This window comes from Pseudochaenichthys georgianus, chromosome 6, assembly GCF_902827115.2.
Source record: "Pseudochaenichthys georgianus chromosome 6, fPseGeo1.2, whole genome shotgun sequence".
NCBI classification, from domain to species: Eukaryota; Metazoa; Chordata; class Actinopteri; order Perciformes; family Channichthyidae; genus Pseudochaenichthys; species Pseudochaenichthys georgianus.
The window spans coordinates 15,585,120-15,636,936 of NC_047508.1; the positions used below are offsets into that span (position 1 = coordinate 15,585,120).

Sequence of the window (51,817 nt, forward strand, 5' to 3'; positions counted from 1 at the left end):
AGCAAAGTGTGGGACATGAGAGCAGAATCCGCCCTCCATAAAGCAGCAGAGAGACTGTAAAGGAGGAGATGAAATGCAAAGCAGTACAAAAACCGCGGCATGATGGGGGCTGCAGATGTAGCTGGGCAGATGGCTGCCTCAAAGACTTACAGCGAATGGATTCAACAGCTGATGGATAAAGGGGGAGGAGTCAGAATCAGAGGAGATGGTCGGGCAGAATGTGAGGAGGCCGGGTCACGGCTTGAGATAAACCAGAGGAGAGGAGAAGGGAATCAACAGGAATGAGTGAGTTTACACATAAACACGCTTATTATAAGCGCACATTTAAAGAACTTGAATTTACCTGATAAATAAGTGAAGATAAAAAGTTGTATTAACCATGAATTAATTAATTGGTAAATTAAAAATAGCAGTAATGAGGAGACTATTAAAGTAAAATGAGAATCATCCTAAAACACACTGAGGGATGAAGAGGGAGACATGACAGAGTAGAACCATATGCTTCAATCTTTTCATCATGTTAACAAATCATTCTTCAAGAGATTTGTATTCACCTGTGAATTAGGTACTGATCTCATTTTTTACAATATTGATCACCATTAAAAGGATAATTTTAGGAACCACTCTATAGGACACATCTTTATTTGTATGGATAAGGTTAAAGGGAGAGCTGGTGCCAAGCCAAATATAGTATTCCAATCTATAAAGTATTGATTTCACCATTGTGCCATAGTTATTACCATAGGATAAAGTAGGGAGTAATTGTTGCATGTTCGGACACCCGGGGTTCCACACACTGCTAAAGAGTTTAATATTGTTTTTTAGGTAGACCAGAATTGAAGATACATGCGTATAATGACCTATGAAAAGCTACACAGGTCCTAGTACTGGTTTGACTCAAGATAATAATTATATGCACACGTTTCTGAATTAGATCTATTAGACAGGTTAATATAGATTAGGTGTTAATGAACTGCAGTAGTAGTACAATAAGCAAGTGACATTTTTTTTGGCTAACACTTTTCAGGGAATGTGGGAAACAGCTGTTCCAATGAAAAGTTAGATATCTTGAACATTATAGTTGTAATTGTGAATTAATAAATGATGGCGCTCCATATATGACAGAGTTTTGTAGACAAAGGATACTGGCCTATGCTGAAATATCAAAGTCTCTGCAGAGCACGACACATGGCCAAAAAGACTGAGACCAACTGACCTTTGACCCTGACCGACAGTGTAACTTGAGAAGGCACTGTCAATGACTGACTCTGGGGTGAACCTGACCAAACGTGACTTTACAACCTGACAGTGTGAGTGTGAATGTGAGTGTATGTCTGCATGTGATCAGTGCAACTGCATGATTTAAAACAATGACTAATCAAGCATTCTTTTGGACTAACACATTATTTTGGAGCTCCAAGGGAAACGAGAGGTTTCCTAAAAATTCCACAAAAGGGGAAACCGCACATGTGACCCGTTTCTAATCTACTTGATATTTCACTCCCACAGGAGGTGGCAGTTTGCAGAATGTGAAACTCAAACTAACACATGAAGATTCTGTTTCTTTTAGGACTGAATGATGGAGAGAAACACTTCATTTCACTGAAGTGTTTACTGTGGAAATGATGGATGTACATTTGGGAAAAATGTTTGGTATTTTCTAGGGCTGTCAAGTTAATGCGTTAATAACGCGTTAACGCAAAAAAAAATTAACGCCACTAATTATTTTAGCGCGATTAACGCATGTGTATTTTTTTTCCTCGGCCGCCCCGTAGTTTCAGAGCGCATCGAGTTTAAAATACCATCTACAAACTGATGCTGCTGACAGCCCCGCTCCTGCCGCTCGCTTGTGGCAGACCACACTTCCACGCTCACCGGCAGGCACCGACTGGCCATTGGGAGGACCGGGAGGGTGTGTGCATGTGTGGCCCGAGCGAGCGAGAGAGAGACCTTACGTGCATTGTTGTTGTTAGCATCTGGTGCTAGCTAGCTGCGCTAACGGATATAAGGAGCTGTTTAAATGAAAACAGAGGAGCGCTCTATCCACACAACTGCGCCGAGCACTTGACTTGATGCAGGCAGCCAGACAGTGGGACATTGTACGAAAAGTCAGCACACTCATGATTGCAGCAACATGATTGCAGCGTCCAGGCAGCTCCCGTTCGAGCATATGCCTTGAGTTGCACATAGCTCCAACAATCCCACACACACACACACACACACACACACACACACACACACACACACACACACACACACACACACACACACACACACACACACACACACACACACACACACACACACACACACACACACACACACACACAATCTGTATTGTATTATTGTATGAGAGGTTCCAGGTTGAATTGAGGCGAATATTTGTAATGTTCAGAGGTTGTTGTGTTTAATATTCATGAGAATATTTGTCATTGTTCAAATGATAATAAACATTAGCATAAAGCATATTTGTCCACTCATATGTTGATAAGAGTATTAAAAACTTGAAAAATATTCCTCCAAGGTACATTTAGAACAGATCAAAAATGTGCGATTAATTTGCGATTAATCGCGATTAACTATGGACAATCATGCGATTAATCGATTAAATATTTTAATTGACTGACAGCCCTAGTATTTTCTTATAATCCATTATTACCTGAAGGTTTTATTCCCATACAGGATTTTAGTTACACATGAGTTCATGTGTAAAAAGGGGGATTGTAAACTTCAGAATGTACATTTTTCATTTAGGGACTGAAAGGAACCTGCTGCTCCAACTCGATTGTTCAATCTGATCATTGATTGACAGTTTTAGAATTGACCTGCTCCATATCTGGGGATAAGATACTGTTTGATGGATGTTGACATGTTTCTAATATTGATTGAGTTATAACAGGTAACAAAGATGCAGAATCAGTGGCCAAGGGGCTACTGTGAGAGATGTAGTTGCCATCCTGAAGTCCCTGAAGAGAAAAGTACTTATCCACCAGATGCAAGTGAAGCGTGACAAGATGGAAGGTCTGCCGAGCCACAACGACCTAATGACATGCTTGACTTCGACCACCACTCGCATCCCTCAGCTCCTGGATGTGATGGCCAGCAATCCGACTACCGCGACCCGGACACTGCTCTATGGGTATATGACTCTTCATTGGAGCTGCATTTATGGCCACCGTCCGGGGGTCTACTCCAACATGACCAACGCCGAGGTCCGAAAGGCGGATACAACTGGCACTGCCTTCGGCTACCTGGTTCATGTGAGTGCTATTAATCAATGTATTTATTCTGGCAGTTATATGCATGATTGACATTGTATTGACACTCTCTATCTCTGTCATAACAGGTAAGTAACCACAAGACGGCCAACGCGTTCGGGGAGGCGCAGCTGTACCTCACCGTAGAAGAATTTGGATGGATGAAGAGGTGGCTGGAAATTAAGGGTACGCTGACCTGCACCCAGAGCCGTTACTTTCTGTACACAGAGGGGAAGAACCCGTTCAGGAAGCTTGCCTACTCCCTGAGGTTGGCATGGGCTGATGTGGGGCTCCGCAGTCCCATTAACTTCACCGACCTCCGCACAGTCCACGCCGATAATGCGAAGAGGTTTCAAGACAAAGGCAACCGCCAAAGAGTGAGTGATTTCATGTGTCACAACACTGCAACTGCGGACAAATTTTACGCGAATAATCCTTCTTTGAAGGAGGCTGCGGACATTCGGTTGCTCTTCACACAGTCACTTCAAGCAGCGGCGGCGGCATCGACAGCAGCAGCAGCAGCGGGAAATGAAGACACTTTTGCGGGTATTGACATCGACAGTGACAACTCTGGAGAGGAGCACAGCCCGGCTCCCTACCAAGACTCCCTACCAAGACATGTCCCGAAGAGGGACCAGTCACTGGCCGAACACAACCCCTCAGACATGGGTGAAGAGAGGGTGCCATACTCTGCCCCAACTTCACCCACTGTTGCCAGTGATCAACTTGTAAATATGCAGTGTGTTGTTGTAATCAGTCCCCTTGTAAATACGTTATATCCTGTTTGAATTTATTTATTACTGTCAATATTACTGTAAATAAAGTTTGTTAAAATTACTAAGTGTTCTGTTTTTAATCCCACTATGGGTTTTCTTCTTTTAAGATCCCCAGGGGCACGATATTCTGGTTCTGGTGGTAGCATGTAGGTGTTTAGTCCGAGTGAGGAGTGCTCAAGTGTGGGATGATTTGTAAGGTAGAAGAGGGTAAAAAAAGTTAAAGTGTGAACCTCCAGCAGGGCAGGTGGTGCTGTGAAGAAGGCCGACTATGGGTGCCGATGGGCGGACGGCAAAGCACCGCAAAGTAGACCCCCTTTAAGTGTAGCCAGGGGCACGAGCAAAATCCTCCATGGAGGTTGGGTGCTGCTGCTGTGAAGAAGGCCGACTATGGGTGCCGATGGGCGGACGGCAAAGCACCGCAAAGTAGACCCCCTTTAAGTGTAGCCAGGGGCACGAGCAAAATCCTCCATGGAGGTTGGGTGCTGCTGCTGTGAAGAAGGCCGACTATGGGTGCCAATGGGCGGACGGCAAAGCACCGCAAAGTAGACCCCCTTTAAGTGTAGCCAGGGGCACGAGCAAAATCCTCCATGGAGGTTGGGTGCTGCTGCTGTGAAGAAGGCCGACTATGGGTGCCGATGGGCGGACGGCAAAGCACCGCAAAGTAGACCCCCTTTAAGTGTAGCCAGGGGCACGAGCAAAATCCTCCATGGAGGTTGGGTGCTGCTGCTGTGAAGAAGGCCGACTATGGGTGCTGATGGGCGGACGGTAAAGCACCGCAAAGTAGACCCCCTTTAAGTGTAGCCAGGGGCACGAGAAACATCCTCCATGGAGGTTGGGTGCTGCTGCTGTGAAGAAGGCCGACTATGGGTGCTGATGGGCGGACGGTAAAGCACCGCAAAGTAGACCCCCTTTAAGTGTAGCCAGGGGCACGAGAAACATCCTCCATGGAGGTTGGGTGCTGCTGCTGTGAGGAAGGCCGACTATGGGTGCTGATGGGCGGACGGTAAAGCACCGCAAAGTAGACCCCCTTTAAGTGTAGCCAGGGGCACGAGAAACATCCTCCATGGAGGTTGGGTGCTGCTGCTGTGAAGAAGGCCGACTATGGGTGCCGATGGGCGGACGGTAAAGCACCGCAAAGTAGACCCCCCTTTAAGATTCCCAGGGGCACGAGATTCTTGAGGGTGTGATCATCTTGGTTTAGTCCGTGGGGGAGTGCTTAAGTTCGGGGGCCCGGGGACCCAAGGTGCTCGAGGTTCTGGAGGTACATGGGAGGGATCCTGGAGCTCCTCAGTCCGTGTTTTGGGGGTCTTGGAGCGGCCACAGAGAGGTGCTTTTCCCCGGGGTATGTCATGGAAGTCTGAAATAACCTGTTTGCTCATGTCAGGGAGAGATGCTGGGGCTGCTGCGTCCGTGTTTTGGGGGTCTTGGAGCGGCCCCGAAGAGGTGGCTTTGTCGGTGTACGTAATGTAAGTGTGAACTAGCCTGTTTTCTCAAGGCAGGGAGGGATCCTGGAGCTCCTTAGTCCGTGTTTTGGGGGTCTTGGAGCGGCCACAGAGAGGTGCTTTTCCCCGGGGTATGTCATGGAAGTTTGAAATAACCTGTTTGCTCATGTCAGGGAGAGATGCTGGGGCTGCTGCGTCCTTGTTTTGGGGGTCTTGGAGCGGCCCCGAAGAGGTGGCTTTGTCGGTGTACCTAATGGGTAAGAAAGCCAGTCTACACAGGTCGTGAAATGTGATTGAAATGTACAGAGTGCTGTACATTTCAATCACTTTTAATGGGAGTCGTGAGGTGTGGATGAAATGGCCATATCTCCCTTAAATTCACATCAAACTCACCCATCTTTCACACACTAATTCATGGGTAACAGAGCCATGTGCACCATGTATTTAAAGTAATGTTAGCCAGCTTTCAGACACTAATTCGTGGGTAATAAAGGCCTGTACATCTCCCTGTTTGAAAGGGCCATATCTCCCTTAAATTCACAGCAAATTTACCCATCTTTCACACACTATTTCATGGGTAATAAAGCCATGTGCACACTGTATTTAAAGGGCTGCAGGAACACTTTACCCGCCTTTTAAACACCTTTTCCTGGGTAAACAATCCATGTATTTCCGCCTGCTTTCCATCAGCACCCGCCAGTCATTTCAAACGGTTTCAAATCGTTTTTTCACTTTTAAAAACAGCTTTCTGCCCTGTAAATGATTTCTAATCATTATTACCGTCATGGAGGAGCTGCAGGGACACTTTACCCGCCTTTTAAACACCTTTTCCTGGGTAAACAATCCATTTATTTCCGCCTGCTTTCCATCAGCACCCGCCAGTCATTTCAAACGGTTTCAAATCGTTTTTTCACTTTTAAAAAGAGCTTTCTGCCCTGGCAATTATATCTAATCATTATTACCGTCATGGAGGAGCTGCAGGGACACTTTACCCGCCTTTTAAACACCTTTTCCTGGGTAAACAATCCATTTATTTCCGCCTGCTTTCCATCAGCACCCGCCAGTCATTTCAAACGGTTTCAAATCGTTTTTTCACTTTTAAAAAGAGCTTTCTGCCCTGTAAATGATTTCTAATCATTATTACCGTCATGGAGGAGCTGCAGGGACACTTTACCCGCCTTTTAAACACCTTTTCCTGGGTAAACAATCCATTTATTTCCGCCTGCTTTCCATCAGCACCCGCCAGTCATTTCAAACGGTTTCAAATCGTTTTTTCACTTTTAAAAAGAGCTTTCTGCCCTGGCAATTATATCTAATCATTATTACCGTCATGGAGGAGCTGCAGGAACACTTTACCCGCCTTCTAAACACCTTTTCCTGGCTAAAACAATCAATGTATTTCCGCCAGGGTCACAGCCTGCTGCTGCTGCTGCTGCTGCTGCGGCGGCTGCTGCTGCTGCTCTCCCTCCCTAAATTCACATCAAAGTCACCCAGCTTTCACACACTATTTCATGGGTAATAAATCCATGTGCACACTGTATTTAAAGTAATGTTAGCCAGCTTTCAGACACTAATTCCTGGGGAAGAAAGTCACCCTGGACGGGTCATCAAATGTGATTGAAATGGACAGATTCCTGTACATTTCAATCACTTTTAATGGGAGTCGTGAGGTGTGGATGAAATGGCCATATCTTCCTTAAATTCACATCAAAGTCACCCAGCTTTCACACACTATTTCATGGGTAATAAAGCCATGTGCACACTGTATTTAAAGTAATGTTAGCCAGCTTTCAGACACTAATTCCTGGGGAAGAAAGTCACCCTGGACGGGTCATCAAATGTGATTGAAATGGACAGATTCCTGTACATTTCAATCACTTTTAATGGGAGTCGTGAGGTGTGGATGAAATGGCCATATCTTCCTTAAATTCACATCAAAGTCACCCAGCTTTCACACACTATTTCATGGGTAATAAAGCCATGTGCACACTGTATTTAAAGTAATGTTAGCCAGCTTTCAGACACTAATTCCTGGGGAAGAAAGTCACCCTGGACGGGTCATCAAATGTGATTGAAATGGACAGATTCCTGTACATTTCAATCACTTTTAATGGGAGTCGGTGTGGATGGCCTGTTGAATCCGATTTTGAGCACTCTTTTCCCCGCATAAACTAGTTTAAATCACCGTTAAACACTTATTCTGTTGATGTCTATATAACCGACTTCCCGCTATGCATTAAGTCGGTTATATGGACCCTGTACACTAGGCATACCGCGGCCGGTAGTAAATGTCCAACCATTGTACCCTCTGGTCCCTAGGGTATGTTGGGGTTCTTATTTAATTGGCACAGTCCAAGTATTAAGATTCTGAAGCTGCACTGGCAGATAAGAGGTCTACAATTAATTTAGAAAACCTGTTCACAGACGTCTGTTGTTTTAAGACACCCCACCAACAGGCTCCAAGCGGCCTACGCAGTGGTGGGCCAAAAAGCTGAGGGCCCAGGAGCCCTGAGCGTAGGCTTGAGGGATTTGTATCAGATTTCTCCACACAGGTTGCTGGCGCTAAAAGGGGGACCCAGGAGGCAGACACAGCGGAGTTCGTCTGGCTGAAGATCATCAGGACAAAGTGGCTCAACCCCAGGCTCTCCGGCCCCGACCGAGTGACCCAGCGGATCTCTCATGCCGTCCGCCTAGGAGAAAAGGGGGACAGCTCATACCACGGGAGCCAGTGTGCGGCGGGGAAACCACCTGCTAGGACCGGGGACGACATCAGGGTGGACGTGGCCCTCGCAGAAGAGGACTACTCGGAAGCTGTCATCAGCGGACTGGAGGAGAAGGACCTCGAGGACATCCATGCAGCAGACGACTTGGAAGCGGCTGTCAGCGGGATGGGGGACTTGTCGAGGCAGCAGAGGAGTCTACTTCTCTCTGATCAGTTCCACCCGTGAAGGGAAAGCCACATCTCCCCCCCTCAGGTTACACCTCTCATGGTTCCTTCACTGCCATGGAAAGTGGTGTTCTGTCTTCATGAAGGTTTCAAGTACTCTAAATCCCAGCTTCGGATGGATTTATACAATGTTTGGGGGACGGACACAGTGGAAAAGAATGACAGTGGGGATGTTTCAAAATGCCTTGTTTAAGTTTATCTCTGGAGAAAGAGATAAAAAGGGGGATTGAAGATTATTATCATCTGATATTTAAGAAGTGTGTTACATTTGAAATGGCAGAAAGTCTTGTTGCAATTTCCAGATATGGAAGGAAGCCCCTTGAGTTTCTCTGTTAATTATCAATAGTCTGGGCAAGTGACAGGGGAAGCCAGGGGGGGATTTTCCTCAGATTTAATGCAGTTACATTCTTGTAGTTAATGATGCATGACAGGCAGACCCATAAAAAGCCTTGAGAATTGAGTCACACAGTTAAGAGAGACAATAGTCCTTCTGAATTATCAATACATGTATTCAGTCCAGTAAAGCGGACTTCGAGGTGAAAGGAAGTTCACAGAAGCCCTTAAGCTAAAAAGAACAATCAACTTCTGTTAATGATAAAGATGTGTGTGCGTTAAAGATGTTTGGGGAAGAAGTGTGTCTAGCAGCAGCTAGATGGGATTACTGCTCAAAACAATACCTGTGTTTGTGTTTTATATTGATTTCTCTGTTTTGTCCTTACATAAATGTGAGGACTAAAATGGCTATAAACATTCTGGGCTGGTTGGAGTAAACAGGGTTTTATTGCTCTGTGGGGGAGGTGTAGGTATGCAGGACAGGGGGCTAGGTGGATGAGAGTATATTCTGCTTAAGATCTCTAGCATGTCATGTTTCAGGGAAGTCTACATATCTTGAATAGTATATGTGTGGGTTTAATTACTTTGTATTAATAATAAGCCACTGTGTAACCAGGAGCTGGAAATATGAGAAAATTAAACCTTTGTATATATCTTTGTGAACAAGGGAATATTCTTTAGACACAACCACAGTTTCTGAAATGCTGCAGGATGGGCTCTGTGGGAGAAGAATCTCCCCCGGCTCCTTCCCATGGTACCTCTGTATCTCCTGTCTGTGTTTGTGTGTTCACTCTCTTCTTCCTCCGGCTGACAAGACAAGTAAGTTAGATCTCCCGGCGGGAGGAACAAGAGCCGGGGTAATCCGGATTACTTCGTGAAGTTGTGTTATTGTATCTTTTGCCATTAAATCAGCATATTTGTTATAACCTTACCAATGGTTGCTGTGAATTCTTCCTCTGTTAATCTGACCCATTCACAAAAGGACACACGGAGGCAGAGGGGGGCCTTAGAGCCCCCACCAAAGAATGACTCTGCCGCAACAAGTGCAGGAAGAGAGAAAGGCTGAGGTTAATAGCTCAGTGTCCATGGAGTCAGCGGACATAGTATCAGACTGTGTTAATTTAACAAAGGCAGGGGAGAAACTAGCAGCAGTGGAAGGTTTCATCATACGACCGTGACGGACAGGAGCGCATGATTTAAGACTATGACAGGGCAGAATAAAATCAAATAGCACAGGCAGGTGATCCGATAAATCTGCCTCACACACATTGACATTTGAAATGGGCAGACCATGGGATAAGACTAGGTCTAATGTGTGCCCATGCTCTTGCGTGAGACATGTTGTATGAAGTCAAAAGCATATAAAACATCAAGAAAGTCTTCGAGATACAACAGACATGCACATTAAAATCCCGACAATTAAAACGCTGTCATAGCTTGTCACGATACCGGCCAATAGTTCAGAGAACTCCTTTATAAAGAATTTGTTGTACTTGGGCGGTCGGTAGAACACCGCACACAGTACAGGATTAATCCGTCCCAGCTCAAACAGGCTCAGTTCAAAGGAGGAGAATGAGATAGACGGCGTGGGTTTGCAGTATAAACTGCTCCTAAAGACAGTCGCTATACCTCCTCCACGACCCGTGGTCCGTGGAGAATTAATGAAACTGCACTCCGGAGACAATAGCTCTGTAAAAGCAGCAGACTCACCCGCAGACATCCAGGTTTCCGTTATAAATACCACATCCACAGCATGTGACGTGAAGAAGTCCTGGATGATGAAAGTTTTGTTTGCGATCGATCTCGCATTTATCAGCGAGCCTTTAGTTGGAACCGGGGAAACAGTCGCGTGAGTTTCACGACCCAGCGACCGAAGGTTGCGGTGGCTCACTCCATCAGGGGGGGAGAGGTGAGAACACTGGGGGCGCAGGATATGCAGATCTTGAGTCGGGTCAGTGACAGGTACCAGCCAGGTGCCGACCATGGCAAGGGGGCGTCGGGAGGCCAGGCGGCGAAAATAAGGTCCATATTCCGGGGGAAAAAGGTGCTGAGCCAGCTCAGGAGACCACGCTAGCCACTCTTTCTCCCTAACCAGCCGGCCACTGCGTGTGCCTCGGCATCTGCGTCTTCGGGGTAACGAGGGCCCGGCCCGCAGTAGGTGTGCAGGTACATCTGATAGAAGGGGGGGTGTGTCCACCCTTGCCAAACTTCGCAAAAAAGCCCACATTTTCATCGATCTTAAGCAGCTCGTGTCGGTTGTATACTAACAGAGAGTCTCTGGTCCTTGTCACTGAGCAAAACAGACACAGAACAAACACTAGTACTAAAACAGAGATGCTTGGACGGCCTGCCAGACAACCAGGCACCATCTTGCTCTTCTATTTCCATAGGGCGCCCCAGGATAAGGGGGGCAGAAGAGGATGTAAAGTCACCAAGCCTAAGAAATCTAAGATCTAAGAAAGATCTCTGGGACAGATAGGACCTGAACCACTCTAAGGCAGCGCCCCGTCTGACCCGCTCCTGACCCGCACCTCCGTCTGACCCGCTCCGACCGTCCACACTCACAACAACGGCCTATACAGACATAAATAAACCAGCGACTGTATTCGCCATGACACAGACAGTCTTTGGTTTGTACTTGTTTAACTTTTGTCTAGTTTCTGAACAGATATGAGGAGCTGTGCTCTTGAGTGCTAACAGCTCACGGCTGATGTTGTTTTTCTGGGGTGCTCATTGAAGATGACGTCACAGCTCCGCCTACACCAGAGTCCTGCACGGGTCTGATTTTCAAGACCCGCTCCCGCCCCGCACCCGCGACGTGCAATACCGAACCCGCCCGCTACCCGCACATATTGCCAATTAGATCCGCAACCCGACCCGAACCCGCCTATATATGAGCAGTCAAAACGTGCAATTATTAACACACGCAGTTGCATATTTGTCTCAAAAAGCGTGGGATGTTGGTTATTTTCTCCATCTACGATGACACCAAAAGCCTCCCAGACGTTAGATTTCGCTCGAGGAAGTGTTATTGAAAATGCTGTATTCTCCGCTAGAGAGCTTCACCTCAGCCATTTCGAATGTGGCGCGCATGCACAGCAGCAGATTGATGCGCTGCAGAGGTTATGATTATGCGCGGTCCCGCGGGGGAGAGGTCTGAGGATTTTAAACATTAAACTAAATTATTATTATTTTAATATATTTATTATGTAATACCCGTGACCCGACCCGCATCATCTTTGTTTTACCCAGAACCGAACCCGGAAAAAAGCGTTTGAAAAAATACCACCCGTGAATCACCTTTTTTGCGGGTCACCCGTCGGCAGTGTTGGGAAAGTTCACTTTCTACATGAACTCGTTCAGTTCACAGTTCACACATTTTAAAATGAACTAGTTCAGTTCATAGTTCATAATTCAACATTTTGAACTAAAGTTCATGGTTTCAAAAATGAACTAATTTATAGTTCATAGTTATTTTTTCAATACGTTGCTGCGAGCTATTATTTGTCTCCTGTACGATGTTAATGGGCCATTTCAATGTTTACAATATCCTCAGAGGGCCGTACAAGTTATTGACCTCTGCTTAAAAAAACTAAAATCACAGCCCATTCATTTCATGCTGTGCAAAGAAAAAGCAACCTCTTAATCCAGATATCTCACCATGACTCGCGTATGCATGCACGTGCAGGGTGTGGCGTGACCACCAAAACAGAAAGATATGGACACAAGATGTGTGCAAATGTATTTAGTTTCCTATCCATGTGAACATGATTTAAGTGGGGGGGACCTAACCTCCTCTAGGGGGGTCCGGGGGGCATGCTCCCCTGGCAAGATTTTTTGCACTATGAGAGCAACATTAGGAGATCTATGGACACATCTCTCAACACCCAAATACAACTGTAAGCAGATTTTCTTTTAATTTATGGACATTTGACAAATCACTCCCCTTTGAAACTGTATTCTTCTTTATTAATAACTGTCATATAGTATTTTATACCCGTTTACTTTATTCTCTTGTTTTTTTTATAACTATAATGATCATATAAAGATGTGCCTTTACCTCACTGGTTGTAGACAAAGCTTCTTATATTCGTTAGCATAGCTAGCTAACCAGATGCTAATGATAACAACAAAGTTATTGACTGTATGACAGATGAGCAGATCGCCACTGGGCTTTCAACTAAAGACACAGACACGCAGAAACTGCGGCATGTGTATTAGGGCTGTGCGATTATGGCAAAAATCATAATCACGATTATTTGGGTCAATAATTGATATCACGATTATTTTGACGATTATTCATTGACCATTTATTGAACTTTAAAACAAATAATATTTTACCAATAAACAAGATCAACAAATATGTTGGAGCGCACTTCCAAAACCATACTAAACATATATTATTAATATGATAAATAAAAATAAATTAGACCAAAATAAATTAAATCAAATATGATGCAGTGCATTGTCACAACCTACTGAAAACTTCGTAACATATAGCCAACATTTTGGTAAAACATATTCAACATATTCCACTCAGTTAAACGTTGAAGGCTGGCCAACCGTCATGGTCCAGAAGTAACAGGAAATAAATGTTGAACTACAATTTAAGACCAAATGTTTAGGCCACCATGGCAAATGCTGGTAGGGCTGCTCATGCCATCTCAGCCTGTTTACATGGTCTGGTTTCAGAGAGGAGCGCAGGCAGGTGACAAGCCACCTGTACTGAAGACCCTCAGCCACGCCCCGACACATGGGGTGACGCCGGCCAATCACAAAGCTTTGATGCGTTCAAGTGCATTATTCTGGCACAGGAAGATTATGTTACAGGACATTAACGATAAAACAGAATATTGTTGTTCTATTTTTAGACACATCTCGCGATCGACTGGTTGGGCACCCCAGGGCTAGACCATAGGTCTGTTGTGGTAGCAAAGTAGTCAGCTGAAGCCACATCTCTCTCAACTTCCCCACGGCATGTGTCATATAGTGCAGGCAGCGCAGACCTGCTGAAATAATACCGAGACGGCATCGCGTAACGCTTGTCCAACGTGTTGACAAGTTGCTTGAAGCCCTGGTTGCTAACAGTGCTAACTGGGCACATGTCTTTAGCGATGTGAAATGTAATGACTAAGTACTTAGTGGAAATAGTTTTACCCTTCTTTTTAACGAGTTGCTGCTCTTGTTCTGACGTCTTCGCTCGCGCTGAACACTCACAACACATGTCACTCCCACGTGGCCGAGTGGGCTTTTAGGGAGGGGCGAACGCGCACCCAGCAAAATAATCGTATTTTGTCAATTATGCTGTTTTCATAATCGTCGCAAACCATAATCGTAATCGCGATTAAAATACGATTAATTGCACAGCCCTAATGTGTATGGACTTATCGGTACTGCAATTTCTGAAGTGCTGGAGTGGCGTTCTGGTGCTCTCCGTCAGAACTGCACCCCTGTCAGTCGAGACATATACCACGTGATTACACGTTAGGCTCGTGTTGTGTTCAAGGACCCTGACCTTGGCCAGGAAAAACAGGCACTAGCTTGTTTAATTTTTTTGCGGTCTAGATTTCTTTCATTTTTTAATTTTTTGCGTGTGTTTATAAATTACCTCGAGGGCCGTACCAAATTGTCTCGCGGGCCGTATACGGACGGAGGCCGGAGGTTCCCCACCACTGCCGTAGAGTCTCACTCTGAGCGAGTGCTGCTGCAGCTGCTCTCGGCTTCGTCCATACTAATTAATTAATTCATTCATTCAATGCTCGCCGGTTCCGCGGTTCCACATTGTTTGTTGTGAGGAGTCTGATATATTTAGTATATTTATATTTTAGTGCGACAGCCAGGGGTGACAGGCGCGTACGCGTCACAGGAAGCTTGCTGTGCCAGATTGGGTGGTTTTCCGCATTATTTTGAAGCCTGTTTACGGTGTGTTTTAACTGGGTTTTCGGCTGAAAGGCATATGAAATCTGGCACACTTTTGAACGCCGTTATAATACAGTGCTGAGAATGAACGCACTTTTGAACGCCGTTATACAGCGCTGAGAATGAACGCGTTCTCAATTACGTTCATCTAGCGGAAATACAGTACGTTCAGTTCACGTTCGCCCAAAATATGAATGCGTTCATGAACGATCGTTCATTGAACGCGTTCAGGTACATCACTGCCCGTCGGGTACCCGCGGGTACCTGACCCGATGCAGGACTCTGGCCTACACTGCGTTACTATAGTTACTGCCCCAGCTCCTAAATTGTAATGGAAGCGCAGCATTAAAGTGAGCCGGGCCTAACAAGGCCTAACAAGTCCTAACAAACCCGTACTAAGTCGAGCGAGGCCTGCGGCTACATGGGCTCAAGCCCCGGATGTTTTTAGAAAAGCCCCGAATGTTTCACTTAAAGCTATTTTTTTTTTAAAACATCCCGTGAGTAATGTGCAGTACCGGAGTCCAACAGAGAGGTAGCAGCTGGGGGACAGTAGCCTGCGTACTGTGTAGCCTTCCCTGCCCTGAAGAATAAGCAATCCTTCGTTAGCGTGAAGAGTCTGCTTTATGCGCACCGCAGTAGCCCTGCTGCAAGGCTCCGGCGAGTTCACAGTTCATGAGCGTGCTCCACTAGCACCCCCCCAAAACAAAAACAAAAACTCACTCAACAATTCCCCCCAAGTGTTGTATTCAGCATCTGAGGAATGGTGAAAATGGGTTACAAATGTATGTTGTGCACTGCTCCAGTGCACATGTGTTACATAATGTATAACTTGTTATCCAATAACAAGGCAGGCCATACACATTATAATTAACACTCTTGTATGACTCTGCCGCCTTCACATCCTTTTTGCTTTTCTTTGTCATGCTTCATGACATGCTCCACTAGCACCCCCCGCCAAAAACAAAAAATCACTCAACAATGCCCCCCAAGTGTTGTTTTCAGCATCTAGTAACACTGAGGAATGGTGAAAATGGGTTACAAATGTCTGTTGTGCACTGCTCCAGTGCACATGTGTTACTTATAACTTGTTTTCCTATAACAAGGCAGGCTATAAACATTATAATTAACACTCTTTTATGTCTCTGCCACCTTCACATCCTTTTTCTTTTCTTTGTCATGCGTACTACACTGTTGCTCATTTATTGTCCTTGGTTGACCCATCGAAACTTTCACCTGAACATGTTCCATGTTATGCTGTGTCAGTTGAACACATTGCAGCATGTGACGAGGGGAGAGGGAACAGAGCTGGCCAAGATGGCTTCACTGTGACCAAAACAGGTGCTGGGCTTTGTTTGAAATGTGATTTTCCATGTGTTGTTATGTCATGTCTGTGTGGGGTTATTTTGGGTTATTCTTCTTGGCTTATATTGTAAGCTATTAGGGTCATGATCCAGATTTAGGTTCAGACCGCTTTCAGTCCAATCCAACGTGAGGTGGGTAATCTCCTTAATTAAAATGCTTGAAAATCCTTTGTGAACATGTTCTTATGTAGTTTTTGAAATTCCATTATTGTTATTATGTATTTCTAATCAACAGAAGAAAAAAAAAATCCAATCATGCATGGTTCATCTAATCTGCTTGCACTAACTGCCTGTGGTCCAAAGAGATGACAAAGTGTTTACAATGGCAAATTTTACTTTTTATTTCCCTTTTTTTTTTGGGAACTCTTGTTCTTAGGTTGTTAAAGATATCCAAAAGCATTTTTTTTATTAATTATCTTTCCAAATAAAGACGTTTACTCTTTTAAATTTAATATCCAAGTACCTTAAATGACCTGAACATACTAAATGAGTCCAGCTGTTCATACTGTAAATGTTGTTCATAAAAAACAAGAACACTGCAGCAGACAAATATAAATCCAATCTTTTAGAATATATTTGTCAAAGGTTGTGTTCCGATAATCCAAAAATCAGCTCCTAAATTCTAACCCTATCTCCTATCCCTTGACCTCTGAGTGAAACGTCACGGGGTTAAGGGATAGTGGATAGGAGAATTCAAAAGGACTTAGGAGAAGAGACTGCGGTACTAAGACTAGAATTCGAATGCACTTTCACTATCCGACGTGTTTATGATGCGCCAGCGGACGTCATGAATGTGCGTCTGCTGCTGTGGGGAAACTATGGAAACCACAGTTTTCTATACAGCGGACTACAACATGGATGTTTAATAAGAACGAGGGACTACTGTGAACTCATCTAGAGACTCTGCACCGTGCTCTGATGCTGCTGCTTTGCTTTATGAACGTGGACAACAGATAAACATATTCTTCATGACCAAAGTTGGAATTGAAATAAAAAAGGAAAGTGAAACTTATGCTCGTCACCCTCTCCCTCCGGTCCACATTAATACCAATGATCCCAATACGTATGATTCTATGAACTATGAAAATATCTTAAAATCAATACGAATGTATTTATTATAAACGTTAGTCCTCCTTAACATCTATCACTGTGTATATCACCATTCAAACATCTTTTAAAAGTTGAACAAACTCCTCACAGCTCAGTAAAGACTGTGAAATGTTGACTTTATTTGATCATTTCAAATCAAAACTAACGTTCATATTTCTCTTTTTGATTATAATACTGATGAACGTTCAGAATAAAGCACTTTTGGCAACTTACCACATACGTTTTAAAATGCTTAATAAGCACCGTAACTTTCATGATATAATTTCTCTGGTCATAATCGGTTGTTTCCGTGAACGGCCGACTGTTGAGTGACGGCAAATGCTGCGGCTGCAATGCATTGTGGGGCAGCATTTTCTCCTCTCCGTTCGTCAAGGGAGGTCAGGTGGTTCCTAAGCTAAAGGAGGTTATAAAGGAAGTTTGAAACCTCCTTTCCTTTCATTTGGAGAATTGGAACAGCACTTAACATGGCTGCCACTGACGTACTTCCGGGTCATTTCACTTGGTTAGGAAGGTTCCTAAGCTAAATGGACTATTGGAACGCAACCAAAGAACAATAAAGGCAATGTTTAACAATTCATGTATTTCTTAACAATGAAGTTACATCACCATGTCATAAACAGAATTAAGCAGCTGCTCTGCTATATATACAGTTTAATGATTCTTTTTGTATTATTGTAGTTTGGACTATGAACTTGGAAAGGGCTAAGTGTAGACTTACTTGAGCTCATGTCACTCGAGTGGAAACAGCAAGTCACTTAGTAATAGAAAACCTGAAGCTGAATAATGCATTATTCTTATTTGTGTCCACATAGACTACTGTATCTTGCTAAACCTGTTTGGTCATCAGTTGGAGCAACATAACTTACCTCCCCCTGCAGTAAAAGATTCAAATTCAGTGACATACTCAAAGGGTCAGTACAATAACTACATATATCCATCAACACATGCACATTCTGCAAGTCTTGAGCAGCAACATTTCTACCACAATCTTCTCTAGGTTCAACTCCACCTTTTCTTCATGCTCAAAGCAGTCTACTTAATTTCTTTGATTCCGCTGATCTCATCCAATTGAAAAACTAAAATGGTCAGTTGTTAAAAACAGCGGGAAGATCTCACACACACCCCTGATGTTAATAGTTCCTCAGTAAATGTAGACCATTAGCGTTTTAGCATTTAGCCTTTAGTCAGGCCGGCTTGATCTCGGTGACGCATCAAAGTGGTTGTGTTTGGAACACATATATTGTACTTGCTGGCTGATTAGATTTGTGATTAAAGTAGATGCAACCTTTTGTTTGTTAATGCCGAGATACAATTATGCTTAACCTCACACATTATGAAATCATGGTAAATGGACGGTACTTATATTTAGCGCTTTATCAGGTCTTTACGACCCCTCGACCCCGCACTTTATATACTGAGGTCATTCACCCGTTCACACCTCATTCATGCAGAGCGGTACCACTTGTTCTTGGGAACTAACATTCATACACATTCATACACCATTGGCCATGGCATCAGGAGCAACTCAGGGTTAAGTTTCTTGCCTAAAGATAGCCTACATCAACATGTTGACTGCGCGGGCTGGGATCGAACCCACAACCTTCTGGTTGAAAGACGACCGCCATCCCTCGCAGCCACAGCCATCATGCTTAATTTAATTGCATTCTTGTAAAATTGTTGTTTTGTTTTTTTATTCACTGCTATATTCATAGTATGTGTGTGACTTTTTTAATTGTCTAACAGATGCAAGTTAGAATGTCCAATACTACATATGCTATATAAAAACCACTTTGTGTAAGTTATAATTTTAATAAATACTAAAAAATAAGCACCTTGTAATGAAAATGAAGGCAATGTGTGGCAGAAAAAATCATCATGGACGTCCCAGTGAAGAGAGGGAAAGGGTAGACGTGGCCTCAGCAGCATAGTGGCTACGCCTGGTTCATCCTGCTCTCCAGTTTCCTTGCATTCGGCCTGACCTTCTGTGTCATTAAGGCCTTTGGTGTATTTTACGTTGAGATACATACTTTGAAACCACAGCAACAGCAACATCTTGGATTACCTCTGTTGCTAAAATGATATACACTGAAGGTCATCATTAACTTCTTTTAGCGCTCCTTAATTTTCTAAATATTCCATAAACTTGTCCCTCCGAAGCCCCTGTAGCAAATGCACTGAGTGCTCGCTACAGCCGTCGCTCTGTAGTCATAGCAGGAGGACTGATATCCAGCGTAGGAGTCGTGTTTGGGGCTTTTTCGCGCAACCTGATTGAACTCTACCTAACTGTCGGGTTTCTAAATGGTAAGTAGTTGGAATCAAACACACACATACAATTCAAACTCAAAAACATATGCACACATCCTGAGATTCACTGGTCTCCTTTGTCACAGGTTTAGGTTATGCATTGACATGGACCAATCACCTTTCTGGGTTTGTACTTTGAGAAGAGGCGTCCGATGGCTAATGCCTTGCCCTGTGCAAGAGAGTGCATCCTTACCTTTATCCTGACACCCCTATTCCAGCTGTTGATTGACAGCTACTCCTGGAGGGGTGCTTTGCTAATCTTAGGGGGTATTCAGTTTAACCTCTGTGTTTGCGGGATGCTGCTGAGACCCCTAAAAGCCACCAGAGACCTGACCTGTGAGGTCAAAGCCAATGAGGAAGGCTTGTCTTTGGAATTGCTACCAAATAATTACTTGGAGGAAAGAAGACCAAGATGCCTAGAGGCGAAGGATCTGCGAATACCCTGGGGATCTGATCATATTACTGAGAGGGCATGTCTTGAGGACCCTGACGAGATACCACATTTAACCATGACGCCACAAGATTCTAACATTAAGACTGGACTAAGCACCAAAATCCTTCGTTATGTAGATTATACCCTCAAAACCAATGCTCGATTCATGGTCTACTCAGGGTTTGGGTTGTTTGCTGTGCTGGGTTTCTTTGCCCAAGCTCTGTTCCTTGTTCCATATGCTCGTGGTAAGGGGATTGAGGAGTACCAGTAGTGCTGTGTACCGGTACGCCGAACCGATACTGGACTTGTAAAAAGTTTCGGTTCAAGTCCGGTTAAAACCGGAACGTCGGGAACCGGTACTTGGACTCACAAAAAAACTAGCACTTACGTATATTCTCCTTTTTGTTCTAAACCATCTAAAACCTTCCATAGATCAAGAAATTTGCGCTGAGAAAAGACGAAAAATATCGTGTCGGCTTCTGATATGGCGGCCATTACTGAACTCACGAAGTCTCGCAAAATATCGCAACTGCTCGCGAGATCTGTGTGACTTCAAGGGAAGCTAGCGATGTAATTGACTTAGACATAGTGGACAGCGTGGTCGAGTAGTAGTCACTACAGTGTATACTGTATAGTAGGTGTGTAACAGTGTAATGTGTATAGTCTACTCTACACTCTACCTTTCAGCAACGTTTTAGGGATTTAGGCTCAGTCAGCTCAGGGACTGTTTGGTTACTTTAGTTTGGTAAATGAAATAAATGTTTGAACTTTGTAGTAGTTCACTGTAGTTGCTGTCATAAGTCATTTGTAGACTAAGTGGCAAAAAGTGTTTTTTTACATTTGTACTTGTAGAAATGTAGACACAAGTTGGAAGGGAGCACAATAAACCTGACGAGTTTGAATTTTAGTTGATTATGAGTTTATTTTCAATTGATAATTAGCTCACAATAAGTTCACTTTAGTTACTCACACAACTTGACACAAGCCATGGGTTCAGGTCCGGACTTATAAGTCCGGACCTGAACCTGAACCTCTGGACTTGAGTCTAGGGGTCCATCCATCCATCTTCTCCCACTTATCCGTGGTCGGGTCGCGGGGGTAGCAGTTCCAGCAGAGAGCCCCAAACTTTATTTTCCCTGGCGACATCAACCAGCTCTGACTGGGGGATCCCAAGGCGCTCCCAGGCCAGTGAAGAGATATAATCCCTCCGCCTGGTCCTAGGTCTACCCCTTGGTTTCTTCCCAGCTGGACGTGCCTGGAACACCTCCCTACGGAGGCACCCAGGTGGCATCCTAATAACTGGCTCCTTTCGACGCGAAGGAGGAGCGGCTCAACTCCGAGTCCCTCCCGGATGACCGAACTTCTCACCTTATCCCTAACGGAGCGTCCACACTACAGCTTCAAAAAAAGCTTGGAGCTGGGCGTGTCTGAAGCTTGGGGATTTTATTCGAGCAACGCGACCAACATCCAATCACATGAATCTCCCGCCCCCGACAAACAAAGCAAAAGACCCCGGGGATTTTATGTGAGCAATATATATATAAACTCCCCAAACAAGCGAAAACCTACCAGTTTCACCCACTGTCTCTGCCACCTCCCTCCATGACTGGTTCTTCCGGTTTGTATCCCGGTAGGTGAAGAGGGTCTGGTCATACAAAAATGGGTGATTTTCTACGGCGATAATTAGTTTCTCCTCCATCTTTTTTTGAAATATAGAAATGAACGGCGGGATATCTCTCCCAGCTTAGATGCAGTTTGATTGGCTAGGGCTTGAGCTGTCAGATTTTCAGAAACGGGATTTGATTGGCTGGCACTGGCTACTCCACTACTACTAGTTGAACAATGTTCAACTTCTGACGCCAGAGACGCCGGAGACGCCGGAGACGCCGGAGACGGACCGCTATGCTACCCACAATTCAGTTCGGTGAAAAGCGAGGCAACGTGACGTCACCCCATTCAAAGTGAATGGGCAGACGCGTTGGAAACCGTTTTTGAAGCTGTCGAAGCTAGTGTGGACGGCCCGTAAGGGAGACACCAGCCACCCTGCGGAGAAAACCCATCTCGGCCGCTTGTATCCGCGATCTCGTTCTTTCGGTCATGATCCATCCTTCATGACCATACGTGAGTCTAGGGGTGCAACAACTAATCGACTTAATTGATTAAATCGATTACCAAATTAGTTGCCAACTAATTCAGTCGTCGATTCGTTGGTGACGTCATCACGTGTGTTTTACGCGCCGTTAAGCTCCAACGTTATTGGTCTTTTTATCGGTACTGGAGACATTTAAAAAATATATGTCATGTATTATTGCTACAAAAACATTATATCGCAGTCTTAGTGTCGCCAACTCGTTTCCAATATGCAAAAAGACAAACAAATGCGTCTATGATGTATTTTCGATCTTTCCAATCGAGACGAGATCTCTCACCCCCTGTGTGCGAGGGGGCGGGGCAGTTTACACACACGCGGCTGCTACATGCAGCAACACACTGCGGAGATGGTGGAGAGAACGCGCTCAGAGGTGTGGTTGAACTTTACCCGTCTCGATGTGGACAATGCTCGTTGCCAAAAGTGCAATAATAGTTTAGCATGTAAGGGCGGTAACACAAGCAATTTGTCTAAACATTTAGCAAAAGTGCACCACATTCAGACGGAGAAATGCACCGGGTTCGACTGTCTTTCTAGTAGCTCTGTAGCCCCGTCCACGTGTAACGTTTCCACGTCAGGTGTTATGTACGCTAGCAGCAACACACGGAGTTAACTACACTATACAAACATGGGTTAAAACCTGTTAAGCCCGAAGGTCCCCGCCGATGGGGACCCTGGGTTTTTTTTTCACAACACTGTGTCTCAGGCAGGCCCACCTTAACCTGCCATCAGGCCCTGGGGTTTTGTAGGCCCCCTATTTAAACAACAAATGAAAGTCATTTATAGCCTCGGCAGGCTCTGTGATCGCACTTCTCCACTCTGCTCTACGCGCGCCTGGTCCTCTCCTCCAGATGAGTGACGTATCGGGCCTCCCTCATGTATTTGTCCGGTTGCCGTTGGCTCCCCTCCACGTAGCAAGTCATCGTCGTCCTCTCCATCTCCTCCAACAGATAATGTCCCTCCTGTCTGTTTTTCCTCTCCCACTACTCCATCGCTATCAGAACCAGACGGCCTACTTGGCTCCGAGGCCCCGCGGCCGGCCCCGCTACTGCTCGGTACAGAATTCATCTGTCCTTCCTCCTCATCCTGGCCTACAGGTTTAAAATAACCTGTAAGCTTTGGCATTTTTTGTAATAGCTGCTTGTCTCGAAACTCCTTTTCCCTCAACAATGTCCTTTCCCGAGCGCCACTCTCAAACTTTTTCGTCTCAAACTTTTTCTCCTAAACAACCTTCATCTGTCACTCAATCACTCGCAATTTGAATAAGTCACATGTGAAACATATTCTCATTCTGATTGGCTGTTGAGTGGTGCCCACTGACTGTTTCGGAGTCATCATGTTTGAGAAAAATCTCTGGAATCCATCGATCTGATTGATTAGCAGAGCAAATGATCAAAATACTACGGAGGGAAGATATTTTCGTTTGGATTACTGGTCTGGAGGAAGCTCGCGAGTGTGTGTGTTTGTGTATTTTTGGGTTTGTGTGTATTGTGTTTGTTTCCCGGGGAAAACACTCACGAGAAACACAGGCTGTTGTTATGCCTGCTGTGACGTCAAGTTACTCCGTTCTCCGCTTGTAATTATGCCGTTACAAGCTTCAACGTTGTATTTATCATCTGAATTTGCCGAAACAATTTTAATATTCGGAAAGCCAAGACTTTGTTTATTTGAAACCAGATGAAAACAAACTGTAACGGACCCTGCCGTGTTATCTATGATTAATATACGCCTTACATTCATAATGTCAGCCGGAGGGAGGAGGAGTGAGTGGCGAGTGAGAGCTGTCATCTTCCCTTTACAAGCTTCAAAAATATATTTATCGTGTGATTTTGGAAGTAAAAGTTTCATATTCTGAAAGCCAAGACTTTGTTTATTTAAATGTTTTTTAAAAACATCCGAAATAAAAAACTTTTTTTTTAATTACATTTTTTTTTTAAACTTTTGTATTGGCTCATGATAGGCCCCTGATCTCCGTAGGCCCCTGGGCTTCAGCCCAGGTCAGCCCGTGCATTAAGGCGGCCCTGGTCTCAGGGCATCTTAATATTTAAAAACCTATTAATGTGTTATACCAGATTAAGGAGAAGAATCTCAGCTAACTGACAATATGAACCATTTTTACAGAAACAAAACACAAGTCTCACAAGAAGCGTTATCATTAGCCCTTAGCTAAAACGGGCAGATGTTACTTCCGGTGCTAACTAGCAAAAACGTCCTTTAAAACTTAATATTTTCTGCACAAACTACATATCATCTGAAAGCTGATACTCCACAGATTATTTTTGTTATAAGTATCATCACTGTAGGACACAAACTCAGTGAGCTAGCAGCCAGAACAGATAAGAAAAAAAACAACAGTTTTCAAAACCATAACAATAATTATGTCTTACCGTTGCTGTTTTGTGACCAAAGCTCTTGTTCAAGGGAATAAAAACGCTGTTTAAGGTTAATACAATGTCTCTTAGTCACTTTAGAATTGTTCCTGATAATCTATCATTACATTCATGGCAGCAGAGTAGGTATAAAGTTTCGCAGTCCCGAGCTAATGCTGTCTCACGTGCTGTTTACGCAAACCTCTCTCTACTTGACGTAAGTGTTTAGCGGGACTTACTAACTGTCCCTCGATTCTATTGGCTCTAACGGTTCAGAAAAGGTGTCAATCACCCAAATCGACCAATGGGTTCCAAAGATATGATCCTGCGTCGTATAAACTACGCCCGCTCCGGTTCCATTACGCATTACGCAGCCAGAAGGGAGAGCTTCACCACAGAGCAGGTGCTAGAGATGCTAGCTGACGATAGCTATGATCATACCAGATGACTCTTCGTCGGATGATGAAGATCTCCTCCAGCCAGACCTGGATCCGGACAGTAGTGACTCGGATGTTGAACTTCCACCACGGGAAAGGTATGTAATCTCTCTGTTTTTATATATTACTTATGTGTTTGGTGAAACTGCGTCACAGTGCTAGCTTAGCCAAGAAGCTACAGGAATGATTAGGCAAAATGCTAAATAGTGTTACTTGTCTTTTTGGAGTTACATTTTCTAAATGAATGGCCAGTGAATGAATATATATATGTGTTTACTTATTTATTTGGTGTAATATTATTCATTTATTGTCCAATATTATCCTTTTTATATATTACTTTTGTGTTTGGTGGAACTGCATCACAGTGTTAGCTTAGCCAACAGAAATGATTAGCCAAAATGCTAAATAGTGTTACTTGTCTTTTTGGAGTTACATTTTCTAAATGAATGGTCAGTGAATGAATATATATATATATATATATATGTGTTTACTTATTTATTTGGTGTAATATTTTTCATTTATAGTCCAATATTATCCTTTTTATATATTACTTATGTGTTTGGTGGAACTGCATCACAGTTTTAGCTTAGCCAAGAAGCTACAGGAATGATTAGGCAAAATGCTAAATGGTGTTACTTGTCTTTTTGGAGTTACATTTTCTAAATGAATGGCCAGTGAATGAATATACATGTGTTTACTTATTTATTTGGTGTAATATTATTCATTTATATTCCAATATTATCCTATAAGTATAAGCCAGTGAATTAATCTAATCTCTTTGTTTTTCCACATTTGTTAGATGAGGTGTGACCCCAGCAGGACAAAGCCACACACCAAGAAGACATTCAGGGAGCAGCTTGCTGCAGAATTGTTGGAGTTTGCTGAAGGCCCTGCTGAAGGCCCTGCACCTCCACCACCCCCTCCTCCACCACTCACATGCATGCCTGAGTATTATGGGGAATATGCCACCAAGGTCAGGAAAAACTGCAGGAGGTGCCTAGATGCTGGACTCAAAAGGGTGAAGACACCTGTGTACTGCAGGAAGTGCCAGGTCCCTCTGTGCTTCACTGTCAAAAAGAACTGTTTCAGGGAGTGGCACGACCTAAATACTGGAACATTCAGGTAGGTATAAAGTTCAGGTAGGTATAACATTTTGCGAGTGTTTATTTAAAAAAAAAAATACTTGTTGTTTTTATATAACTAGTGTGATTTTATTGTATAGTGTGTTGGTAAAATATTTGTTTTTACATGCCTATAGTGTGTTGGTAAAATGTTTGAAATAAATCTGCCCCAGTTGGAGTCAAATGTTACCTATGTTCCCGGTTTTTTTTATTGTGCAAGTACACCTACACACAATGACCTACAGTGTAGTTTTATTGTATAGTGCGTTGGTACAGTTATACACACACAGCTACACTTACACATACACACCTACACATACCCACACAGCTACACTTACATACCCACACAGCTACACTTACACATACACACCTACACACCCCTACACTTACACACACCTACACACACTCACACACACAAATATTTGTAAAAGAATTTTTTTGAAATAATTTTTTTTTGGGTGGAATGAATACCTATAGTGATGATTTAATGTAATACAATGATTTTTATAGTCTGGTACCTGAAAAAGGTCAAATGGCACTGATGGAACCAAATGTGCCCAAATGTGCCCAAAGCTTATTCCGCCTGGACTTTATTTTCATAAACCTATCTAAAAAGGTCAAATTTCACTTGTTTTGCCTCAATCTTGATACAGGGTACTTATTATATATTATACTTTGGATTCCTAAAGCTTTTAGGCTACTAACCCATCATTCAAGGTTGGTCTTCACTATAAGTAATGGGTTTTCTTTAGGCGGAGACAGGAATTTACATTGTTTTGCGATGTTCCATCTGAATTTACTCTGACACAGACAAATCTATATTGATTCTGACACTTCTACATCCAACTCACAGATGTAACCTTGCTTTGACAACAACAATTATTCATATAAACCTTTTAGAAGTGAAGTTATAGTCATTTGTTCTGGGAATGTCATTTTCGAGCCTGAAACCTGAAAAACAGGCTCGGGGTTTAACAGGTTAATGATTAGAGGTAACTGAGTTATTTATTTTGTTAAATTTTCAGCTATTCTGTTTACAGTTCTGTCATCACATTATTTAATACGAATTGTTAAAACACTGTTGTTTCTTTTGATGTGAAATATTAAATTAATTAAATAAAGCAATATTAATTTTGTTCAAAATGTGTTTAGTTAATTGAATAATATATGTATTTTTGAATCAAGTATTCATCTTTATTGTCTTCATTGTTAGTTTCCACATGCCTAAAACAACCTCAAGCTAAATCTAAATTTGATGGCTAAATAAGAGCGTTTGAGAAAGTGTGCAAGGCATAATAGTCCGAATAGTCGATTAATCGTTTCATTAATCGATTATCAAATTAGTCGTTTGTTGCAGCCCTAGGTCCGGACCTGAACCTGAATGTGAGTCCAGGTACGCAGCACTAAGCAGACGAGTTGGGATCACGGCGAAATGCTCTCCGCAGATCCATTCTCACAGCGTTTATCAACCTTTTTCTTACTCAATATCAAGCCACACTTATTGTTTTTACTTCTTTATTTTAATTGAATAATGTAGGACTTTTGCAGTTACATGCATTGCGGCTAAAATATCCAATCAGCGAGCTTAAACCATAGCTGAGGATCTTGGGTAATCAGTTCAGTGGCTGTGTATCGCAATGATACTCGAAATGTCCCTTATAGGCCTACGTCTGTTTCCGGTTATTTTTATTTTGAAATTCAGTTCCTGACGGACGCCAAAAAAGCCTGAGATTATGGAATTAAACAAGTAAATAAAAAGAAGGATAATTGTGTGTTATTGGTGAGTAAATAACAGTGTGTTGTTTAGAAAAAAATAACAAATTAGAAGGAAATAAAGATTTAAAAAAATACAGATTTCAGTATTCTGTGGCTCAGCCCCATTTCTTTTCCTCACAGACGACAAAAAAAGTCCAACGTTATACGATTTAAAATAAAAACAATAATCGTGGCTTGATATTGAATAAGAACATGTTTTTATGAACCCCACAGCTTCCGGTCTTCCCAGACCCGAACGTACAAAAAGACGTGCTGCAGGCACGAAACATACTACCAATAGAAATACATTGCTTTTAAAATCGTTCTGTGTGACACGAAAAAAAGGGGGAAATCGTGTAGATTAAATGTCGAATCAATAGATTAAATGTCGTGACTATAACACAAAATGCCGTGAGACTGGGTTGGTATCGCTAGGTGAGAGGGTGTTACCGTTTGGTGTGAATGCTGCTTCACAGTTATGACAACACTCCTGAACTATTCCTGGGAAAAGTACTCCGGTGTGTAAGCACCTATATACTTAATTTAAGATTTCTTGGCATATCTGTCATGTCCAAGAAACGTATAGTGAAAGTTTATTCTTTAAGTTAGTTTTGTCATGTCCCTTTGTCCTGTGCTTTATGTTTATTCCCTTAATTAATTCTCCCTCTCATTTCAGGCCTCCACGCTCCCCGCCCCCTTCTGTCTCCTGCGTCCTTGATTGTTTTCCCCGCCCTGATTGTTTCCACCTGTGTCCCCTTTACCTGTGTATATATTGTGTTAGCTCCCTCTTGTTCATTGTCAGTTCGTTGTCTCTCTATGACCTACGTTACTGCTTACATCACGGACTTCTCACGGATCTATGTTATTGATCACTGTTCTAGTTTTCCTCAAAAGAGTGTTTTTGTTTTCCTTGTTTTCATTACTGTGCAAATCCCAGTAAAGTCTTTATTTTGAAACACTATCCGAGTCTGAGTTTGAGTCGTGCAATTGAGTTCATGCCTCAGAGTTCACTCCTTGACAATATCTACTCTAAAGCTGAGCATATGACAATAAAGTGCTTTGACCCTTTGAACCAATACATGCATGTCAAAGTACTCCACAACAAGTACAATTCCTACATTCAAATGTGCAGAAATATCAGCAAAATGTATCAAAATGACTTATTCCACAGAAAAATGGCCTCCAAATGTTATTATCAACCCGGTATCACGGCAAGACGTGAACATGTGACGATTTACCATGCTGGGAGACGTGAAGATGTCCCGATTTCAAACGTGACAGTTACACGGTATTGTTAACCCATGTTAACCAGTGGAGAAATAACCGGAAATACCAATCAAATGCTACTCAGACGTAATGATTTATTTTGTAATAGTCACACTCGATTACGCCGATTGTCTTGTTGCCCCAGCTGGTCGACACCTCTTTTAGCAGAAACAAAGGCTACATTAATGTATTAAATTGATGTTAATCCGTGTGTGTGAATGTGGAATTAACGGACGTGACGTTGTGCGATTGAGTTGCCAGGCAACAGCTTCAGTTCATCTTAATTTACAAACTCTTCAACTACAACCGTAGTTATATTTAAAAACATGTTAGAAGGCCTCACAAAATACTTTAATGCAAATTAAAATGTAAATGTGAAGGAATGTGTGTATAACAAAATACATCGATCATAAACGAAACCGGAAACAGACGTAGGCAAGATCCTCAGCTCGATGATTGGATGGTTTAGCCGCAATGCCTGCTGGGATTTGGTGTTTATGTGATGTGAAATCTGAAAACGTTTTTTAAAAATACAATAATACTTTATTCCGAGTGTGCTTGCTTTTCTCTTTGAAAGTCATCACATAACGGCATTGTAATACACGGGTCGGTTGCATTAAATATTACATAGCTGCCGTAATTCTCTATTTATAGAGCCCTGCTGAGAAGACTTCTAGACAAACAGGCGCCAAAACTGAAGATGTGACGTGGATCATAAATATATAAGCAATTAAACAACATCTTACATTTCTTTTCACACAATACGTCTCCTTGCAGTATCAACATTAATTCGGCTGACTTTTATATTTGATCCAATTCGTAGATAGGCTGTATTTACACCATAACGGTGCACAGCTGATAGAAAGGGACACCTGGTGGTTAAAGCACGTTATTAAATTGTCTTATTTTATTATTAGATATTAATAGGAGGATGTGCAAAACAGACAAACTAATAAGGCTTAATTTAAACATTAAAGAGTACTTTAGGTTAAGGTCTTCTTTTGAATAAGAAGAAAGCTTTAAGAAGAATATGGAGGGATGAAACCCTCTTGAAACCGCAGGTCCTTCCTTCCTGCAGCGGTCAGACTTTACAACCAGCACTGCCCCTAGTAGACCCTCCTACACACACCACAACACAGACTATAACACCCCTTGCTGCTAAATACAAACCAACTTTGTGCTATATGTGTAATATATATATGCCATTAATAACTGTCATTTATACCTGGCCACTAAATCAATATATATATATATATGCCGTTTTGTTTTTTATCTGTATTTTTGAAAATTATGTAACTGTTTATCTTTTTTTAGCATATTGTTTATTATATTATAACTTTTTTAATTAAGCCTGACAAAGTACTTAACGTCTAATATATTGCTTTCCTGCAATGTTAACTATGTTTCAGCACTTATTTGTTTATTATTAAACTGATATTATACATATGTATTATACTCTTATAAAATGTTTGTAGAAAGTATAAGAAATGTGCAGAATGACAGTTTAATGGTGGAGTACACACACATATTGATAGATGTCTTGTAATGCACTGTTGAGGAACCTGCGACCCAAGTTCTTCATTCATTGCATACAGTAGTTGTGTATAATATGATATGTCAATAAACCTTAGCTTAGAAAATCTTGAAAGGGATGTGCAAACTAGTCATTATATACAGTCTTTAATGAACTATTAGTAGAGAATAACGAATAATGAATATACTTTATAGGGATCCTATTAATATCTAATAATAAAATAATAACATGCTTTAACCACTAGGTGTCCCTTTATATCAGCTGTGCACCTTTATGGTGTAAATACAGCCTATCTACCAATTGTATCAAATATAAAAGTCAGCCGAATTAGTGTTGATACTGCAAGGAGACGTATTGTGTGAAAACAAATGTAAGATGTTGTTTAATTGCTTATATATTTATGATCCAAGTCACATCTTCAGTTTTGGCGGCAGTTCTCCTGTTTGTCTAGAAGTCTTCTCAGCAGGGCTCTATAAATAGAGAATTAGGGCAGATATGTAATATTTAATGCAGCCGAACCGTGTATTACAATGCCGTTATGTGATGACTTTTAAAGAGAAAAGCAAGCACACTCGGAATAAAGTATTATTGTGTTTTTAAAAAACGTTTTCAGATTTCACATCACATAAACACCAAATCCCAGCATGCATTGCGGCTAAACCATCCAATCATCGAGCTGAGGATCTTGCCTGTCTGTTTCCGGTTTCGTTTATGACCGATGTATTTTGTTATACACACAATCCTTCACATTTAAATTTTAATTTGCATTAAAGTATTTCGTGAGGCCTTCTAACATGTTTTTAAATATAACTACGGTTGTAGTTGAAGAGTTTGTAAATTAACATGAACCGAAGCTGTTGCCTGGCAACTCAATCGCACAACGTCACGTCCGTTAATTCCACATTCACACACACGGATTAACATCGATTTAATACATTAATGTAGCCTTTGTTTCTGCTAAAAGAGGTGTCGACCAGCTGGGGCAACAATCGGCGTAATCGAGTGTGACTATTACAAAATAAATCATTACGTCGGAGGAGCATTTGGTTGGTATTTCTCCACTGGTTAACAATACCGTGTAACTGTCACGTTTGAAATCGTGACATCTTCACGTCTCCCAGCATGGTAAATCGTCACATGTTCACGTCTTGCCGTGATACCGGGTTGGTTATTATAATAAATGACATTTTAATATTGTTAAAGGGGCCTTATAATGCTTTTTTGGGAATTTCCTTTCTCGTAGTGCGTTTTTAAAGGTTTCTATGCATGTTAATGGTCTGCAAAGTCTCTGATTTCAGACAGAGGGTGAAAAGGCATGCTGCCGCACAGGCAGTATGAGAAAAATAAAAACCTTATTGAACCTTGAAGAGTGTAAACATGTCACAGTGTGAGACTGACCGTTGAGCGGCCCGACCAAGCAAGGAGGCAGAGGCAGAACGTCCAAATACAACCCGGTGTGGGCATTTATTCAAATCATGGGTTCACAGTCCACCTGAACACAGTCAGCAGCCACAAGGATCTCACACACACTACCTGTCCACTGACAGGGAAAACAGAGCCTAAATACACACACACGAATCAGGCCAATAAGACACAGGTGGGGGGGAGGAGACAACATAGGGCACCAGGTGAACCCAATAACCAGCCACAGACAAAACGGGAGGGGAAACACTTTCAAACTAAACCACATGTGCAATGTTACAAGGCCCGAAGCCGTCAGTCCACAGTGACGAAGTTACCTTTGTCACATTTCCTCCTTCCTCTCCCGAAAGAGAACAGTACCTCATTTCTGCGACACTTATTGATCTTGGCCATTTTGCTCTCCTCCATGTGTCTCCACTCCGCCCCGGTGTTTCTGCTTCCCCTTGTGCAGCATGGTTTCCTCAGGGGGGGGCGTGAAGTCTGAAGGAAGCTTCCCTTTCGGGATCTTATTCTTCCTCTCCCGGCGCTCCTGCTGGATCTGCTGCATGATGCGCTCTCTCTCCTGACGGATTTTCTCGGCCATTTTCACACGCTCCTCCTCAGCTAGAAAAGCATCTTCCTCGTCTTTCATTTTTTTCTCCTCTGCAAGGTTCTTCTCCTCCTGCAGGCGTATAAGACGAGCCTCCCCCGCTAAGCACATCTCCTCTTCCTTTCTCAGCTTCTCCTCTTCCTCCCTCTGTAACCTGAGCTGCTCCTCTTTCTCTTTCTGCTCTCGCATCAATCTCCGGTTCTCCGCCAGGATCTGTGCTGCCTCAGCATCAGAGTTAGTGCCCGTCGAGCCTTTAGAGTCGTCTTTCTCTTTTATAAGGGAAACCTGTTCCTATATCCGTGAAAACAGCTGCTCCATCTTTTGCTCCAATAAGACACAGGTGGGGGGGAGGAGACAAGATAGGGCACCAGGTGAACACAATCAGCCACAGACAAAACGGGAGGGGAAACATTTTCAAACTAAACCACATGTGCAATATTACAAGGCCCGAAGCCGTCAGTCCACAGTGACGAAGTTACCTTTGTCACACACAGTAAGGGCACAAAATATAAATATGAAGCCTGAAAGTTTTGCATAATAGGGCCCCTTTAATCAAGTTCCATTTTACTACATTCTTTTTTAGCTTTTCGTAATAATCGGGTAGTTTCTTTACATTTTTGTACCTCAAACTGTTCTGTGGTTTAGATATGACAATTGTTTATTATTACATGTTTTTTATGCAAAACCTTGATCTGAAAAACGAGCAAAGCTTCAAAAATTAATTTGGTGGTAGATGTAGTACTCTGTTTCCTTTTTAAAGTTGGTGTAGTTTAAGTAAAAAGTAGCTTTGAATGTAGACCGACCGAAATTATACAGCACAGTACTTTAGTTAATGACCTTAGTTACTTTCCTCAGCACAAAGCCACACCGAGAATAATAGAAAAGGATATTACATCATTTTTTTGAATGTTAACCTTTCTGTTAGCTCAGGAAAAAACTCTATAATTTACTCAAGGTTACATTGCCCGTCATTTCCCCGTGTCTATTCATCCAACACATTAAATGTCACACAATGGATGTGCTTAGACATTGTTCTGCATTGTAACCACAGCCCACTGAGCCTATTCAACAAAAATTTGATTTTTATACCTTCATGACATGCAGCACCACCCTTCAATTAATCAGGAATGTTGTCATCCGGTCAATCCCACAGGACCTGAGGTTTTTATTCAGAGAGCAACTGTGCACAAATTATAATATCATGATACTTTATGGTTGTGTTAATTTCATGGATGATTGATTCTCAAAGATTATTTTTTCCCCTTCTAAATTAAGTTTCTTTCCCGCTGACTTTCCAATATGTTACTGGTGACAGATTCATACACTTGAAAATAACTGTACCGGAAACAAGGTAGTATTTACAAGGAGTAGATAAAACAGACATCGTGTAAATGCCAAATAAGATAGTTTTTCTCAGATTTGCTCCAAACTGTGACCAAAGCAATACATAATGCTTGGGGACAAGTTGAAAACACAACAGTCACATAGTATAGGTTGATACAGTGACAAGAGCAACATTGGCATACATGTAACACTTGAAAAATGCAAGTCCAACATTCACTCTCCTTTTAGCTCTGTTTTATCTTCCACCAACAAACCAAAAAGTGTAATGCTCCCCCACCACAGCTTTTTCTCTCCCACAATAAGAATCTAGTGTATAGGTTCCTGTAATATTTCCTGTCCCACCATCCCTAAAAAATAGCTGTGAAAACATTTGGAAGATGTTACGCTCTCACGAGCTTACAGGACTGAACTCCAAATGCTGAACACCAGGTAGAGGACACAGAGTTTCGTAGGTAAAAGGTTTATTAAACCAACAAATTCTACGGAGAATAACGGAGTGATTAATGTCCATATCCAGAGCTGGCGAGAGCAGACAGGTTCGAGCTGGTGTGCGTGGAAGCACGGAGGAAACTCAGACGAGGAGTCGGAGGCTGGACGTGGCAGGCAGAGGAGTAGGCATATGGATACTGGACAAAGAGATCACAGGTAAGTAGCAGAAACAAACAGTGTAGATGCACTAAACTGTTTAACCAAAGTCGTGTTTACCAGTGTGGTTAACTGACAAACTGGTGAATACTGGATGGAGGAACCGAGTATATATGCAGATGAAGGTGATAGAGTAATCCGGATAATGAGCCACAGCTGAGGAGGTGAGTTGGCGAGAAACAGAAGTGGGTCAGCCACACCCAGCCAGGAAGACAGACACACAGACAATAACAAACATAAAACAAAGAGTAGGAGAAGGAGGGAGAACTGCAAATCCTCACAGTACCCCCCCCCTCAACGGGAGCCTCCTGGCGACCACCAGGTTTGTCAGGATGAGCCCTGTGGAACTCCCTCACCATGACAGGGTCCATGATGCGTGACCAAGGCACCCAGCAACGTTCCTCCAAGTTGTAACCCTCCCAATCAACCAGGTACTGGAAGCCCCTGCCCCGACGCCTGACATCCATCAGCCGACGCACAGTGTAGGCAGGATGATCATCGATGACTCGGGGGGGAGGAGGGGGAATGGCCGGACTGGGCACAGGTCACTGGTGTGGACTGGCTTGATTTGGGAAACATGAAAGGTTGGATGAATTTTCATGGTTCTGGGGAGCCTCAGGCGGACAGCAGAGGGGTTGATGATGCGTTCAATGGGAAAGGGACCAATGAACCGAGGGGACAACTTCTTCGACTCCGTAAGGAGGGGAACCTCCTTAGAAGACAACCAAACCTACTGTCCAGGGGCATAAGGTGGAGCGACATGTCTGTGGCGGTTAGCTGATCTCTGATTTCTGGAGGAAGTCAGAAGAAGGGCAGAGCGAGTATCCCTCCAAACCTTACGGCAACGAAGAATGTGTCTTTGGACGGATGGAACAGACAACTCATTCTCCTCTTCGGGAAACAGGGGTGGCTGGTACCCTAACGAGGCTTTGAATGGAGAGACCCCAGTAGCAGATGATGTTAGAGCATTGTGGGAATACTCAATCCAGGGTAGATGAGAACTCCAGGTAGACTGATTGCAGTTGGCAACGCAACGGAGAGCAGATTCCAAATCCTGATTTTCCCTTTCAGTTTGGCCGTTTGACTGGGGATGGTAACCTGACGTCAGACTGACAGATGTACCGAGAGAATGACAAAACGTCTTCCAGACCTGGGAGGTGAATTGAGGACCACGGTCGGAGACGATGTCTGCCGGGATACCATGCAGGCGGAAAATATGCAGGGTGAGAAGCTGGGAGGTCTCCAGGGCTGAGGGGAGCTTTGGCAGAGCAACAAAATGGGCACACTTTGAAAAACGGTCTACAACTACGAGGGAGGTAGGCCAGTGACAAAGTCCAGAGCTATGTGCGACCAAGGACGACTAGGGATAGGAAGGGGCTGAAGCAATCCTGCAGGTCTTTGATGAGAGGCCTTGCTCCTAGCACATGTAGTACAGGCTGAAACGTACTCCTTAGTGTCCGTGTCCATAGTTGGCCACCAAAAATGTCTCAGAAGAAGGGAGAGTGTGCGGTTGGCACCTGGGTGATTAGAAAAACGGGAGCTGTGGACCCACTGCAGAACCTGAGAACGGACTGAGTCGGGGGCAAACTGACGATTAGGCGGACCGCTACCAGGGTCAGGTTGATCCAAAAGTGGCAACTTTTGTTCCAATGTCCAGCATACTTGGAAATCTACCGAGCCCGGCGTACTTCGTTTGGAGATATTTCGAGGCTGCACATGTGTAGACTCCGCGGTCTTAAAATCCCCACAATGCTTTGCGCACGGACCAATTTCCCCAAATCTGTGGTGGAAAATGTAAGGCGGGGCCTCTCATATGACGCACACCTGCACACTTGCTCGCCTGTTCCACTCTTTGTTTTCCGAATGCCAGGAAGTATTCTTGCCTCGCTTCTGAAGCAAGACGCTCGGAAGACTTGTGCTATCAAGCAAGAGTACTCGCGATTGAGAAACACCCACAGTCACATTGTTGTAGTCCGGATTCATTTGATGGTATTTATGGATTGTTAAGAAGGTTGTAAGTTAGGCAACATCAAAGTCATTTATGATAAACGACTGCCATTATTTTGCTAAAGTAGGTATAAAACTTGATCTTCCTCATTTGCCCGGTATATATTATTAGTTTTACTATGTCTTTCTTCGTAAGAAATATGCTAGAAAGCACAATAAATTCCTCTTATTTCTATGCTCTGTGCTACACTCCCAATTGTCCTTTTAATAACCCCACAACTTCTGAACAAATTCCTTCACCGTTCCAATTTGGATTTAAGCAACACCACTACTGTGATTGTTAAATGTAAGGTCACGCTAAAGGCTAAAACTGAAGCAAAAGCTCATTAAAGAGGTTGTAGTGTTCTATTTATAACTTACATGGTCCCCCTGACACAGAGACAGTTTCATACTTATTTGCTGTACCGTTCTGTACTTTGAGCACTTTGAAGACCGGAGAGTTGATGTTGAGGATTCATCAAAGCGTTCTAATTGTGTTTCCATCACGGGATGAAGGCACTAGCACCACTGCCTTAGGATAAAATGAATCTTTGTGCAAGGCTCCCTGCCTTATCTTTGCCTCAGTCTTTTGCCTCATTCAAAACTATTTGTGCATAGGTTCACAGTGGACATATTTCAAACCATGTCATTTGTAGTACTGTGCCTTGAAAACCAAGTAGTTTATTCCAAACTGGTTGTCTACAATTCCATTTGAATATTAGCTTTCCGTCTTTTTGAAAAATTACAACATCAATTAAAAGGGATGAGAAGATGCACCATACCATCACGAATTACTGTTAAATATTTTAATGTTCCAAAAAATAATATAAGATGTTAAAGGATTTATTCTCCACTTGTTGAAAGTAAAAGCAAACTTAACAATACATGTGTGAATGCATGTGTGTGACAATATATGCTGTGATTATATTATATGCTTTTAGTAGGGGAATTCATGTTAATACTAGACTAAAATGTTATGATTGATAAATCTGGATGTGTCAAATCACTCACACACACTTTTTTCCTTTAGGATTCTTCATAGACAAGTCGAGTGACTACTGAACGGCTTTCCTCATGTCGGGACGGAGTGGCCTTCATCGTCTCTGCTCTGTTCCTGCATCCTCCATCAGATGAACCGCAGGGGTCAGAGGTCGACCAACCGAGAAGCACGATATGCATATGGACAAGTTTGGACAAAGTGTCAAAACTCAAGCCATAGAACTGGACATAACATGAATGAAAGAAAAACCTGTTTGTGTTGCTGATAGGGGTAAGTTTGATAAGAGATCGTAATTAACAAACGCAGACAGAGGCTCCAGTGTTTTTACAGACCTTAAGGGAGTGTACACAAATTATTAGAGGGGGCTCAGAGAAGGCACAACTTTTGTTATTGTATTTTAAGTGTTCAGTGCAGGGGCGATTAGAAAACACTTTTATGACAAACTGCAACCAAAAAAATTAAAAGCTATCTTTATTTAAAAAAAGAACATACTGGCGCTGTAGCAGTTGCACCTGTTTGAGTCAAAGGTTGGTTGCACTTATGCAATATGTTATGCATACGTCATCAAAAGATGACAATTTCTCATTTCACTTTTATAGTGTGTATTGGCTGCACACAATGTGAAGAATTAATGTTTTATAAAAATATTCAATGTTTAAGTCAGGGTAATCTTAAATTAGTTTTGCTTTTCCTCTTTTAGGGATTGATGCTTATTTTTGTATTTATCAAGATTTTAATGGAAGGGTTTTTAAGTTTCATCCTAAGCAAAGGAAAACATTGTAGTAATGTGTGGAAGGGTCTTGCTTTTTAAAAGTGATAAAAGGTTTAACCATTTACCCTACACAATTCATTTTTTAACAGTCCCTAAAGTCTTCATATTGAACCCTATTGCTTTCCCACATTCAGTAAATCATAATAATATACAAAAAACTGCAGACGTGGTTTGTGAGGAATGTGAAAAATAAGATGGATTAATCTTGATTACTCTTTTAAATCAGAAGTGTATACAAAAAGCAAAAGCACATGTTTTACATATACTGCCTTAAGGTCACTCTTTGTTATGTAATGTGTGTTTCCTTTCATGCAGTAGTTTCATGTATGAATGACTGTTGTGTTACAGAGTGAAAATGGGACTTTAGCTCCCTCCTGTGAAAAGCTTCTGCCATTACATTTGCAGAATTCTCAACAGCAGAGCTGAAGATATATATCTTCATATTTTTACACAGGGAGGATTCGGAAATTAACAGATGTGAATCAAAAAGCTAAATTACAGTAAATTGGATCGGTTTTTGGTTCAGTGCGCCAACTGAATGTAGTGTTATGTCAAGTAATACATATGAAGCCTACTCCCATTAACTTAAAAGCAAATCTTAAAAACAATCAAAGGTATTAAATTGCACTGCTTAAACAACATAAAAAGTTCTTCATGGTTCAGTACATTTCTTCCCAAGTTCCACACCAATGCAGCCTGAAACCGAAAAGCTTATTTTTAATTTTCCTCCCTGAATGTTTGGTATGTGCAAGCATCAAGATAATAAGCTTGTATTACCCGAACCAACAAGAAGCACCAGATAAACATATTTGTCCTGGTGTAATGCACATATAACAAGTATAAATAAACATGTCATTCTGCATAAACCTGCAAACAAACTGTAAACCAAGGTTTACAAACAGTGGCCCACACTGAAATCCCCCCCTCCGCGAACAGACACACATACTACACACACATACACACACAGATACACACACCAGAGGAAAGAGACTGCAGAAAAAGAAAAAGAAAAAATCCCACATCAAGAGAGCTGGTCATAAAATACCTCAAACCTTTGATCTTCCAGATAGGAAAAAATACATAATCCATGTTTCATGGGAACTCTATGAAAACCAAACACACACTCAAATACTAAGACAAACACATACTTACACACACACTTTATGCAAAGTCTGATTGCCAAGAGAGTAGAAGCCACTTATCATCAGGGAAATAAAGACTGCTGGTTCAAAATGTTCAAGATTTCCAATTACATGTAACCTAAAATATACAGTTACTTGAGGCATAAGGAAGTATGATCTTCAAATTGCAAAAAAACCTGTTTACATTCTCTCTGTTTAGCATAATTAAGGAATAAAATACCGCATCGGACTGAGCAAAACACAAAACAGGCAGTTTGGAGTTAAATATTGACCACTCTTACACGATGAATCTTCCTTCCTGACCTTGCAGTATGTGTAAAGTAAACTTAAGCTTGAGTAAACTTAAGTGATTTAGTACATGAAGTTCTGTTTACTCTTCACAAGGAGTTCTAGTCAGCCAAATTCAACAGCTATAAAATGTCTTCTTGAGCTCTGGAGGGAACTTGCAAAGTAAATAAAAACGTAACCCTGATGGTGTCATTTTTGTGTCATCAGAAGAAATCTGGCCTTGGTTTGAAACTTAAAAATGTTATTCCTGCAATGTGCAGAGATAGGAATCACCATATATGAGGCAGGGTGAATCTTTTGAAAGATGCAATTTATTTGAATCATGGTAAATGTAGGATTCAGCATTTTAGGAGCTTGACCTTCACGAGGGGCTAAACATCAGGACATATTGTGCACTGTTGATTTGAATTTGACCATTCTTTAAAATCTCTATTGTCTTCATAAAAGTGTAACAATAACTATGATATTTGTTTTTATACCGAGAGGTATAATGGATAAGTAGCACCCATGAGCGATACACATCTAACAAGTAGTGGGACCATGTCAGTGTTGTGGTGCGTGTGTGTGTCAATGTGTAGCTTCTCTCTTTTACATGAATAGCATGTCTGTGAGAGCTATTACTGGATACTTGATGTAAAGCTATTCCAGGTGTGTACTTTATAAACATCACTGTTCCAACTCCACAGATTCCTTCTCCTCCATCTGGCGTTCTCCACCTGGTTTCTGAACTGGAACAGTGTGTCTGAACTACATGTGGTGCAGTGTTACTGTTTAACCTAATATTATAAAAAAAAACGATGTATGCGCTATAGACAGCTTAGAGTTCAAATTCCGAATAAAATGAACTTTCTGTGTACAGCAGAGCAATTGGATATAGGTTTAGACTTGGAAATATTAAATAGAATCAGGAATGATTGTGAATAAATGTTGTGTATTTAGTGTGATTTATGCTGGGAATGGGGGTCTGCAGCATTGTCTTCTTGAAACAAGTATTGTTTACCATGCTTTTTGGATAAGACTTTGGTTGGCATCACTTTTCATACAGCCAAAGAGTTTGATGGCAAATTACCTGATTAAATAAAGTTAACCATTCTCTATGATATCATTGCATTAAGCAAATATTTTACAGCAACACCTTTTGATATTTTGAAACTCTAAATACAACAATACTGCCTGTGTTCACGGGTTTCAGGAAAAGTATTTTTAGTAACATTTTAGTTTCTTAAACATACCTGAAATACTTTACAAACATTTACAATTTAAAGCTAGGATTGAAGCTCCTACCGGTCCATTTCAACACACAGAGGAACCCCTGGGCTCGGGGTTGCTATAAAAACAGCTGAAATACTTTTTCTTTTCTTTTTTTTTACTTTTTAGCTGACCTTGCTCCCGGGGGTCATGTTGAGGAATGCTTCACAGCTTCCTGAGTTCAAAGTGCTCTGTAGCGGTAGGACGAGAAAGAGGGTAGGTGAGAACGTAAGGAGGAGGGAGAGAAAGAGGGAGAAACTGAAATGGGGGACAAGCAGGGGTGGACTGGTCATCTGGCATACCGGGCATCGTCCCGGTGGGCCGTTGACCCAATGTGGGCCGGTCATGTCTGTTTTTTTTCTTTTCTTTTTTTTCTCTAAATTCCCTCCAATTGGGCCGACCAATTGGCTACAGAGGGCTAGCAGTGTGTTGCCTGCATCGACACATATTATTGGTCTATTGTTTGTCATTGTCAATCAATCATGGGCTGACAGGCTCAGTGAGCCCTGACAGCGCTGTCAATCACAACACAAACCAGGGTGGGGCGGGACCTCATGGCAGCATGGGCGGGAGTCGCGGGACGGGCTGCTGCTGAGCTGAAAATGGATAACGCCCGGGTGGCGCTGAAAAACTGCGACTTAAAAATCTGAAGTCTCTGGAGGTGGAGGCTGCTAAATATTCTAAATTGACGGACCTATTTGGTGCCGGGGTCACCACCCCAGCAGGTGCTGCTGCGCCAGGAGACGAGCGAGTGGAGGCATACATGGTAAGTAACGTTAGCCAGGGGCTGGCTAGGCTACATTTTTGAGACATGTCCAAAAAATGTGATGTGACCTAATTAACTGCATAGTCCTACTAGTGACAACATATTAGCCCAGAGTTGAAGGGCTGTGAATGTTGGTAGTTGTGGTTGATTTTGTTTAAATATGCTGAATTGTGATATTATGGGTTATTATTGTTCAGATGATTTAGCTAGGCTAGCTAAGAGCTGCTGACGTCAGAGGTCTCTTGTTGCCATAGCAACATTAAACTTTCACATGGACCAACGAGCTGTAAGTAGAGATGCAGAATCAAGCTGTATTGTAAATACAGATGAGATACTTTGAATTTTATCACAAAATACAAGTAAACATATAGGAAATAATTAGTTTAATTTTCAATATTTGCCATTGAATTTATTGTAATCTTTCAATTCATTTATTGTTTACTGAGGTGATAACTATTTCATAATTTGTGTGTAACTTTAATTTCTGTGTAAATGTGTTACTTTTACTGTAGTTTTCAAATGGCTGTGTAGAGTGCTGTCTTGAGCATTTTCAGGTATTGTCACAAAGATCTGACTTTTTTCATTGGAAAACACTAGTATGTGTCATAATGAAAACATGGCAAAGCCACTAGTGTTGTTACGCTCGCGAACATTTCATTCAATATGAACTAATCTTTTATCTTGTACATTATTCTGTGGTTTTGAGTTATTTCCCCATCCAATGATAAATGCTTTCCCTATATCCAGCCCAGACAGGTTCAGGGCAAGTCCAGCTGGTCAGTTCAGGGAGAGAGCCAGACCAATTCAGGCAGCCCAAAGACTGCACCACCTGAGAGGGAAAAGGCTGTAGAGAGTGAAGAGTATGTCAGCCCAAAGACAGGATCACCTGAGAGGGAAAAGGCTGTACAGAGTGAGGAGTGTGTCAACCCAAAGACAGAATCACCTGAGAGGGAAAAGGCTGTACAGAGTGAGGAGTGTGTCAACCCAAAGACAGAATCACCTGAGAGGGAAAAGGCTGTACAGAGTGAGGAGTGTGTCAACCCAAAGACAGAATCACCTGAGAGGGAAAAGGCTGTAGAGAGTGAAGAGTATGTCAGCCCAAAGACAGGATCACCTGAGAGGGAAAAGGCTGTAGAGAGTGAAGAGTATGTCAGCCCAAAGACAGAATCACCTGAGAGGGAAAAGGCTGTTGAGAGTGAAGAGTATGTCAGCCCAAAGACAGAATCACCTGAGAGGGAAAAGGCTGTACAGAGTGAGGAGTGTGTCAACCCAAAGACAGAATCACCTGAGAGGGAAAAGGCTGTAGAGAGTGAAGAGTATGTCAGCCCAAAGACAGAATCACCTGAGAGGGAAAAGGCTGTTGAGAGCTATGAGTGTGCCAGTCAAATAACTGATTTTTTGAATTGGTAATTCATAAATGTCTCTTTATATTCTCTGCTACCATTATCTCCTGTCAAACAGGTTTTCCTGGCCTGCTAGAAGTTCTTCGATGATGCTTGAGTCATCCATCATATCTGAGAGCTTTGTCTTGACTTTGTGAGTTTATTATGCAACTTGTTTTGTCTCAGATTGAAACAAAAGGTTTGATTATGATTATTTCCTGACTGAAGATTTTCATATTGATGGTTTTAATTTCAAACATCTGCATATCTTTTAAGTTCAATTAACAGTTATGCAGGTAGGTCTTAGGGCTCTTTTGAGACTTAAGTCATCCTTCATGACAGATACATTTGTTCACTAAGTGTCACTACATCACAAAAAGGCTACATGGCTACTTATACTTGTCAATACACAGATACTGAGTACAAGTTATGTTTGCTGTTTCTTGCAGGTCACGAATTTGGTGAGGAGTGGAGCTGGCTGGCTGCGGACGAGGAAGTAGAGCAATACATACTTGTGCACATACACATATATGAGAATGCATATCTATTCAGACCTGTAACCCATGTCTTAGACTTTTCACACAGCTATATATATATATATATATATATATTTTTTTTTTTCTTCAATTCTCTATTTATGATTTCATAATGACTGAGTCACCGTTGAGTGAGTGAGTGAGTTTCAGCTCTAATGCTGCTACTGTCTGTAATATGTTTCTATTTAGATTATTTGTCAGGATATTTTTTTGTTATTATTATCTGAGTCTGGTTTTAACTAATACTGGGCTTACACCAAAAGATTTTCACAGACTAAAAACTGAAAGGGTAGCATAAGGGTTCTTCCCGTTAGTCTTGTCCCACCCCTAGTCATGACATAACTTCTGTTGTGATTTCACACTATAATGAATAAAGATTGATTGATTGATTGCTATAGCTGTCAATTGTAGTCCTTGAGTTCATAGTTAAGTGCTTTATTTGTTAACTGCTATCAAGGAATATGACTCCTTTGTAGTATGCATGAGAGAAGATGCCGCGAGATTAGTGGACTTCTATGTAGTGTCCGCTGATAATGTAGTGGGCTGGTCTGGACAGAAAATGCCAGGGCCGCATTTTTGTCCCAGTCCACCCCTGGGGACAAGACAGGGGAGAAGAGAGGATAAGTGCATATGGATGAGGAGAAACCAGCTGGTAGAAAGTTGGGAGAGGAACACAGGAAGAGGGAACATTTTTGCTGAAAGAGGAGCCCAAGAGGGGACAGAAACAGTAGGCAAGCTATGAAAAAGAGCTGAATGTGAAGAAAGAGAAGGAGATGACAGATAAGAAGCAATTAGTGAGTGCTGGGAAACCCACAGAGCTAGCTGAGTACTGTACAGTCCGACTGTGTGCTGGCCAGGGCCATTAGAGGATAACGGATGATGATACAGGGATGAAATAGTCATGAAGGGGAAGCAGTTGACATTGTGCATGGCTCTAACCTCCTCACTGAATAGAATAACAGAGGCAGACTTTGCATTAATGAGAAATGATTAGTGTATACAATGGCCTAATACAAATATAATTTAGCACAATCAGCTACTGCACACATGAACAGTCTCATGTATGTGGGCCTGTTGCTAATCCTAATTTTATTTTTTTATGTTTTCATCATCTTCTTTTGGAATCATTTGATTTATAACAGTCTTTTAACCAGACACTGTAATTTCAGTGAAGCTTTTACTGTACGTCCACACAGCAGCTTTAGAAGAATCTTCCACTGCTTCCAACGCTTCTCTGCCCATTGACTTTGAATGGGGATGACGTCACTTTGCCTCGCTTTTCGCCGAACTGCATTGTGGGGGAGCGAAGCGAAGATTTCCAGGATTTCCAGGATTCCAAAGTTGAGCAATGTTCAACTTTTGAAGCTGAGCTGGAAGCGTCAGCCAATCAAACACGTTTATGCAAATCTGACAGTAGAAGCGCTAGCCAATCAAACAGTGTGTAAGCAGGGAGAACCAGACCGCAGTTCATTTCCTCATATTCCAAACGAGAAATTACGGTAGCAAATCACCCGGTTCTTTACGACCAGAACTATTAACGGGATACAAACCGGAGGAACCAAGCATGGAGGGAGGTGGCAGAGACAGTGGGTGAAACTGGTAGGTTTTTGCCTGTTTGGGGAGTTTATATATATATATATTGCTCGCATAAAATCCCCGGGGTTTTTTGCTTTGTATGTCGGGGGCGGGAGATTCATGTGATTGGTTGTTGGTCGCATTGCTCGCAAAAAATCCCCAAGCTGTCAGACATGCCCAGCTCCAAGATTTTCAGGATTTTTGAAAAGCTGCTGTGTGGACGTACCGTAAGACTAAGCTTTTAATCGTATCCTTTTTAGTCAACTTCGGTTTATGGCAATATTTCCATTGCCTATTTGCGTTTTGGTTTCAGTATTAGTTTACTATTATAACCCTGTTTTCATTATGAAAGAAATTAATTCACTTATTCATTCATTGCAATTCATATTAAAGGGACCCGATTATGCTTTTTGGGGGTTTCCCTTTCCTGCTGTGTGTTATACAGTATAGGATTATGTAAATGGTCTCCAAAGGCAAAATACCTGTGCTCCCTCCAGTGGGAGTTCCCTCCCTGCCTGAAATGCTTCGATTGGACTCTTTTGTCTACTTTGGCGACATAGTGACATCACCATGTATCACTCGCGCTTCTATCGGATAGCGCTCCAACACATTGTACGTCGAAGGCTAAGAGGCGGGACATCTCTAAGCGGTTGACCTATCACAACAGAGCCGGCCAGCTAACCAATCAGAGCAGACGAGGCTCTGATTTAAGACAGAGGGTGAAAGGAAGTGCTGCAGCACAGGCAGTATATAAACATATAAACATGAAAATGAGCATAATATGTCCTCTTTAAAGGTGGGGTAGGTAATTTTGGAGAAACCAGCTCGAGTGCGCTAGAATTACATACCCCACCTTTAAGCTTCATTTGTATAGAAAAGGCTGAAATAGTCCAATGCCAATAAATAATGTGCTGAGATGAATCATTGGCCCCTCATCCAAGTTCTTCAACTGTTTTTATTCTGCAAGACTTTGGCAATTTAAGCAGCAGTTATTCATAAAAACACATCCATTTTTACGACACAAGCTAAAGAAGACTTCAGAGGCAGATGTTTGGTCTACGTGAACATATCTTTGTCTGCTGTCAATTATTCCTCGCACCCCTCTTTCTTTCTCTTTATTGACACATCTGTATCCCTTCTGCCCTCTTTTCCTGGTTTCTTCCTTTTCCCTCTTGATCATCCTCTTGTTTTTTTTTCCATTAGCCAGTGCTAGGCTGCACCTTTAAACAGCTGTCTCACTTAACCTCATCAAGTTCATTGTGTTGCAAGATGGCATCATACAAAAGCATGAAAAGCATCAATATATCAGCTTTCAGACATCACAAATATGTGTTTTAAAAGCAGAGTTGCAATGGTAAAATAATCTGATTCCATTATCCTTGTAGCAACTTTTCTTTGTTGATGTCTGTTAAAGCAGAGGGGTTGTCGCCAGTAATACTCTCTTCGTCCCTTTATAGTCAATTAAATCCACTACACAGTCTTGTTATCCATATGAGTGTGTGTTTCCTGTTTTATCACATCACTCACACTCAAACTGTGCAAATAATACAAACACTCATCCCATTAGTGAAATAAAACAGTCATCAAGTCAGATATTTATCTGCTCTCTTCAGTCTCCCAAGGTTTATATTCCAACAGACACACATTAAAACCAAATGCTTTCTGAACTTTGTAAATGCCGGACAGTAAAAAAGAGTAAAGTAGATTTGTAATGGTGTTGATATACAGCATAGGGAGAACATTTGAGCAAAGTGCTCTAAAGACTTGTAAAATGAGAATAAAAAAAAAACGTGGTTTTATTCTCCAGGCTTAATTTAGGATTAGACTTGTCTTGATAAGTATTTCAAATGTATCATTTTTATCCGTAAAAAAAAATTGTAATTGCCTGTAAGTGTAACTTTCACCCCACTCCAAATCTAGAAGCCTATTTCAAACCAACCAATCACAGCTGACCCCTGACCCTTCAGGCTGAACTCTGACCCCGACTGACGTCCCTGATTTGGAACGAATGGCTTTGACAGACTTCTGCTTCAAGCTGCCGCACACTGACACAAGAGCAGCCCACCAGAGGAGTGAGCTAATTATCATTCAAGTTTGTTAGCTAGATTCTTCATTGAAAAACAATAATATCTAATATGCTGCATTCACACCGGACGCGATGCGATGTTTGGGGGCGGCGCGATTACATGTAAAGTCAATGCAGAGACGCGGACAGACGCGAATTCGCTCAGACGGCGAGCATGAAGCGGTGGACGTGAATTCCGCGGCACGATTGAGGCGATTGAACGGTGCCGTGTCAAAGGCGAGAGTTCACTTTTTTCAACTCGAGCGTCAAATTCACGTGACGAGTTCTCACGGAAGCCAATCAGCGGTGAGGATCTCAGCCTGCCGTCACTGACGTTTAACCAGAAAACATCAGCCGTTAGCTGTTAGTGGTTAGCACACAGAGATCACAGCTCCTCATATCTGTTCAGAAACTGGACAAAAGTTAAACAAGTACAAACCACAGATTGGCTGTGTCATGGTGAATACAATCGCTGGTTTATTTATGTCTGTAGGCCGTTGTTATGAGTGTGGAATGAGCATATACAACGTTAGCTTAGCCTGGTCGTCCCGATCTTCATTCATAAAACAAGCATTTTTAAAGGTTTTTCTCCTGCCGTCTTGTCTGCACACTTGTCAAGCATTAATTCATGGTTTGTACTAACTGGTATCAGTATGTTGTTACTTCGGTATCATTTAGAAACGTGTATTACAATTTAATCACGGTAAAATATGTTCATTTTGTTGTAGTAGTTGTAGCTCCCGAGCCAGCTTGTCTTGTTTGAAAGATGCGAGTAAACACAGCTGGCAGCCGTTCGAGTTTCACCGCGGCTTGCAGTTTGTTATATCGCGTCATTCAAAACAGACATACCATTGACGCACCGTTGACGGACAGTTGAGGTTGTTTACACTTCCATGCAAGATCATTTTGGTTATTTCTGTCCTTGACTATGGAGGAACAACTATTGCTGCTTTGTACCCTCTGTATCGTATATCTCCAGGAACCCACTCATAGCCACAACGATCATCTCTTCCATCTTTACAACTGATCAACAGCAGGACGTCAGAGGGACGTCAGAGGGAATCCCAACGCTGAATGGCTTTCGCGAGAACGCGTCACGTGAATTTGACGCTCGAGTTGAAAAAATTGAACTCTCGAGTTTGACGCGGCCCCCTTCAATCGCCTCAATCGCGTGATTCCCGCCGTGTCCACCACTTCATGCTCGCCGTCGGAGTGAATTTGCGTCTGTCCGCGTCTCTGCATTGACTTTACATGTAATCGCAAACATCGCATCGCGTCCGGTGTGAACGCAGCATTATTCTTAAAGATTTTTCTCTGTGTTTCGCTGGATGGCAACGGTAATCTGTTGGTCAGTCGAACCTCTTTAGTCCTAACTGAAATGTGTCTTAACTATTCATCATTAAACCATGACTTTACAGATATACATTCTCTCGAGATGATGGATTCTGTTAAATTGAATCCCTTGCCTTTTCTCAAAAATGTTACCAACCACTGCATGAGGAGCTTAAAATAAACATTTTAGTTTTTCAATTGAATGTTTCAACAACTATAATATTTTCATGCAATTGTATAGTTTGTTTTGTATTGGCCTATAAGATTTCATGGTCCCAGGAGGATGAATCATAAACTGCAAAGGAAAAGTTGACGTGGTCACAGTGACGTCACCAATTTTGTTTGTGTGTGTATTTAGTTTTTGGAACCAGAAGTGACACAAAAGGGGTCATGTAAAGTACAACTGAATGCTGAACAAGACAACTTTAGGTGGTGCGTTCACACCTGCCTTGTATAGTCCGGTTGAATTGAACCCATGATGAGTTTAGCCGCTTGGTGCGGCTCATTTGGGTCGGTGTGAACGCAGTCCAAGACCTCTGAAGTGACTAAACAACCGGACTCTGGTCGCTAAAATAGGTGTTCTCGGAACGCTTGCTTGCGAACTCTGGAGCGGTTCATTGTTGGTGGGAACGCAGTCTGCACCAAAACATAGGAAGCGTAGTATTTACGTGTCACAAGAACGCGGATATCTTCCAAATCTTTAGCGAAAGAGTCTTTCAACACATCCGCGGTTGTTTAGTTAAAGAGTGAAGCAGAATGAAGTGTTGAACAGTGTCGTGTAAAGTACAAATTCTCCGTCAGCTACATACAAGTAAGAACGCCTGTCGTCGGTGAAACGCCCCTCCTTACTGCAGAATGTCTCTCATTGTTATAATGTTTTTTAACGGACATTGTCTGATTATATAATCATATGCGCGGGCTGCTTGTGTCTGTTGATCTCCAGATTAACAGCAGCATGAGAATAACCTGCCGAAAGTGCCGATGCTCCATGGCGGAGGCTCCAGTAGAAATTGCCGGATTTGCGTTTTTACCCCCTTAATGTCTGACCAATGGTTGAACAGCATTTCCGTGCACATGACTTGTGTTTAAAGTTTATAGTCCGTTTCAGTTTTGCCCGTGTGAACGCAAACCGAACCTTCTGAAAAATGAAACAATGAAACAAACTTTCGTCTGGTGCGCACCAGAAAACGGACTATTAGGTGTGAATGCACCCAAAATTGTACAATTAGACTTGAGAAAAAAACACAGACTGCTGAGGTAGCAACCTTTTTTCCATGAATAGCCAAACCAGAAAGCATTTCTCATTCTAACGTGGTTAACATTATGCGACAAACATCAGCACCTTAGCATTGTCACTGGGAGCATGCTGATGTTAGCATTTGGCTAACCTACAGTACAGTAAAGTAATGTCACCTGACATTGGTAATAGTTAGTTGATGTGACACAAAACTCCCATTTGTTTCAGCCAGAAATATGCTATGTTACAGAAGTATTCATTATCAAGTGTATATATATATATATATTTTATACATAGTACACCTTGTTAATGCATTGAGTACACAGAAATATGCAACCACACAGTATCAACACATTTGCAAAAACCTCTGTTAGGCCAAAAACTGCACATATTCCATCCAGATGCACAGGCTGAATTTCATTATGAAACATATGCCACACATATTCCCATTTGGTGTACTAACTGTGTCATGTGGCTGAGGTCAGAGCTGCGCTGACCACTGAGCCAGATCCTTCTCAGGAAAGCTACCAAGTGTTACACCATGATTGAATCAGACTGGAATTAATCTTGGCCATAGAATAGGAGCATGTGATATGAAGCCCCCTGAGACTCTCGCACACTCCACCCTGCAGACACAGCTACAATGCAGCTTTGCCTCCAGAGAAGGCCTCTCAGATGAAAGGAATTTCTGTCTTTTGAGTGAAGCGTCTGTCTCTGAACACACTGATCGTTGGAAAACTTTATCTCAGAGGTGTTCCTATGAGGAGTTATGTGTGTCCTTCTATGTATATAGAGTTACAGTACTGTACAGTATGTGTAAGTGCATTTACTTAAAGATGTTGCATCTGTAGGCTGGAATGTGTGAATGTGTCACCCCTTCTGCCCATGAATGCAATTGTTTAGTTTTAAACTTAATATTCATGTATACATTCCAGATTTTGGAAGGAGGCAGGATATGGATGATGTGAGAAGATGTCTGGCAATATTAGCATGCTGTGTATTACTGGATGCTTTGCAGCTGCAGTTTTCTTCCCAATAAAGACTTCAGTTACTCTGGGTGCGGTACAGTTTAAAAAAAACATGGCAAGTTAATACAAAAACAGAGCTGATTATAGTTTTGGAGTTAATAATGTAGTTGATTTCATTCCACTATACAGTTTTAGATACTGTTATCTGCAGCTACAGTGTAAACTAGTAGCCTGCTTGTCTACACCTGAGAGTTTTACATTTCTATAACAAAGTGCATTTTTGCACATGCAAAAACAGTAGCTTGCAGACAAAGCTGAGCGACATATCCTGAAAACTGACTTTCATAGTGCACATATATTTGAGTATCTGAAGTGCCTCCTAACACATTGACTTTAGAACAGCACAATCCCTTTAGTTTTTTGTGGGCTACCATAAAACATTCAGATTGGGCTTCTCTTCCTATATCCAATGCATGCTCATTAGAATGTACCGCCTGCCATCTGTGTGTCTCCCCTAAACCTTAACATTTGCTTTGCAAAAGTGCACCATCTTTTTCATGCAAGCCAATTAGAACAGACTTTGAGTTTTTGGGAGGGAACAGACATTAAAACAGAATGTTATATCTCTCACAGGCTCCGCCCTCTACTGGACTCTATGGGTACTACCTTACCCTGCGAGCATTCTCCCACTGAGACTTCTATAGACGTAACCGGCCTTGGGCGGGCCTACCTGAATGCGCGCGCATCACACCGTATAAAAGGAGGCCTCGCCTCCTGACTATCATCCTTTTCTCTTCAGCAGCGGAAGTGTTTTCACGGAGCTTAAAAAAGACGAAAAATAGAGAGTAATGGAGTCAGTTCTTGACCACAGGACCTGCCCGAAATGTCCAAACCTGATCGCGGAGGCGGATCCACACCCCTTTTGCTTTTTGTGTATGGGGCCTGACCACGCCGTGAGCGGTATGGGCCCGGCGCCGGCATGCTCAGCCCAGCATCATGGGCAGCAT

At 42.4% G+C, this 51,817-nt stretch overlaps 2 protein-coding genes and 1 long non-coding RNA gene across 3 annotated transcripts; all 3 read left to right on the top strand.

Annotated features, from left to right (window-relative positions):
* Window positions 1-2,948: 2,948 nt before the first annotated feature.
* LOC139433977 (uncharacterized) lies at window positions 2,949-4,094 on the top strand. Its single transcript, XM_071203378.1, has 2 exons — window positions 2,949-3,260; window positions 3,347-4,094. Exons 1-2 carry the CDS (start codon window positions 2,994-2,996, stop codon window positions 4,043-4,045), a joined length of 966 nt encoding a protein of 321 aa, XP_071059479.1. The 5' UTR covers window positions 2,949-2,993; the 3' UTR covers window positions 4,046-4,094.
* Window positions 4,095-7,797: 3,703 nt separating this feature from the next.
* LOC117448458 (monocarboxylate transporter 2) lies at window positions 7,798-20,153 on the top strand. The gene is given in 8 exon segments (XM_071203400.1): window positions 7,798-7,831; window positions 8,170-8,354; window positions 19,066-19,168; window positions 19,171-19,236; window positions 19,303-19,446; window positions 19,536-19,560; window positions 19,562-19,846; window positions 19,982-20,153. Coding segments are annotated over 8 exon segments (1,014 nt in total).
* Window positions 20,154-41,506: 21,353 nt separating this feature from the next.
* On the top strand, window positions 41,507-43,686 carry LOC117448552 (uncharacterized). The gene is made up of 3 exons (XR_004552334.2): window positions 41,507-41,715; window positions 43,177-43,251; window positions 43,547-43,686. It is a non-coding gene; the product is annotated as an uncharacterized lncRNA (long non-coding RNA).
* The last annotated feature ends 8,131 nt before the right edge of the window (window positions 43,687-51,817 follow it).

What these genes read in the sequence shown, in the direction of transcription:
- LOC139433977 (XM_071203378.1), top strand. Translation starts at nt 2,994, where the DNA reads ATGCAAGTGAAGCGTGACAAGATGGAAGGTCTGCCGAGCCACAACGAC. An exon ending in CCTTCGGCTACCTGGTTCAT is followed by an intron (nt 3,261 to 3,346) that starts GTGAGTGCTATT and finishes CTGTCATAACAG; the next exon opens with GTAAGTAACCACAAGACGGC.